Consider the following 72,089-nt stretch of genomic DNA (forward strand, 5'->3'; position numbering starts at 1 on the left):
TAAAATTTAAATCATAGGAATATTTAAAAGTCAAATCTCCAAACTAGGGAAAATCAACTTAACTCTAAATAGGAACAAGTTTCTATCTCTATTGAGATTTTTCTTTTTGTTCTTTGTCTTCTACTAACAAAAGATTGCTTAAAATAGTTAATTTTTTCTATGTTATTCCACCATACCATTATAACTCTCAAAGTTGAGATCAAGGATACCTTTCTTCCAAGCTCAACCCTAAAGGAAAATTGTATACCCAACATTCTCACTAAAGTTGGCATGAAGCATACAAATATTTTCTAACCCATCAATAAAATTAATGAAATCCAATCTTTTCCACATGCACTACTTAGCAAATAAATAAAGAAAATAAAAAACCTAAAATATGAAGAAGGAGCAATTACAAATCAAGTACTAAATTTCTCAATATCCCAACAAAGAAAAAATAACAAGAAGGAAATTCAATTCCAAAATCATGAAAACATTCACATGATTTTTTTTTCAATAATTAAATAAAGGAAATACCAAATGAAAAAAATTGAAATCACAAAAAGACGACAATGAACATGAACTTGTTTTGTTCAATAGGGTTACCTTGATAATAATCCCATTAACTAATAAGTGATTGATCTCTAGAAATATATCACAAAGATATAGTTTGCTAGTGAGTGGATTGCAAAAGGGTTGGCTCAAAGGTGAGGATAATGGTCACCAGACACAGAAATGATGTAAATGATAGTAACTAAAAATAATAATATTGTTCAATTGGTGAAAAAGAAAAAAAGAAAAAAAAAAAAAGCAAATGGTGGTAAATGAGGTGATGGTTAGTTGTGATGGAAAGAGGTTGGTGAATATTATAATGGTTAATAATGATTGTGATGAGATGTTAGATAAACATGGGGTTGTGGGTGGCTATGACAAAGGATTTTAATGGTGAATTTTTGGATAGATGAGCAAAGGTTGCTTAGAGATAAAGATATGAAAAAATGTTGATGTGATTTTGTTAGGAATGACAACATTAGTATTATTAATGTAGGCAGCAACAGTGGAAAAGCAAAAAAAAAAAAAAAACATATTTAGAGCTTATGGTAAAACCCTATTTGAATTCAATTCTAAGAAACAAAAAACTTAAAAAAAAAAAAAAAAAAAAATTGTTCCTGCTTTGACCAATTAAATAGCTTATGACTTCAAACAAAAAGCATATAAAACTATTTAATGTTTTATGAAAGTCTTATAGTACCAACGTTCTCCTTTGAAAATTATGGCTTTATTTTTTTACTTTAACTTCCATTTAAATCCAAAATTAGAGCTATTCTTAAGAGAACTAAGACAAAACTATAGTATAGAGTAAGCTAGGGTTAGATGGCTAACATCCTAGCGGCCAAATTTATGTCAAGTTTTTCAATTGATCCTAAATTTACTCCTACTTTATTAAAACTATTCAAACCCAAGCTAATAAGAGTGAGATTATCTTGTTACCATGAAATCAAGACAAAAGATATCTTTAGTTAAGATCCAATACTAGATAAGAGTTTCCAATAATAAATTATATATGACAAGTCAACAAAAAGAAATAAATATCATTTAATAAATTATGAAATACAACTCATAAACTAAAGAAAATAAAATTTACATTTATTGTTTACATGATACATAAGAACGATTAGCTAATGGTTAAAAAGGTGAACATCTTTACTTTTAAAAATAAAATAAAATAAAATGTGCATCTGAAACTTAATAAATTAGCAACATTTGATTATATTTGATTTCTAATATGATTATATTTATTATAAATAATAGATTTCTATGTATGTCATCACTAATTCAAATCCAACTAAATCTAGTTTTTTTTTTTTATTTTGTGACCAAAATGACTTGGATACACATACACACATATAGTATTCAAAGTGAAATATTGTCATATCTACACACCATTGTGCTTTAGCTTAATCCCACACAATTCTAATAGCAACTATATACAATAAAATGCAAATTAAACTAGCTCATGATATAATAAAAAATAACAAGAGAAATAAAGATAAAAAATGGGACATGTCTTACCTACATCTTCCGACAATGCTGATCAATCTACTAATCTTCATATTAGAAAATTACAAAATCAAACTAAGAGCTTACTTGGTGAAGAGCTTTCTCCACACAAATTTGGCTAAAGCCACTAAGATTGACCCAAACCACAAAGATTGACTCAAGCCACTTTATTTTTGGCTGAATGACTTGGACTTATTTATAAGCCCTTGACTGCTAACAAAACCAAATCATTATCGATGTGGGACAAGTATTCTAAAATATAACAAATTCTTAATTGAGTAAAAACCAAAAAAAAAGTTACACCATGACAAGTAAGCTAACCATCATCTCCTCCACCAAATCTATGTCAAGTTTTTCAATTTACCCTAAATTTACTTCTACCTAATTAAAATCTACTCAAACTCAAGCTAAATAGAGTCAAATTGCTTGATTACCACGAAATCAATAAAATAAATAAATAAACCTGTCATTAGTTGAGATTCAATTCTATATAAGGGTGTCCAATAATAAGTTAAATACAACAAGTCAACAAAAAGAAATAAATATGGTTCAATAAATTATGAAATAAAATTCAACAACTAAAGAAAATAATAAATATTGTTCACATGATGTATAAGCCTGATTAGCTAATGCTTAAAAAATTGAACACCTTTACTTTTTTTTTAAAAGACAATAAAAAAATATAAATAAATAAAAATAAATGGATTGATGAGACTTGAAATTAGCAAGATTTGATTATACTCGATTTCTAATGTGACTATATATACTATATATTATAGATTTTTATGTTTATTTATATGTTTCTAATAGCACCAAACATATATAGTAAACTGTAAATTAAATTAACTCATAATATAAAGAAAAATAATAAGAGAAATAGAGATAAAATAGGGGATATAATATTTATGAGGTTTGATAAGAATTTCTTACCTACATTCTTGGGCAATGATTATCAATCTATTAATAATCTTCATATTGGAAAATAAAAAAACCAAATTGAGAATATCTTACTTAGTAAAGAGCTTTCTCGATATAAAATTGGCTAAAGCCATTAAGATTGGCTCAAACCACAAAGATTGACTAAAGTCACTCTATTTTTTAGTTGAAGAACTTGGACTTATTTATAAGCTCTCAAGCCTTAGAAAAATCAAATCATTATCCATGTTAGACAAGGAATATAAAATATAACAAACTCCTAATTGAGTAAAAACCAACAAAACTCCACCTTGTGGAATTGTTGCCACTACCAACTTCTAAAATTCCAAAAAGAAAAAATCAACAAGTAACCATCATCTCCTCCAAGCTCCTTCAAACGCCATGCATCTAAAGTTGCTCAAATTCATACCATTATGTCAACAAATTAAGTAGGCATTTGAATCTTCATTTTTAGTCTTCTAACTGCAACTAAATTTTACTATTGTTGAAGTACCTTAATTCAAATATCTTCTTCATCTATCATTTGTAGGTCATTATCTGTCTTATTAATTAACATTTGTTTTGGATCAATTGTTATTATCTCAAGCTCTACCTATTCTGAAATAGTCATGGTATTCTTCTTTTAGCTTGGTAGATTCATCAAAAGTCACATTCTTGCTAAAAATTACTTCTTTCAAATTTGAACCCAAGTCAATATTTTTTTCATGCCTAATCTAAACACCAAAGGCAATATCTTTTCACGTTTATACTAAGCGCCATGAATATTGTTCTGATCTTGTCTCTCAATTATAATTTAGATTCTTCCACATGAAAGGAAGCGGTGGAACCAAAAATGTGTAAGGAATCATAATCATTTATAGGTTTTTTCTACTATACCTTAATAGAAGTTTTACCCTTAGTTGTACTGGATAGGACATGATTGATACATACGTAAACAACTATCTTAATTAAAAAAAAAAAAATTGCTCAATCCAACTTTTGAGTATGTGTGTGTGGGTGGGTGGGTGTGGGTGGTATTTCTAACTATGAAGTGTCGAATAATACCCTCATTGGGACATAGGAAAATGGATCATTTGTATTCACCATCATTATCTGATCTCAATATTTGATCTTCTTATGAGTTTTGATCATTTTTTTCCATTTCAAAAACATTCTCAAGATTTCATCCTTATTATTCATGACATACACCCAAACCCTTAGAGAAGTCATCAATGAAAATAACAAAATAGTGAATACCTCCCAAGGAAGCTATTTTAGTTAGCCCAAATATAATGTAAGATACTTTTAGTAAGATTGGTTGCAATACCAAATTTAACTCTTATTTGTATTCGAAAAAAACAATGCTCACAAAATCCTAGTTTGCAAGTTTTCACACCCTTCAATTTACTTTTTTCACTAAATTTTGTAAAGTCTTTTCAACTGCATGTCCTAAATGCATATGTCATAGCCTTGTAGTTTCCAGCTCTTTATCATCATTAGTAGTTATAATTGTTGATCCAACAATCATACTGCTTTGAAAGTAAGATGAATTATTCTTCCTTGTTCCTTTCATTACCATAATTTTATCTAACATAACTTTCAAAATCTTATTTTTCATAGTAATAGTGAACCTTATGGATTCTAATATTCTAATGAGATGGGATGCTTCTTCATACTATAAACATATAGAACATCTGTCGAATTTTAATCAATTTGTCATGAATCTTTAACTGGATGGTACTATAGGGATAACCCAGATTACTTTGTTCCCTATACCCAAGACCAGTTAAGGTGCATGCAACTTTCCTAGGGCTTTTAGATTGTAGCAATGGAAGCATAGATATCAAAACTTTTCCTAAAATCTAAAGTTCAATGTTTTACCTCATATTTGGATGTTCTCATATTCCTATCAATGAAAAATAAGTCAAATCCATAGGGAATCTTATAAACAAAGCAATATTTTGCCCAATAGCTCCTCTTTGATTCCAATTACTCAAATGGTCAAAATCTCACATAGGGTCAAGGTTGTGGTTCTCTCGCGCTAATGAACAAGAAGCAAGAGTAAAGCTCTAACCCCTTAAAAGGGGTATTTATAGGTTTCCCATGGGCTTTAGTGACTAGAGTGCACCTTGGGCTTGGATCACTTACTCTAGTCTAAAAAGAGTTATAATTGATTAATTAATCCAATTCGGCTCCAATTAACCAATTAGATCAATCCAAAAAAATCGTTTACAAGTTCTTATGTAATCTTACATATTTACCAAAATGCCCTTTGTATACAAGTGAACTAAGAACTCATATAACCCTTATCAAGGAATATGAGTTTAAGCAAAGATAATAGAGACCCATAGGAAAATACTGGCTCTCTCATTATCTAATTCTGAAGCTGACTCAACATCCCATTATGAGTTTCCAATGCTTTATGTATCTTACAACGAGACATAAGTGTTCAATCTATAACCTACTATCCACTATATGTAGCTTCCTCATGAACGGGTGTCCTCAATCTAATAAGGTGAATGCTATCAACATCTCAATATTACCTCTATCGTCATTAGTTTCAAATCCTCTTATTGTGTGATCAACTTTACTTTAGCTCATAAAGATAATATGTCAAGTTTCAATCAAAGAACTACTATGACCATACATTTCCAAAACACACTTTCTTAGGTAACTCAAACTCTAGAAGATATCATGGTGCCTCTATTGAGAATACTTATTATCATCAGCTTCCATCAATAGTGACTCATGTTAGGATTGAGCCTCTAAAAGCAAAACATGATGTAACAAAGTTAGACTTAACTATCACCTTACTATCCTTTTGGTGTATTGACATTTATTTGAGCATTCAACCCATGTTTACTATATTGTACATGACTTTGGTGCATTACGAGTTGCACAGAAGATACAAATCATGAGTTCCTTGTAAGTAGATGAGTTGTTCACAATTGGTTCATAGATTTGGGCAATCCAGTAGAAATTGTATTGTACCACCTCCTAATTGAAGGGATAGCCTGTTTAGGCGGTTGGGATGAGTTTCCCTTGGTGAGTGCACTAGTATATGTGATGCACATTGGATAGGACCTATGCTGAATCATGATACAAGACTATCAATTGTCATGATTCACCAAACTACTATACTGCATGGATTTTCAATTTTGAGAGGATATTGAGTCTATGCCAAAATCAACAAAAGATTTTAACATATGGGTGAGACCTTAAAGTGGTTATATATCCCTATGAGTTGGGTCACTATTGATGGAGGCTGGTGGCAATAAGTATTCTCAATATAGGTACCATGATATCTCATGGGATTGAGACAGTGTATCCTCTTGGGTGATCCAAAGGACATGTAATCATAAAATTTTGTGGTTACAGTAATTCTTTTAGCGGAATTTAACGTATGTTCTTTAGAGTTAAAATATGTCAATTGATCACCTGATAAGTGGGATTTGTAACTCAAGGATTTGGAAGGTAATCTTGATAGGTGATAACACTTTTTTGTTAAATCACATAATAAGTATTATCTCGTATCTTTAAAATTTATATTCATACATTTTTTAAAGAATTTAAAAATACAAGTTCTATTTAAAATTAATGACTTTCATTTGTTTACTTGTTTCACATATTAAAAAAAAAGTTAATTAATTAATTAATTAATAAAAAATTTATATTCATGTATTGTTGATAATAAATAAATTAATACTAAATTTATATTACTACAATTTTTTAATATTTTATAAAGAAAGAATTTGAAATAAAAGTTTTCTTTTAGTGCCAATAAATTAATAACAAATTCATATTTGTGTATTATTGATATTCATATTATATCATTTACAATTAAATAAACTAAGTAAATTTATGTGTTATATACTATTAATATTTATTGATATAACAAAGAATAAAATTTGTTGTAAGGATTTCTTTGATACAAAAAATTTACCAAATAGGATCTAAATATCTACACCTCTCAACTTACTGCTTGCTTTGGCTGCTAAACAATTGGTATTGTGGTTAATACTTTAATTAACAAATAACCAATTCAAGTTGAATTTGACTCAACTTCTAACTCAAAATATTCAATCCAATTTCATTTTTCTTAGTTTGAGATTAAGGTGAGGTTGGTCAGGTTTTATTTTTCTATATATTTATATCAAAATTCAAATAAAAAATAAGACAAAACTATAAAACAATAACAAAAAAATATCAAATAAATTTTATGTCTTTGTAAAAAAAAAAAAAAAAAAGGTAGATGATATAATTATAATTTGACAAAATTTCTTAGCAATTTAAAAAAAATAATTAAAATGAATATTATTATATATGATGATATAAATTATAAATATTATCAAAATATTAAATAATGTTTAGGTTAGGCTTCAATTATTCAAACCTTGGTTTGAGGTCAACTCAACCAAGTTTGACCAAACGTGGGGTTGGGTTTATTCAATCCATTATCCAAGTTGCACCTCTATTGTTACATTATTATTTTAAGATGATATTAATATAATATCAATTTAAATTATTTTGATGGATAATTAATTATAAAATTAATATATTAATGAATATAAACTATATAAATTAAAAAATTAAAATTATTTATCAAATTTTGAAAAGCTGAAAAGAACTTAAACTTTAATAAATTGAACATTGAAAATCTTAAAAAGGTTTCGTATAGATCAAACCATCTTATAAACCGCTTGATCTAATTCTATGACAAAAATTGCGTATCGGACCAGTTACAGCCCAAATGCCCTATCATTCAAAAACTGGGCCTGTCCAGCCCAATATTAGCCCACTGATTTCATGTAGCCCCACTTTACCTTTGAACAAAACGCTGCTTTTCTGTCGAGGACGAAAGTATTCGGTCTCTGCTTTTACCCAGAAGCCGTCGATCATTCCTTCTCCAAGCGCTGCGTTTACGTCGTTCCCCGAGTTCAAGGTACTCTTGCAATCTTATTTTCCTTTTCAGAATCGACTTCTAGCTTAGATACAAACGTTTGGATGCTGAGAAAAATAATGAGAAAAATGATGTTTTGAAATCGTGAATTTTTTCATCAGTAAGACTAGAGTCTGGGTTAGTTGATTTGGGTCTTTTTTTTCTTTGGAATGTTGGCAGCAACGAAAGTGAGAGGGATAATATACTAATCAAAATGTGGTTTTCTTTTATTTTTCTTCACTTCGAGTGCTTTATAATTTGGAAATGCTATTGCTGGATGTTTTGTGTTCTAGGGTTTCTCTTTACTGCCGTGGAACCATTTCCAGATTCGATTACAGCTCAGACTGAAAATTTTGTTTGATTACGGTCTTTTTTAATAGGGAATGTTTTCTTGTATAAAAATTATTTCATTTAGATACAGGGAAATGTTGTTTTAATTTTTTTTTTTTTGCTCTATTTTCTTGGAAACCAAACAGTGTTAGGGGTTGTCTTTGAATGCCTTTAACTTGTTATTGCTATTGTTTAATATTTTGAATCCTAGGATTTCATTTTGGCCTATGGCTCAAGCTAGAATTTTTATAAAATTAACAATATCTTGGATGATGGTATCAAAAAAATAATTTGGCTTGAATTTTTTATGATCTTATGGGTGAATTTATTATGATTGTTATAGTTAAATAACAAATTGGAGTTATTTCTTCCTTTTAATCAAATAACCCAATAATAAATATGGGGAATCTGAAGGGAAATACATGTTATAATAGGGGTGCCTTGGAAAGAAAAAAGTCTACAAACTCCTCGAACATTTGTATATACTATAGTACATACTATAGATATAGATATAGATATAGATATAGATAATATGTATTTATATATGGGGATAGGGTAAAATTTCAAAATAATAACACATCATTGGATGATAATCTATTTTAATATTAAAATAGGTTGGTTTGCAATTTATAATATAAGATTTCCATGGGATCCCTTTGAGAATGTTATTTAGGTTAGTTTGAGGAATGGAAGAAGGGGTTCTGAGAGTGATGGAGAAGCCAAACGAGAAGCAAATACTTTTATTCTATTGCATGGAGTCAGAGGACCTTGCTCGCAAAGTGGCTGAACAATCCCCCCTTATTCAGCTTCAATCCATTAACTGGAGGTCCTTTCTCTCCTTCTCTCTCCATATCTACTCTCAATTCTTTTTTATTATCTTTGATTTTTCAACACTATTAACTCATTAATCTTCACTTTGTTCTTTCTGTTATTTCTGCACTTTATATTCCCTTTCTTTCATTAATTTGAAGTGGATATCCCTGCTTTTTCACTGTTGTGTAGTTCAAATTTTGTTATTTTCTGCACTTCATGTTGCTTTTTTCTCATGAATTTGGAGTGGGTATTTTCCCTTGTTTTTCCATTTAGTTCTCCCTGGGCTTGGCTTGTTTTGAAATTTTATGCATTTTATTTTGCTTTTCTTTTTTCTAATGATTATGTAGCAGGTGTTTTTCCTTTTCTGCATTTAGTTTTTCCTGGGATTAGTTTGTTTTCTTATTGTTGCATTTTATATTTCTTATCTGTTGAATGTGAAGTGGGTATGTTGCTTTTCACCATTTGCTTTGCTGGACTATTTCATAAATGCTTTAAGTTATATTTATATTTCTCTCTTGATATTTGAAGTGAGCATGTTGCTTTTCAACATTTAGTTCTCTAGACTTTTTTTTTCCCTTTTTTTCTTTTTGGTTATTTGTGCATTTACTATTGTTTTTCTCTCATGAATTTGAAATGGGTATGTTGCCTTTTACTAAGTGGTTCTCTGATTATCTGTATATTAATAAAAATAAAAAGAACATACATTTTTGTGCCATCTTATATGATCTTTGTCACTATCACAGTCTGACAAAGCAGTTCATGTTACCAAGAATTGTATTACTTAACATGTTGAAAAAAAAATTTCTTGACCTCATTGAAACAGAAATTAGAGGCATATTATACAAATGACCAACTAAATTGTGGGGAAAATGAAGCATGAGAGTCCAATGAGGAATAAAGCCATAGAAAACCACCAAACTAACTTGGCATGTACTCACCTCAAAATTTACGAAAGACAGAGCACCCCTCCTTGCAAGTAGTAGCCCAAGGTGTCCAAGCCAAACACATACATACACACACACACACACACACCAGATATATATATATATATATAATTAATTGATTAATTAATTAAAAATCCAGAAAGTTGCTCTTTAAGCAAGTATCCCCATTTCCAATGATCACCTTTCTATCTTGTGATATAATTAATCTATCACCTTCATTACAATTTTTTTTTCCATTCTAAGGCCAACAAGGAGAGCACTAATTTCTTTTTTCTTTCATGGTTTGGATTACCCAAAATAATGGAGTAAGCGTAGATGATATGATACATATTTTCTCTTGGAAAAATTCATTTTATGAATTTTTGTTTTTATACGACACAAAAATATATCTAGAGTTAAGTCACAGTTGGGTTCAATCTGTTTTTTAGCAAGAATGTTGTCATTTAGTCTAAGTGATGACTTTTTTTTATCTGAAAAGCGGTAATGATAAAATTTTATGCATATGTCAGGAGTTTTGATGATGGATTCCCCAATCTATTCATAAACAATGCACAATATATCCGGGGCCAACATGTTGCCTTTTTGGCATCCTTCAGCTCTCCAGCAGTCATCTTTGAACAGCTTTCTGTCATATTTGCCCTTCCAAGACTGTTTGTTGCTTCGTTCACATTGGTTTTACCCTTCTTCCCAACTGGCTCCTTTGAGCGAATGGAAGAGGAAGGGGATGTAGCTACTGCATTCACCATGGCAAGGATATTGTCAAATATTCCGATATCAAGGGGAGGTCCAACCAGTCTAGTCATCTATGATATACATGCTTTGCAGGTTGTTTTTTCTTGCACTGAAAATGATCATTGATGCTTCTTTTTAATTGTTTGCTTCTTTAATAATGCAACTTTTTTAGATTGCTCAATTTATGTGCCATTGTTGTAATCACTTTGATTCTGCCATATTTACATACCCATTCCTTCATTCTATACCCTTCTTTTGGTTCATGAACTAGGGGATTTTAAAGGGTTAGGAAAATTCCTTGCCATGTAGTATAACTGAAAAAAATTTTGTTTTTCCTTTTTTTCCCAATTTGAATTTATTTACTTTGTATTTCAAAAGGTTTAAAAGACTATCTAAATTGGGATAAATTTCGAAATTAAGTATGAGGATGTCTTTTCATTTAGTTAAGAATTTTCAAGGATATTCATTTCCAATGGGTTGTAATAATAATTTCTGATTGTAGATATAGATGTGGGAGGACCCGAAATCGAGACCTCCATTTAAGAAGAGACAGACCTGATACCATGTTAAGTTATCAGCATTCCTAAAAACTGAAGCTGTTAGGATTTGAATCCATGGCGTATATCATATATTTTACCAAAGCCTTGGTTGTGAGCTCACTATTATAGGTAACCTAAGCCTGGAGTGGCGTGTGAAGAAGTGAGATAGGGAGAGCATGAGACTGACAATTACAGAAATACTTTATGATTCAAAGCACCTATATGTGTGTGTATGCCTGAAATTAGCAAACTTTGCTTGTATAACAATGTTTAAGCATGCCTACATGTGTGTTTCTCTGTTTATGATATATTTATGTGTGCATATATGCCATCTAACTAAAAAATTTATTAAATATACAAAGGAGTCAAAAACATGATGAAATAAATGATCTTGTTTCAACTTTCAGCCTTAGGTAAACTTTTTCTTGTTATGATCCAAGCTCTATTTTAAGAGAGCACCATCTTAAGAATTTTTTAAATATATTGAAATGAGTAAATGGAATGCATTATTTACTCCAATTCCAACTTCTTGTAAGCAATTACTAATGAAGCATTTCTCCCAATTTATTAATTCATGAATGAAGAGTAGGAGTGGTGCATCCTATGCCTACCTCATCCTTAATATTTGTTTTCCAACTGAAGTTGGGTGTATTGTTCCTTCCCTAATCCACAAATATTGTCTTGTTTGTGTTTTGGATGATAAACAATCTACCTGCATTATCATTTAGATTCTCTTTATTTAAGCTTAGAAATATTCAATTTTTTGTTTGATTGAACCACTAACCATAAACCCAGTTCATGATAGCATTTAACTCCTATGTCTAACAGTAGAAGTAGAAGTAGTTACTATTGTGGTTTGATTGAATTTTATGTTTGGGAATTGTAATTTAAAAAGTTTTATTATAAATAAGAATAATTATAATATTTCTTTAAAATTTTAATGAAATAAAAATCTGCTTATCTTATCATGTTTTAGAAAAAGCATGGGCTCCATGCTTCTTCAAAACACAGCAAATCACATTGATAGGTGGGGACCATGATTGAGACTTCTATCCAAATTGCATTCAGACCTTCAAATGCTGCTTTTAGCATTTGAGAAGCTCTCCCAAACAGGTTTAGTTTGTTTCCATTTTGTTCATAATGGATTTTTATTATGCAAAGTATTCCACTATACTTACGAAGATTCTGTTCATTTGTCCCGTATATAAGCATGACTCTGTCTTAATGACATGCAGCTGTGGAGCATCCATAGAAAGTTGGACTTTTATTCTCTATTTCTATCATGTGGGACAACTGGATCTTTATCTCTTCTTAACTTCTTGCAGGAAAGATTTTATTTTAGTGACCATGTTTTGCCTCTATTTGAAACTGGGATTCCTCTGTTGAAGCAACGTCTTCACCAGCTTCCTGATACTGACAATGTAAGTATACTCATGTAATTTCACTGTGATAAATAAGAAAAAGAAAAACACCAATAGAAAGAAAAATGGTCAAGTCTTGCATCCATAGCCCAAATACTTGCAAGGTATTAACCAAGAAAGAATTCCACCCATTATTTAATGAGTAAAAAGGAAAAGCAATAATGCTGTGGGCTTCTTCCCAAAATCCTCTTAATTATTTTTCTATGAGCTTCAGTTTGATGATTTTTATCTTCCAGGTAGTTGTTGCATTTCCAGATGATGGAGCTTGGAAGCGATTCCACAAGCTGTTGGATCATTTCCCGATGGTTAGTTGAATTTATGCTCAACTACATTCACAAATTTCTTTTTGTCATTAATCTTTTGAATCATTTTGGATGTTGACGTCAAATGATAGGTGGTGTGCGCTAAGGTCCGTGAAGGCAATAAGAGGATAGTTCGACTTAAGGAGGGCAATCCTGCTGGCTGTCATGTAGTTATTGTTGATGATTTGGTGCAATCAGGAGGCACCCTTATCGAGTGTCAGGTAATTGTTATCTAGTAATTACGTACCCCTACTCTTCATAGGTTTTTCAAGTATGTGCTTCAGAACTTGGAGAATGCATATTTGTTTGTGATCAGATTGCAATCACTTAGTTGCATAGAGCAAAATCCTCCAATTTTTGTTTGAAGTCCTGAACCATTCCTGACTCATTCACATTGCATTTACAACCCAAATATTTTTTCAATGAAAATATATGTGGCTAAAATTTTTCTTGATCTTTTTTCCTTCTCAATTCTCTTTTGGATTTTTTTTTTTTCATAGCATATGAAATATTAATTCCTGAATCCTGAATTGCTCCATCGTCACTGTTTAAGCTGTGGGATAATTGTTTTCATGATGCAAAAATAAATTATTCAAAAGTTAAACTAATCTATTGTGCATGAATGAATCTTCAGTTATTTAGTTATGTTTTTTCAAGATGAACTTTGATCTATTGCTTGTTTATAAGAAAACAGGAAAGAAATGCTTAAGGTGATGATGAAACCATAGTGCTACTAACTAGGTAGGTTCTTATTCTTTTTCTTGTCAGTTTCTCTTTTGACAACAAGTCCACTTGACAGTGTTAGCTTGCGCATCAATTAACTTGCCCCACTCATGAACAAAGCTTATCCCATTATTTAGATCATTTGGTTTTCTCACTTATTAAACCCGCATTTTTAAGTTTATCTATAAAAAAAACTAATTAAATCCGCATTTCTTTGGTTCTGCCCTTCTTATGGTTCCTTCAATTTAAACTGTACCAATATTTCAATTGCTCATCTGTTTCTAGTTATGCCCTTTCTCGTCTTGCAATTCACTATTCCAATATCCTTATATCAGTTTTTAATGAGCATACTGCTTCTTGATTACTCAACATTCTGAATCATGTGCAATTTAAAGGTACAATCTGTTGGATTTGCAATGTTAGAGCAAAGGTTTAATATGGCTACGGGCTTACAGTCACTACAAAAGCACTCCTTTATTTGGTTGGAGGTCTCTCATTGAGGTTGTTTTTTAAATAAGGCCTTTACCATTTAATTTCTACATCCAATCCTCTTGGATGAAACCTTCTCTGCAGTCATCTTGATCATCACGATCACCTAGCTCACCTGGCTCTCTAGCTTGCTTGATTGAATTCATGGAACAGACTGACTTCCTGGTATTGGATTAAGATAGTCATAGGGCTAAGCAACAAAATATGATAGGGAGATAGGATATGGAGATTGCCCATAAGATTTACTGATTTCTCAATCCACTCTGTGGCTGTTACTCCTGGACATTCAAGTCTACAGATTAGGTAATGGATAGCTTGCTAACTGAGGAGCCTCTATGCTTGACAGGTCCATTGGGATTTCCTTCCTCTGGAGTGATTTCTTTGGTTGATGGTTTTTATTTATTTATATCATGTCTTAGGCTTTCTATCATGTTCACAGCGTTCTGCTTCTATTTGTCTAGATGTGATCCAGGTTCAAGTGCTTGAAGAGCATTTCTACCGAAACAAATATGATTACCTCGATAAAATATTCCCTTCATTCTTCCTCTATATTGTTTACGGAATCTTTTTGGGTTGTTGCTAGCAAATACCACTATTTGGTTTTGGTTTTGGTTTTGGTTTTGGATCTTAAGAAACTGGATTCGAGAAAAGGGAGGGGGGTAAAGGGGTCAGGGAGAAAAAGAATTTTTTGCCTTCTTCCCATTCTGAGAGGGAACTCCGAAAGCTAGAGAGTTCAGTCAACTACGATTGCTCTCCATCCATAAGGGGAAAGGGGAGGGGTGCCAGAATTTAGGGAAGGGGTTGATCTTGGGCTCAGGAAGCTTTAGTGCCCAGTAGGAGTCTCTTTTTTGGGGTTGCAGTAGGGGTTTCTTTTTTCTCATGTCTTGGGGTTTCTTTTAGTGCCTAGTAGGAGGGAACTCCGAAAGCTAGAGAGTTAAGTCAACTACGATTGCTCTCCATCCATAAGGGGAAAGGGGATGGATGCCAGAATTTAGGAAAGGGGTTGGTCTTGGGCTCAGGAAACTTTAGTGCCCAGTAGGAGTCTCTTTTTTGGGGTTGCAGTAGGGGTTTCTTTTTTCTCGTGTCTCAGTTTCCTTTGTGGCTGTTTGTTGTTAGGGTGGTGGGTTTTTCTTCTCTTTTCTCCTGCTTGCCGATCGGGTCTAATTGTATACTCCATGTGTACTTTGTTGTACCTTTTGGCAAGTGCTTTTAATATATCCTACTTATTTGAAAAAAAGATTATTTCCACAGGAGATCCAGACCCATTTTTTTTTTCTGATCCTTCTATAAAATGTTTGGGCCTTTATATATACATTTTTTTTGGTTTGATTCAAAGAGAGCTCATCCTAATTACCTTAATTAATGAATGTTTATTTCCTACTAGAAAAATGGGAAAACAACACCATGAATTTCAAAATAATATTTTCTTGGTGAGTGGGAAGGTCTAGTAGATGGGTAGTCATGGAGGAACAAAAAAAAAAATGTAATTCAATTAAAAATTAGAAAAAAATATATATATAAACCTTTAGAAGATGCATATAGAAGGCCAAAGAGGGATTGTATTGGAAGTTATGAACATTTGGTTTGGTGAGAGACTATATAATATGGTGACTAGTTACAAATTATTTTGTTTCCTCTCATTTGAATTTTTTTTTTTTTTTTTTTTTTTTTTGCAAAATAAACAGCTTAGTATTGTCCGTCTCCTAGTATTGACTTGGCTATGTCAACAGGGAAAATCCTTTTTCCCTTGGAAATGAAGTCATTTTGCAGTACTTTGCATGTTGAGGAGCAAACCCATTTTCTTTTCCATGTCATCTTATATGAGGTATCAGATGGATATTTTGAGAATTTTGAGCAATGACATCATTTCCATGTTCTGGTTGTGATTTCCAGTGATAGTTTATCCTAATTTATCTGTGATGACTCCATCATAGAGGATGGATTTGTATCTTCAAATGGCATGGTTTCACCCATTAATAACCATTAGATAATGTGCTCATCAGTAACTCAAAAACATTGTAAAATGGAGATTGCCCTATGAATTTTTGGCCCTTATAATGCACATTTGATTAGAGAAGATTAAGACTTTTTTTCCCCTTTATTTACCTCATGTGGAACTGCCATATAGTTTGATAGGATGGACGTACATGATTGGGCATGTAGCCAGCTAGCATAAGAACAGCAAGTAGCTTGTATCATGCATCAGTATTGAACTCTAAATATTTATACTGCTTATGGAACTTAAAATTGTCTTTTCCCCTCTCTTTCCTTGTTTGGGTCTACCAGAAAGTTTTGGCAGCTCATGGTGCTTCCAAGGTGAGTGCTTATGTCACTCATTCTGTGTTTCCTAAGCGATCCTGGGAGCGATTCATTCACAAAAACGATGGTAATTATCCGCATTGCCTTATCTATCTTCCTTTTACGGATACATTACTAACTTGTTCTTAATTTCTATTTGGCTTTGATGCTCAACTTTCAAAAGGTTCGGAGAAGGCATTTACCTACTTTTGGACCACGGATTCTTGCCCTCTCACTGTGAAAGCAATAGGAAATAGAGCTCCTTTTGAGATTTTGAGTCTTGCAGGATCCATTGCAGAAGCTCTTCAAATCTGAAATGCAATTTGATGGGGTTTCTATTCTGGAAGTCCCATAGTAAATTGCATGGGGTTCAGATGCTAACAGGAAACCTGTAACTTAAAGAAGCCCTTTTCATGGATCTTATCCTTCAATAAACTTGGACTGCTTAACCCTGCTCCCGAGAGAGACTTAAATACTTGACTTACTAATAAGTTAACCAAAATTTTCAGCAACTTAATTTAAAATGTTTGCCTGCTGTGTCAATTTCTTCTTTGTTCTTGAGACTCGAAAGAACCTGGACAATAGTTGGTGATAATCGTGTGGTAGTGATTGGCGGCACTCTATTTTCTGAGTTAAGAGCCCAAAAGTCACGCACCCAGGCGATCCAAAAATAATGCATGATCAGCCATAGGGGTTTGATGTTGGTATTCTGGTAATAATGATCGGCAGGTTATGGGCGGCATGCCCGCATTTTGATCGACAGTCCGAATTCTTCCATTTTGAAATCTGCTTGGAAGCTTTCTCTTAATTTTTGACCCAAAAATTATCTGCATAAAAACACCAAAAAGGTCCTGTAGCATTATCTTAATAAGAACTTGGGAGTCCCACAGGGGCAACTGTGAAAGGAATGGTTGGGGGTTTACTTCAAATTCCCTACTGAACTGAACGGTATTGCAAACATCTAGAGAAGAAGTCGGGCTATAAGCTAAACAAGGACAAATTTCCCTCGCACGCCTGCTGTCTGAGTAAATAGACTGGTGCTTGACGCCACATTATTTCTATTGGCATCCTCAAATAGAGAATCAAACACTGAGCAACGTTTTTATATTGATGACAGAGAGGCCCAAGTGAAAATTAGAACTTAGAAGTCTTTACCAATCCAATCAACCAGGAGAGGCATTGGTCTTGCTCCTCTATCTTGCTCAGTTTATAGGAAATCATCTATAATGATCTTCACATTAAATAAAATGGGCAGTGACAACTAGAGGCTAAAAAAGTATTTAGCTATAAGAGTACTTAATTTTTTATTAAGTGCTAAATCCTGGTCAGCAGATGAACTTCAACTAGAATCCCATTTTCCCTAATCTCCGTTTGTTTAGATAGAAAATTGCTCACTGAACAATATTTTGATTTTCTTTTTCCATTTAAAAAACCCCTATCTATCTTGATGGGTATCATCTGATTTTACATGGTAGGTAGGTAGGAATTGAATATGATAAAGGATGGTACCATTTATTAAATAAGAAGTGTTTTTGCATCAATTCATAAAAATATTTCCTTAAATTTAAAATTTACGTTTTTCAAGGAGAAGATTTTCCTTGGATATAATTCCCACATTAGACAAGTGGGGATAACAGGCCAGTAGGATGATTGGGTGATCTTAATTAGGAAAATTTCTTCAACAAGCACTAATATCCGCTGAAGAGATTTATTCATGGTGGTTGGTAGGTGAAGTTATTAGCTATAAATCAGCTACAAATTAAGTGGGTGATCCAACTTGTCTAGAGCTAAGTTATGCTTGATTATTTCCAACACCTCTATCACTATTCTACAAGAATTATACACTAATCCAACTCAAATTAGAATGTGCAAAGGAAGAGATCAGATAAGAAATATTTTAAGTTTACACCCACATGGCCTTGAGAATAACATACTAGCATAAAACAATCTTTTAAGTTATTTTAAGTTAACTCTATCTCTTAAGCTATTGTCCCAACTGGCTACAAAGACGACTTATGATTGCCTCTTATCAGCTTGTTGCTTTATTCTCTATTTTGCGACCGACATAAGTTCTCCTTTAACAACCTTGGCATCGCATCTCTATACAGTAATTGTTGATCTACAATAGCCACTCATGAGCCTCTTGAAGTATAAGCATTAAACATAGAATGCTACATGCCATAAACTATCTCAAACAAGAGTCATTCGAGTGGAAAAATAGGAAGTATTATACCACCATTTAGCTACAGGTACCTCTATACACACAAATTTTGGAAGTCCTACAAAAATAAGCAAAACTAATATCTATATATATATATATATATATATATATATATATATATATATATACACACATACGAAATACAATTTTCTGTGATAATATTTTTTACAATCGCTTTTGATTACAATTTGAAAGATGACAATGAGAGTATTTTCTTGGTTGAAGTTCAATTAAGAGCTTAGAGTGACTTGTTTCCCAATAACTTTGTTGAACTTTGAGGATGATGATGTTAGGATTAAGCCCCTGAAAATAAGACATGATATAACAAAGTTAGACTTTACTATCCTCTAACTATCCCTTTTATTCATTGATATTGTTTTAAATATTCAACTCATATCACTTGCACCATACATAACTTGAATGCATTAGGAATTATATAGAAGATACAAGTTATGAGTTTCTTGCAAGATGATAAATAGTTTATAATCGGTTCATAGATTTTGACAAGTAGAGACTGTAGTGCACTATCTCATAATTTGAGAGATGACTTGTCTTGGTCGTCAAGATGGAGTTCCCATGGTAAGTGTACTAGTGTGTATAGTCTCATATTAGATGGTGATTAAATTCAAAAATAAAACAAAGAAGTGCTTTGAGAGAGAAACAGAGAGTAGTAGAGCAAAGAAGAACAAAGTGAAAATAATGCCAAAAATACTCCTCTTATTTCTTTTACATATATTTATATATGAGAGCATACAACCAAATTCCTTCTATTATAACTACATCTGATGTGGAACTAGTGAGTTGGTGCTCTACATGTGAGGCTAAGGGATGCTTCTAGAATTATTCTTAATAGATAGGACTTACAGTGAATCATAGCGTAAGGCTATCAGATAATTATGATTCACTAAACTCCTATATTGTATGAGCTCTCAACCTTGAGAGGACATCGAGTCTGTGCTAAAATCAATAAGAGGTTTTAACTTATAGGTAAGACTCTAATGTAATCATGTATCCCTATGGATTGGATTACTATTAATGAAAGTTAGTGACAATAGGTATTCTCAATAGAGACACCATGATATCTTATGAGATTGAGATGATGTGTCTCATTGGGTGATCCAAAAGACATGTGATCATGAAATTTATGATCGTAATAATTCTTTTAGTGGAATTTGATATATGTCAATTTGTTATATCTTCCTAACATGTGGTTGATAACACTATTTTGTTATATTATGGACATCAATCCATAAAGAGTTTACATACAATGAATTATAAGTCACGGACTTGAACCTTATCTCATTGTAATTTCTTAAGATACTGGAGTATAATCAACTCTCTTTAGTAGTGTTGAGTCCACTTTAGAATTAGATTATGAGAGAGTCAATATTCTCCTATGGGTCACAATGGTCCACATTCGAGCTCCTAGTTCATGGTGGTATGTTTTGAGAGTATTTTGGGTATGTAATTTTGTAAGTGTGCATAAGGGCATTTTGGTAAAAATGTAATGTTACACTAGATCTTATAAATTGATTTTCTAGAATTGACTAAATAATTAATTGGAGCTTATTAAGACTAACTCATTAATTATGACTCAAGTGGACTATATAAGGTAACCCAAACCTCAAATCACTTAAGCCCACAAGAAACCCTATATAAACCTCTTTTAGGGGTTAAGGTTTCATTCTTCCTGTTGAATTTTTTAAGATTTCAGAAAAAAGAACCCTAGTCACCCTCATTGAAGAGAGAAATCCACCATTCTCTTGTATCGAAAATAATGAAGGGAGAGATTGGGTGAAGAATACTAAATAGACGAGTTCTATAATGCTTTTGACATCTCCATCGGGTCAAATTTCAAAACTACAATAGAAATTTTACCATATGCAACAATTATTTTTACTCATAATTCATTCAATTCTCAATTAAATCAAATTTTATTAGTATTTGTAGATTTTTATTTCAAAAATGAAAATAATAATACTAAAATCATAAAATTTGAATTACAAATGTATTTACTATAAATTCTTAAAATTCAACCTCTTACAATACAATAAAACCAAAAATGTCATAAATCCCAATGAAATTCTAAAATCATAAAATTTGGATTATAAATGCAATTACTACAAAATTTTAAAATCCAACCTCTTACTATGCAAAAATAACTTATCATTAATTCTAATAAATTTTTTTAATTTGATCCCCAAAAGATGCATACTCATCTAGATATTCACTATAATAAATAATTTTAATTATTTTTTGAAAAATAAAAATTTAGAGTTTCATACTCTTTTCCTAATTAAAAAGATAAAAACAAATTAATTAATTGTAATAATAAAACACATATTTTAATCTCAAATTCAAAAATACATGATATAAAACAAGTGTTAACATGAAAAAAAAAAATTCCGACATTTCCTTATCAACCAAGCATAATTAAAAACCTCAATAATTATCATCTTATCTTTTAACTAATTATGTAATTAAACATCATAAAATCTTTATTATGTTGACAACTTTTGTTATTTTAGGGTATTTGTAAATATGTTAAATTACCACTTTTTCTAATTATTAATCTTCAAATTAAAATTAGAAAAAATATAATAAAATATATATATACATTAAAATAAACAACTTTAACAATTAATAGTAGGATTCAGACACTAACAGAAAACAGAGAACCTCAACACTCAAAAGACATCCAAAGTCTATTTAGATAAGTCAAATTCAGGTCTATTCTACCAAAATGTTGTATAATCTAAACGGTGGCATACATAAATACATATACTGTCATTCTCTAAATGGATAATTGCAACTGCCATCTGCTTATGAATTCACCTTCAGAATCATTTAGACACACTGAAATATCTATACAATATCATAAAATACATATTGTTCATAGCTATTTTGTCAACAAGAAAGAACACATGACAAACAGGATGCAGGGTCTGCTGTCTTCTCTCTATACAATTTGCTAACAGCCCTTAACCTGTTCCAAGTCCCATACACATGTACACATGACACAACCATGGAATCATATTTGCAAATAGACAAAAGACCCACCACATAAAACTTAAAAGACAACAGAAAAGGAAAACCCCCAAAGGAGGATCATGAACAAGCTGGTGATCAATGCATTTGGCAGCAGAGACTTCCCTTTTCAGTTGTGTATGCCTCTTCACCTTATTCTTCTCCCTTGGTCAAATAACAATTTCCTGCTCTACATATAAACAAAACCCTCTGCATCTTTTCCTTGCTCTCTTGCGAAATATGACGATATCCATCACTCAAAAGCCGATACTGCCTATCATACAAGCAATAATGCGGCAATTCTTTGATTTCTCATTTTAAGTTTATATACCTATTATACCTATGTACCAGTTAGCACTTGGAGCCACCATATCTGAAAGTTGAGAGTAAGCTATTTCAATGAATGGTTAATACTTCTCTGGCTAATCTTCCAAATTACCCTTTGGGCTCTCCAATGAATCCCCAGAGTAAGACCCATCTGGCTGTCGGATACAGATGTTCAAATTGCCGGAAGCAAAAGGTTCCTGTGTCATCCACAAAATAGCATCCTATTTGGTCAGAAAAATTTATTTGATGATTTACAATATGCCTGCAAGTCAACTTCACAACAACATGGCATCCAATTAGCTTCTAGAATAAACTCAAACAACAAGCTTCTTAGTAAGCTCTAAATCAGGTTTCAGTGTGAAGCAATTCCAATAATAAACCTGTGTGAAAACTCAATTAGATGGACAAGTGGGCCACCAAAAGTTGGTCCTGGTGCTTGCTACCTGAAAGAATGGAACATTTTACATGTAAAACCATTTCTTTTTTCATCTAGGTCTTTTATTTATGTTTTTTTTTTTTTTTTGATAAAATTCCTGAATTGCAGATTTTTTTTGGAAGTTTTCAGCTTTTCTCAAACTGTGGTGTTTCTAATTTTTCCTCATCTAGCATCAGAAACTTGTTCTTTCTTTTCTTGTAACAGGAAAACAGAAAAAAAGAAAAAAGAGAAAAAACCCAAGGAAAAAAGGGTTTCCAAAACATCTGTATTTTGAGGCTCAATCTTGTAAAGCTTCTCAATGACCAGGGGAACAAAGAGTCAAAAGGGACCTCTGGTTTGGTTTTATAAACACTTTTTAAAAGAATTGCAACATAATGGGGTGTCATCAGCTTTCAATAGGAAAATTAGGGGGTCATTTTCAAGGTTGGGAAAGAAGTATTAAGTTGCAATAATACACCAAATCTTCTTCTCTAGCTTTTCAGTATGAGGTTGATTCTTCTCAAAACATTCAAGGAGCTCTTACTTGGATGGCACATAGTTTTGTGGAAAAGAATGCAAAAATTTATGGAAGATGGCTTCTTTATGCTTATTTTGGTGTGTACGGTTCTGAGAAAACTAGGAATTCTGAAGTTATTGAACCATCAGAATGGGTAGTCAGAGACTACTAATCAAAACATTTTTCTTTCGGTTGAGAGGAGAAGGTAGAGAGGGATTTCATTCCTCTTCTGTGGATTTCATTGATTGTATAGGTTCAAGGTAGACTGCATTTCAGTCTATTCAGGTTTTTCTCTTTTATTCTGTGTTGTGGTGTGCTTCTTACTCTCAGTGCGAGCACAGCCCTTTCGATTAGGCATTTATCTATAATGTTCTATTTGCCTATTTTTTTGTTAGGCATTTATCCATAACATTTGATTTGCCTACCCAAAAGGAAAAAAAGGAATATTTTCTTCCCTACTTTAATTTTGGAAGAGATTTCTAAAATTTGCCATTAAAAATCATCTGATGGAGCCATTAGAAAGCTAATCTAACCACAACAAAATAAATAAATAAAAGAGGCAAACCAAAACAAACACAAAATATTGGCTTCCAGACATGCCACTTTTAGACGTATTTATTAATAGACCATAAAAACTCCCACCCGCCCTCAGGTTATCTCAACATACTGGTTTTCTCTCCCTGGAATCATATTTTCAAGTCCTTTTTGGTGCACTTGAGCACCTAATCTAGTCTATCAGAGATGAGTGAGAAAAGGTTTGCGGAATGAAAACTTGGTAACTATGCCATGACTTGGTTATGGAACAATATGGTGCTAACTTTGAGTGCTAACATGATGTTCCTAAACACAACAAAGAAGATTTAGTATGCAATTTGCAAGATGTATGTCCTTTGGTAGAATGACGGGAGTCTGGGAGAACTACTAAGAACCTTTAGAGGGATGATAGATAAATGGAATAATATCACCCTTTGACTAATGAATTAACATATTTGAGAGACAAGACAAGGAGTTTCATGTTCCATTGCTTCTTTTGGTAGGATGCCCTGTGATTTTGGTTCTCTTTTTGCTGTATTTCATCTAGCTTTCTTGAAGGACACATTGTCCCTCTTGTTTTCTTTTTCTTTCTTGATCTCTAAAAAATTCTCATTTGTTCTGCTATATGTCAATTTTTAGCTAATGATGGATCCAATCAGGAATGTTTACTTGCAGTATAGCCACAACTAATTAAGTTATTTTCTTGATCTCTGATTTTTTCCAGTTATTTTACCTTTCTGATGCTGTGTGTAGATCACATGTGAGAGGCATGGATCAATGGCTCATACTATTGGGACTTGAGGGAAGATAATTATTGGCAATACTACCAGGTATACTGCAGGTAATCCAGTATTTTCATAAGAAAACAAATTCAACAATAGCCACTTCATATCTAAATATTGGAAGCAATTTGGCTATGTGTTTACTAAAGCTTTGGGTGGAAGTCATTTTCTAGAATTATGTAACATGTCGGGCATGATAAAATATCGTTGTTCCAGCTTAAGGGGGAGAGTAGAAGTGTACTACTATTGTATTAGAGAAAATATTGTCTTCTTACTATTTCAATGCTATCAATAGAGCAGGTCCCAACTAATGCAAAGCTCTCATTCTCCTCTGTTATCCCCCATTGTCTCACTTTTGACAAAAACACATGTATAATCCAGTTCAAAACTATTCAATTAAAGAATCAGAAGTTGCAAAGTTACAAAAGCCTAAGAATGAGTACTTGGATGTTTTGTGCCATTGAACATGAAACTTGCACTACTCCTGTCAGGTGATATAGAAAAGAAGAGGAGACTATAATAACTCAGCTATGTTACCTGATCAACAGTCTCTTGGCCCTCTGAATGGAAGAGAATAGGTCGGCATCGCTTATCTTCATTCATAAGGCTTGAATTCTGGAAGTGTGTAACAAGGGCTGCCTTGCCTTGTATTCGCGCATATGCCAATGAAGCAACTTTTTCACTGTTGAACTTTTCCCACTTCTTTCCATTAAATGCCTGCACAAATTCCGCATTATAAGTCTTTCCAAAATATGATAGAACTCCCATTATTCTTCCTTAACAAGTATTAAGGTAATATCCAACACATTGACAAGTCAAATTTCCTTTGAGGGTACAGTACATTCACATGGATAAAGAAAGCACCATACACAACCAGTTGTGTTTACAAATCCACAAGCACCTTAAAGTTCATACTTTAGCATATTGATGATGTGAAAAGAAAATCCAACGAATTGATTGTAGTTTGACTAATGAGACTTCATAACAGGGGAAAGAAAATAGAACCTCATAAAAGGGGATAATGTGCGAAGGAGACACCATGTTGATAAAGGCATAACCCACATTACATTTATTCTGCAACCAAACGAAACAACCATTAGTTTCAGTTCAAAGAGGAAACTATATAACACTATCAAAGATTTGCAAAACATAATTACCTTAAAATCAATTGGCAAGTAGAGAAAATCATAGGTACCCCTATGATTTTCATCAATAGCAGCCAGTAACATCTTTGAGGTGTACCTGAAAGGAAAATAGAAGGCATAAATCATCAAAGAATTTGGCATCTGGGCTGAAAACTTACAGGTGTCACAATTATTTCATAAGGACATTTACAGATTTTTCTTACTTATTTGGAATGTTTTTAATCATTAAAGTAGTCCTAGTATCCTCCCCACTAATGATTTTATCCAAATCAAGCTGATACTGCTTCTTGCTGTCTATCTGATTCCCACTGTTCTCAACTCGACGAGTTCGACCACGTTCAGCCAATACCTCATTGCTGGTCACTCCTGATACTGGATAAGTACCATTCCCAAGGAATGGAGGACCATGCCTCGGTAATGATAACATTCTGAAACTAGGCAAACCATTTTCGGTCATGTTTCCTGGAAGAGCAACACCAGTGTTAATAGCTGCCCGAGCACCCACATTCATTGTAAAATTTCCATTGCTGCGACTTAAGCCCATGCCCCCAAATGTAACAGGGCTCATGAAGGATGTTTCTGGTGACTCAGGGAAGTAGCCAAAATGCCTATCAAGAGGAACACCAGATGGAGCAGATCCCACATGATGGTGTTGATGGGAACCAAGGAAAGAACCATGCTGATTAGAATAGGGAAAACCTTGTCCTTGTCCACTGGACACAAATGGGTGCCCCACAGATGATGTTGGCCAGGCAGAAGAATTGGGGCGCTCAGAGTAAGGAGTGGGGCTTCCCCAGAGAAACTGAGGGCCAGACAATGTCCCAATACCAGATGAATTAGAATTTGATTCACCAAGAGAAGAAATGGGTCCAGGGCTAGCACTTAATTTTTGCTCAGGAACAGAATGAGAAATCTGATAGGCTGCTCCTTGTGTTGGTTTCGCATTAGTAAACACCTGATTCACATGGTTAACCCTTCCTTGGTCTTTACCAATAGGTGCAATCTTCACAGAGTTTGATATATGAGGGGGAAGAATTGAAGCTAACCCAGGCAAATGGTTGCTGTTTATAGGGCTGATATTTCCCAAACCAGGGGAATGACTATAAGCTTGCAAAGGATTATGTTCAACTGGGCTGAATGCCGCCCAGTTACCTGTCATATTATACCATTAATGTCAGCCCATAACCAACACTTTTCTCACCAGAGCAGGACCAAAACTCATAATATAAGCACAAAAATACATGAGATCTCAAATTATCCAAGTATCTAAAGATACTCACCTGGAGGAGAGTTGGTAACTGGTGAACCTACATGATGTCGAAAACTTCGAGCTTCATCTTGTTCCAGCTCTTGGCTCAGTTGCTGCATCAAGCTAAACACAAAAAGCACAACCAATTTATTTTACTAACCACCTTAACTACTTATAACCAAAGAAATCTAGAAAACTAGAATTTTTTTGGTAAGAAGAAAGTAATTCACAAATAAAAATGAAAGAAAACCCCAATGTTTTGCTGCAACAGCTAGGCCCAGGCCTGACATAAGGGAGTTCAGACTGAGTTTTGGACCATTAGACCTAATTTACACCCAAATATGCACATACTAAGTGCCATGAAAATAAAACATGGCAAAACTCATCTATCCCAAGCAATCGTCAAGCATAAGAAACAAACTGAAGTGTGTATTGCATCTATGAGGAATTGAAATTGTAACTACCTAGTAAAGAACAAAGGTAAAGTAAATTAACAGGATAAGCAAATAAAGGGACATTTCAACATGGCTTTCATTTGATGCCAGATCAATGAGAAAGGTGTTGAGCCATAAAGATTTTGGTTGAAGGTAAATTTTTACAGATGGAGTAGTTACTCAAAATCACTATCTGAGCAAAAAAGACAGATTTTGACACCTTTAACAGTGATCAAGAAGTTTCTAAAGTTGGTCAAGAAGACAGTTTCAATGCATTTCTAAAGCCACGAGAGAAAGTTTAACATCAAATACTATCGAAGATCCCTTTTGCAGAAATAAAACATCAAAAGATAAAAAATAACAACAAAAGAGCAAGGCAATAAGCATTCAAATTCACCAAAAAAAAAATGATATCCAGGCAACAACAATGAAGTCAGGTAGAGGAATTCAAAAAAAAGCAAGAACCATGTGAATGAGAATATGGCCAAAGCAGTTCTCTGTAAATAGCCAAAATGTTAAGTGTATTGATACTTACTTCCGACGTGCCCCACCAGGGCGACTAGGTTCTAGCTTTATGCGTTTTCCAGCTATGTCACTCCTATTTAATGCTCTGAGAGCAGCCTCTGCAGCTCTAACATCAAAAAATTCTATGAACTTATGGTGTCGCTTGTGTGGTGTTTCCCTGATCTGCATTTTGCATACAAGAAAATTCACAAGTCAAACAGGTTAGAAAAAAGGATGATAAGTAGAGGAATGACTAGAAAAAATAAATAAATAAAACAGCTATTAAAAGGGAAAAAGAATTGCACCTCTTTGACCTCTCCATAAGCACCGAATATTTGACGAAGGTCATCATTTGATACCGATGCATCCAAATTAAACACAACAAGAGTCCCTTGGTTAATGTCCTTCTCTGATGGGTTATCCTGGAATATCATAAGGAACAAAAATGCATGACTAGATGTTAGTGGATCAACAGCACCAAACTAAATTAAAAAAGCACTGCGTTCTGCAATGCGTGGACTTTACTCAATGCAGTTCAGCCCTTAGTTCAAACCTTGGGAATTGAAAAATGAATGTCAAGTTTCCTTCGTCTTAAGGGCTTATTCTGCAGTGCACGCATAGCAGTTCGAGCTGCCCGAATGTCATAGTAAGATATCATCACAAAGCCCCTATGCTTGCATGCTGTATACAGAGTTCTGATGTCCCCATATTGCTACAAGAAAAGGAACCAGTTTTATGATTATTAAGCATTAGCACTAGCGATTATAAATAAATAACTGATATCTGTTTATGTTTATGTAAGAAAATAAAGCTGTAAAACCTCATTAGGATCATTCTCAGCCCAAGTCAGAAAATAGAGCCATCAAAAGGGATTATCATGTCTGCAGGATGAAGATGTCACTAATTTTTCACCCATAGGTCACCTCATTCTTTCCTGGCAGATGACCTAATTAATGAACCAGCCACACCAGACATGTTATATGTAATACATGCCAACCCTAACCCAGCATAACCTGAAACTTTGGCTGTTTTGAGCAGGCTTTTGATAGCTTGAATAGAAATTTGGTAACGCTGTCTCAAGTTTGGTTGGCTGGGGTTGCAGTGTTAGACAACCCAACCAAACCTAAACACACATAATTAGCCCATTGGAATATTATAATATAGTTGTAGAGAATAGAATAACAAGACTATGTTATCAAGTTGAGAAGGTGGCAAAACCCTTCTGCTGCTTACAAGAATGCCTGTTGTACTTCAAATGCCTCAAACTTCCTACCACTCTTAAAAGTAACAAAAAAAATTTCTTAGTATCCTTTTCATCAAATCTGTTATTCCTCTTAATGCTTCTTAAGTTCAAATTTTAAGCAAATCTGATGGGGAATTATCTGCATTTTCTTTGAGAAACCAAAGCTCATCTCCCCTAATGGACAGAAGAAGGCCATGTTTTCCAGAATGCCAACATGGATAACAAGTAGAGTGGCAGATGAACAAGATTATAAGAATAGACCAGCCCAGGAACCAAGTAGCCCCAGCAGGTCAAAAAGAACTGCAGTAGATGTAGCTTATTTTACATATTTACCAAAAAAAACGGAAAATAATTGTAACTGACGATACATATCTAAGTTCAACTATGTGAACTCCAGGGTAGAAATTATTAGCTCTAAGTCATCCTCACATTGTGTGATATGAGTCATATTTATAATCATTTGCATAAATGAGTTATTATTCCTCTTCTAATTAAAAAAAAAAAAAAAAAGGTGTTTGTTCCTCAAAATGATACAAAACTAATCCTTTCATTAAATTGCATAATCATATCCAAAAATAGCTTACAGAAATGGGATTTTTATAAACAGAGGAAGTCTCTTAGTTACAAATCTTGCAGAAAAGGTAGATTTGAAAAAAGCCTTGAAGTGCAAGAGCAAAAATAGAAAAACAATATATTTTTGTGAATGCAGAATATCCCCTTCAGCTAGAAGGTAGTTAACCTAAGCACCATAATCCTATACCTGCTTCCTAGCACTTTCTAATCAAACAAGCAAACCTCTAACAGGAAGAAAACCCAATCCCCCATTTGTCTGACAAGGCTAGCCAAAAAACTAATCCCTAAGCATTTAGATATGAACAAACAAGAACAGAAAAATGTAAAATAAAAAAAAAAAGGCCAATGACAACAAATGACACTCTCAATTGAAGACTTGAAAACTATCTTTAAGAAGAACGTATATAATGGAGAAGTCAGGTAGACTCAAGGTTCCCAGATTGTGGGTTTAAAGACTATTTTCAGGTTTAGGAGTTGGTTTTCTAATAGAAACCTAGAGAGAGAGAGAGAGATGGCCTCACTGATAATGAAAGTTTTCTGAAGAAGTGCCAGCAGAAAGGTATGAGCAATACTGTGTTTTCAAGGGAGTTTTGCTTGGATACCATGTGTCTGTGGCATTTTTTATTGTTTGAGGGATTACTGATTAGGGTCTGTTTCGAAGCAGGTATTAGATAACAATACTTTGACCATCCAACTGGAGGGAATTCTCAGCCTTCATAAAATTTCTTCTTTCATTCCATGTTTTTGCTAATCCCTCTTTTCCCCACCTTTTGTAATAAATGGACTTCTTTCTTCCAGAAAATACTCATCCACAACATTAGATATCAAATGAACTTATTTTCTCAATGAGAATAATGTTGGTACAGCTGAGGATTTATCTAAACTGAGTAATTTAGGATGAAGAGTACAGAAAAATTTTAGTTTAATAAGAAAGTATCTTAACAAGGTAGAAACTATTTTTATGAAACAGTACCCAACATGACACATGCTCAACCTGAATAAAAGCCTGACATCATCTTATGGACTTAATACTGTTACGGACTAAATTTATGTGGAGGAAAGTATTGGTTTCCACTATCACCAAGAAAATATGTTAAACATGTTTCATTGGAGCTCCCAAATGATTCAGTGGAACATTGCTACATTATTTTGAAAAGTTCAAAAATTCATCCCCCCTCAACTTAAAAATTATTTTGGAGTTCCAAGCAAAGCAAACACAACATCCAAACCAAAGTGAAGCAAAAAGGTTTTACCAAGAAAGAACTACCACATACCATTTCAAGATAGAAAAACTTCCAAAAAGTTTTACTTAGTTCCACCGATGTTAAGTGAAATCAATCAACTTGTAGTTGCATATTTCACAAAGAGATTTTAGGAAGAAAAATTGGAGACCAAACTAAAACTGGAAAGGGATTTGAGATCCACGTTCAGTATCACCGTTTTGCATTTTGGCAAAAGTGAGATTTGAGAAATAACACATTTCACAAGTCAATATACTTATCAAGTACATAACATAACCAAAAGAGAATTATTAGCCAAAAGATAGAAATACTTAGGAATAAAAATAAATGAAAATAAGGCACATAGTTGGGTAATTTGCAATGGATACTAATAGATTTAATGGCATAGAATCTGAAATGTGTGAAATACCTCAAAGAGAGTTTTCAGCTCTGAGTCCTCAACATTGCTATTGATATTCCTAACAAATAATGTCCTTGAAGGATGCTCCCCATATGGATGCTCCCCAGCAACTGTCGCCACACCATTTGGAAGGCCATAATGTCCAATCCCATTTCCAGCAACACCATCAGATAGGCTTAACTTTGAAATACCAATATCAAAATCCAACTCCATTCCTCCTCCACTGCCAAAGAGATCATCTTCCAAATCTTCTAGTTGGGTAGGCAACCCACTAAGATCAAAATCGTCCATGATGCCAGCTAAAAGCACATCCTCATCATCAGGAAGCAAGCTTCCAATTGCATTCAGATCAACATCTTCAAGTGGATCCTTACTTTCTTCATCTTGCTGAAGTTTATTCAAGCTAGGTGAGCTATCATCAACAGAGTGACCACAATGCTCTGAATCATTAAAGTGCACTGGATTTTGACAAAGAAAGAAAAAATTAGGTTTCAAAAACAATTCTCAGCAAGAAGGATCTATAATGCAAGCGCTCATGCGTACACTTTTCATGTGGCAGAACAGGTAACGAGCTTGAAAACAAGCTAACATCACTTGATGTATGATAAGCATCAGTTCCATGTGGGATCCCCCATGCACCACTTCCTATTTTCTTAGGAACATTTAGAGATGGAATCTTGAACGGACCTACAAAACAAATATAGCTATTCAGGAGATTCATGACATATATGTATATTACCATATACTTGTTTGATAAATGCACACGTCTATGCATTTTAGGTTTCATCAGTTGAAGAAAAAAAAGGGAACCCTCAGAACAACCTGAAATTGAACCCTTTGCATGCTGCTCCATTCAACCACTTCCTGCAAAGACAAGTGAAGTGAAAAAAAACTGAAAGTTAACCTACCATAAAATTATCAACTCTGGTAGAAGATTGTTAAGGCAATTAAAAGGGCACATGGACTTTATAGAATCTAGCATGTGCTTCAGTAAACAAATAGGACTGCAGCAATCAGAATGAAAGGAAAAAAATTTCCCACAGTTCTAACTACTTGATTTATTGAATTCCAGCAACATTTAAGGAAGTTTTCTTGAAAATGGACACAAGATTTCAACTGTACCTAAGGCACCAGAAGAAACAAACAAAAGTTGTCGAGCATTTCATTTCTATAAATTAACGATTGGATAGTTAATCTACTTCTCATCTACTTTACATAACAGTTATATTGACAATTTTAACTGTTAATATTGTGATGCAGAGCCAAATTACTAAGAAGAAATTCCACAAAAGGAGAATAGAATTTTAAATGCCAAGGAAAAGGGTGGGAACAAATACAAGAAAGAAAGAAAAAAGAGAGAGGGATCAGGGTTTTGGTGGAAAGTTCACAATGGAGTTTTTCAGGAAAAAAAAAAGGGGCACAAGGGAAGAGAATGGGAACGGTTGAAAGCAGTAAAGTCTGAATATTGACCATGTCTAGAATCAAACCATCCAATGGGCATTACAAATGGAGCTTCAACACCATGGAAAAAGAGAATCACTTCTTTTGAAAAAGCTAAGTAGACGCAGACCTGGGCTGTGGATTCGACATAACATCATGGAGAAGGTGACTTGGTAAATATGGAAAAAGTAGAATAGGGACACAATAACGACACAGAATCATCCATTGACAAATTGTGTTTGAATAGTTCATCTGAATTTCTCGACTAACAATTCCTGCAACAAAACAAACCCACTATAATAGTTCAGAATTGATTATTATAGCTCTAGCGTCTATTCAAGATGAGGCGTGGGCTGTCTTCCACATTTTGATTCCATCGATGGATTAATACAAGTTGTAATTAATTCTAGTAACCCTGTTTGGTTGCATAGAAATGTAAGAAAAGAAAATAAATCAGATTTCGGAATCTTTACTTTTACATAATTTGGAAACCGAAAAAAAAAAAAAAAAAAAAAACAGAACCCGCCACCCAACTAGGCCTAATACAACCATTTGGCTTAGCTGAGGTCAGCCTTTCACTTTCTCGGACACCAGAACATAAAACAACATAAAGCACATGTCACACGCCTTCTCTATTGTTTTCCTGTGTTTTCTCGGCAAACAAATGGAAAAGGGAAGAAATTCAGAGGAATTGACATGAAACTGAAGCACACAAAATCCAAATAAAATTTCAATCAAAGTCAAAACGAAACCCAGAAAGACATATCAAACAGCTCACAGAATCACTCAGCCTCCACTCAATCCAGTTGCCAAAATAAACAAAAAAATCAAAATCAAAATCAAAGAAATTCAAGCAAAAGAAGTCAAAGTCCTCCAAACCCCCAAAGACCCACCAAGTCCAAGCCCCAATTCCCCCAGAAACACTCCTCTCCACCCAAAAAACAATAAAACCATGTGCGAAACCAGGAGCGCGCACCCCACACCAAACGATCAAAAGAAAACCCCAAGAAACCAAAAACAAAATAGAGAGAAAAGAAGTACCTTGGAAAGAGGAGGTGCTAAGATCGCATAGAGCGAAGAAAGAAGAAGAGAAAATGGAAGAGAAAGGGGAGAGAGAGTTTCGTAGAAGCAGAGATTTTTGTTTCTTCTACTCTTCTACTTCCTTTTGTGTCGCCGGGAAAACAGAGCGAAGGCAGAGAGAGAAAATGATTGGAGGGAAGGAGTAAAAATAATTGAGAGATACAGACACTCTCTCTCCTCTCTCCTCTCCTCTGTTTCTCTCCACACTCACATTTCGCTCTATTTCATTTCTATTTGGCGTCCGTTGACACAACTCCCCCTCCCACAAAATATCCCCATTCCCACTTTCCACAACATGCTTTCACCTTTAAGCACATATCACGTAAATACTCTACTTCTTATGATTCATTTCTTATCTCCTCTTTTTTTCACTTCAAATATTACACACACACGTGTGCAGTGCATGCCTTCAAATGTTAAAGAACCTATTATGGAATTGTTTTTTTTTTAAATAATATATATATTTTCTAAATTCGAAAATATATTTAATAATCTTTTTATAGAATTTCTTTTAAAAATAAGTTACTTTTTTAAAATACATTTCTAAAAAATTTACAAATATAGAAAATAATTAAAAAAATATACAAAAATCACACTCCATGAGTTAAGAGTGATTTTGGCATTGTGTTAAATTGAAGTGTTTTTTTTGTTTTTTAAGTATTTTTAGGAAGCATTTTATTAATTTGAAGTGTTTTTTTAAAAGTATTTTTAGGAAAATCACTTTAACAACTACTTAAAGTACTTTTACTAAAACAAAAAAAATAAAAAATAAAAAATTAGGATGAAAAAGCAATCTTTCGCATTTGACTAAAAAAAATTTTAAAAACCATAAATCCTATGGGTCGATGTCACGAATTCCATCCAAACATCATATTTTAAATGTTTCATCAACTATGTCAATTGTGTTTAAACTATTAGATAATCATACTTGATGATAACATTTCTGCTCTCATTGTTATCATAGAATTGCTCATGAGATTTTCACTTTATAGGTATTAATATAGAAACTAGTTCGTATTATTTTATACATATTAATATAAAAACTAATTCGTATTATTTATTTATCTTGATATATTTATGGGATAGATAAAGTCAAAATCTATCCAAATGTCCTCAAATTAGGTCAATGGAATTTCCTATCAAATCATTATTTTAAAAAAATATATTATAATTGATTTTCCAAAACTTTAAGTGGATTGGATTTTTGAAATTTTAAAAGTATTTTTTAAATTTTATCAAAATATTTAATTTTTTTCAAAAAAACATTTTTTAAACTAAAAAAAATCTAGAATCACCGTAAACAAAACCATTTCTTCGAAGAACACTAACATTATTTTTTAATATTATAAGTAATTTTTCAGATTTTATCTGATAACCATTTTAACCATGAAAGAAAAATTAGTAATAAAAAAATAAAAAATGATAAATAAAAAATAAAATTATCCTCATTTAAAGAAAAGGTCTGAATACTGAATAGTGAATAGCACTAATTTAAGCTGCGGCGCGTGGATAAGAAAAGGACAAATAAGTATCTTAAAATAAAACTTGGGATATAATTAAATAATGAGTAAAGTTGTTTAATAATGAGAGAAATCTTTTTAAATTTTTGTCTTTCACTGGCCCAGAAGTCATTGGCAGAAGAATTATGATTGGATAACAAAAAATTATTTTAATAATTTTCCCAGAAAAAGAAAGAAAATAAATAAATTGTCGAGTCTCGAGGGAGGCGTTCAGGGGTCACGTGAGCTCGCAGCACTTGATTAGCGCTCCACTTTACGCGGGTCGGGTTAAGTTCATTGAATATCCACGGCCAATCAAATACTGCCACGATAGGATAACAATTATGGAATCAATTATTGCGGCCCCATCCAGTGGCATCACGGGTAAGGCACGTGAGCTACTGATCTGTGCATCGAGACAATCCTGGGGAATATTTACGCGTCATGTGACATGGAATATATATATATAATAACTTTTAAGATTATCATTTTTAAAAAAAATTAAATAAATTTTAAAAATATAATGTAATTTGTAATTCTTATTTTATTGTTTTTTATTTTTAAAAATAGAAAATAAGAAATATATTTGAATGAGAACTACAATATTAAGAATATAAAATTTACAAAATATGTATTTCATTTATAAAAATATGAAAATTAAATTTTATTTATCATGATAAAGATATAATCAACTGGAATTTTTTTTACTTATTTGATCATATAAATTATTATGTTAAAAAATAGATTTAAAAAATATTTTCACCTACATATATCATTAAAAAATTTGTTCTACATGAATGATAGAAGACAACATATAACTTTTATATAATTTTTAATGTATTTTTTTCTTTTTAATATTTTCTAATTATAGAATAGATAAGAAAAAAGGTATATATATACTTGGAATATATTTTTTTATGAAAATTTGTTAAATAAAAAAGAATAATGGATAATGTTATATGAACAAAAATAAACACAAGCTTTCTCTATCCATAATAATAAATTCATTTCTTAAAAAAAAATAAATTAATTACTTTTTGATTATTAAAATTAATTTTCAAACATTGTAGCTCTCTATAGTTACCTTAATAAATTTTCATTTAAAAAAATTATTTGAAATAGTAATTACCCAAAAAATAAAAGTTTGGATCACTATAAAAAATGTATATATATATATATATATATATATATATAATCTACAAGATGATACAATTCAACATATATAAGAATAAAAATTGATTTGATTAAAAAATATAAGATAATTTAAAGAATAGTGAAGAATAATCTTAAATTATTATAATATATTTGATTAGGATGATATATTTGATATAATGAAATGCTATTAATTTTTAGTAAGGTATAATGATTTGTATCAAATTTTCTTGTCATATAGATGACTAAGATGAGTTTTTGTGATTTTTTTTATCATATTTAATGAGATAATTTAAATTCAATATGAAAATTTTCTATATATTATTGCATTTAAATATTTCAAAACTAACTAAAATAACAAAAATATATAAAATGATATAAATAACTCTTATCACAATTATCTCCAACTTCTTCTCCATTAGAACCAAGACTAAAGAGAGTTTTTTAAAAATAAAAAATAAAAAATCAAGAGTAAAATAATTAAATAAAAATAAATATTTTAAAATAAATTTGGATATAATATAATGAGAATCGTGAACAAATCCAATATAATTCTCAATAAAGTATAATACAATCCTCAATTCCTTTGCAAAATTAATCCATAAAAATAATATTGATATTGAAGAAAAAAACCAAAGAGGTAGCAATCATAGAAGTAATAATAATTCCAAAAGAGTTACATGGATGAGGTAGTCTTGTAGTTCTAAAGATGTATGGATGAGAACCAATCCATAATTAATTAACGTTCGTAACTACAAAGACGAGTACCAAGGACAATCAATAATCCATTCATGATGGTAAGACAATCACTAATGAACGAATGATGATCACCAATCCATGCATAATGTTAACAACAATCCATTCATGATGATAAGACAATCATTAATGAACCAATGATGATCACCAATCCATTCGTAACGAGGAAAAAAAAATAGATAATAAAAAAAATTAAAAAAAAAATCAATTGAACATATATGAATTGAAAAATATTCTTAATTGTAAATGGGAAAGATTTAGATGTCAATTGAAAAGATTAGATGAATTAGAAAGACATTACATTTTATTGAAAGGTTTTTTTATTGAATAAATAAATTAAAATGAATTAATATATTAGTTATTTTTAAAAAATTAAAAAGCCTTTCTTAATACCAATATTACTAGTTTCTAGATGTAATACAAATTAAATTTTAACCGTATTTGTTTTTATTTTTTGTCAATACATTTCTCTTTTTTTTTATGAACAAATTTTATTTTACAATACATTTCTCTCTTCTTTTTTTTATGGGGAAATTTTATGAATATGATTTAACTTTTATTTTTATTGAAACGTGATCTAAATTAATTTTTATTGAAAAATTAATATGAAAACTCACATTATTATCATGGTTATTATTATTATTTTTATTTTTATTAGAAAATGGAGAAACATTATCTAAATCCATTTTCAATTGAATAAATTAATCAAAATGACAACGAGTCATTGTAAGAAAGAAAAGTCAATTGAGGATGTAAGTCGGTAAGTGGGTATCAATGAGAAGCCAAGTTCAATTAAAAAAAAAAATCTACAATAACAAATATATAAATACATGAAGAATTTATTAAATAGATTAGTTGTGAAATATCATTATTTTTAATTAAATTTTAAAAAGAAATTAATCTAAATAAATTTTCTAGGTTGTTTTATATGTTTATTAGAAATAGCAAAAAAAACAAACACATAATCTTTAATAGCAATATTCTTTTTAAAAAAATTAAAAAAATGGTATACTTTCTCGTAAAAACCTAATCTTTTTACTATATTTCTAAATAACAAAAATATTAATTTCCCAGCATAAGAAGACCTGAAGACACCGAAGCAGCTTTAGAGCTTTGCAGCCCATTTTAATCCCAGCAAATGAGCCCACTCTGCCCGTGCATTTTTTGGGCTTCAGCGCTGAGGTCCTAGATTTGGGTTGTGTTTCTTAATGGGCCGATCGGTCCATCTCAGCCGGACCCATATTACTGTACTTTTTAGCAAGTCTAATCACCCCAGTATGTTTTTAAAATTTAAAAAAAAACCATATTTATTCTAAAGAACTAAAAACGGTCATTAATAAAATAATAGAATACAATGAAAAGGAAATAATGAGGAAAGAAAAGAAAGAGTGGTAAAGAAAATAAAAATATAATCTCGAGTCAGATGCAAACAAAAACAATAATAAATAATTAGTTAAATGGAAAACAAATATACGAGGAGATCTTCCTATTACATCAAGATTTGATATCATATTAAATTATCAATTTTGTTAAAAAATTAAACTTAATATTTTAGTTAAAAACATTTATGACATCATAAATTAATTTTTTAATTAATAAGATGTAATAAAAAAATCTAAAATATTGAATTGATACGGTCATTACATTAAGACGTAGAATATATTGAAAACCACGCGTTTTGAGAGAGCTCTCCTTTTTAACTAGAAATGTCCGCCCACAAATTAACAACTATAAGAAATAATTTTAAAAAAGAAATTATATTTTAATAAAAGAAAGAGAAGACAGGAAGGACATTGAAGGAGTTGCGCTGGCATATTCTGAAAGTTGGTAGAGCCGACGATGGTGGGAGTGGAAGTTGGACGGTGGGGTTTTAACTCCCAAACAAATCTTCACGTGCCACGTGGCGGCCACCAGAATTGAATACACTTGTGTGGACGTTTGGGATTTATTTCTACTTCGTACCCGCTCGTATTCCTACTGTTCTCTATACGTATAAGAAATTTTCAAATGGTAGGGGTATAACTGTAAATTACTTTAAACGCCAGTTTTGAATTTTGACTGATAGTTTGGTATTAGGCTAATAGCTTCCCCAATTTTTTACCTAATTGTTATGTCCAATTTTAAAATATTAAAAGCAAAAACTTTTGATATTTTTATTATTAAATTTAAAATATAGAAAGTAAAAATATATTACAAACATGAATATTAATATTGTTTCTATTTTTTTTTAATTAAATAAAAATTGACTATAAAATTTTTATCCAAATATATCTAACTTGAAGAAATTTATTAAATATTTAATGTAATGTTCATATATATATATATATATATATTTTAAATTAGAAACCTGTTTCCAAAAATAGTTCTTCCAAAAATATTTAAAAATCACTTTAAATATTAATTTTTTTAAACTATTGTTATATTCTAATTTTCAAAATAGAAAATAGGAATGTATTTAAATGGATATTTCATGTTTAACTTGAAAGATGATTTTTGCTTTTTTTTTTCTTTTTAAAAAAGAATATTATATGTTGATTTCTAATTATTTAAAATAAATTTAAAATCAGAACTCATCCATAATTTATTTATTTATTTATTTTTATCAGATCAGCAACATTGATGTTTCTTACGTAAAAAATTATTGAAAAAATTGTACTTAATTATAAGATTATTAAACATGTTTTAATTTTAAAAATAAGAAGTAAAACTACAATCATTAAATATGTTTAATATTTTAAAAGTTAAAAATATAGTAAAGAAGAAGAAGAATGCAATATTAATTTTAAGTGGACATGATGAATGATGGGAGTCACATCCCAACTCAACTTGGTCATTTCATGTCTACTTAGATCATGTTGGATTCGAGGATTCGTGATGAATGGTGGGAATCACATCCCAACTCAACATAGACATTGCATGTCTACTTAGATCATGCTTGGTTCATAGGATAAGCAACAAGATTAGGCAAGAAGGAGAAGAATGTAATATTAATTTTAAGTGGATTCGTGATGAATGATGGGAGTCACATCCCAACTCAACTTGGTCATTGCATGTCTTACAAAAAAATGTAATATTAATTTTAAGTGGATTGGTGATGAATGATAGTAGTCACATCCTAACCGAACATAGCCATTGCATGCATGTCTACTTAGATCATGCTTGGTTTACAAGATAAGCAACAAGATTAGGCATGCAACTATATTTGTTTGGAAACAAGGTGGTTGCTCGTTATGGTGGTGGTGGTGATGATATGGTGCCTTGACGACCTCCAATGGTCCAACCCCAAGTGCAAGAACTTTAAATTATAATGCCACTATAGAAATAATTAAAGTACTAAATGGCTAATAGAAAATAAAAGTAAAGCAAAAACAAAAGGATGAAGAAGATAAGAAATAGATAGATGCATAATCTAGAATGTGATCTCCTTTTCTTCGAGACGACTCCATTTTATTTTTGACGTTGTTTCCATCACAAGCAAGGCTCAATGGATCACATGGCAATTTGAATCAACATGTTACATTTATCCTTGCATCAATCTCAATGAGTCACCGCAAGATTCCCTCATGTGTGTGGAAGGTACTCTAAAGTTGTCATCTCTTTATGTCTTGTTTGATCTTTTAGTAAGGCTTTATAATTATTAAAGGTTGATAGACATAATGATTAATCGTTGCTTTCATATATTAGAATGATCAAAGGCTTAATTGTACAAGGTGATTGACTATTGCCTCCATATCATAAATGATCGTAAGGCTCCTAAGATGATCAATTGTGATCATGATTGTTCTCATCTTTTGCTCTCAATTTGTCTCTTGCTTAAGTGATTAATTTACTATTCCAAGTTAGAACAATGACACATGAAGGTTGATTGAGATTAATTATTTCTTATAGAATGATTGATCGCCATGCTTTAGTTGATTTTTTAGCTCTATACTTTCACATTTAAATTTTTTGGATCTTTTCCCTTTTTCTTCACACTCATGCTTAAGGTTCCATATGCTTTGCTTGCTCTTTTTTGCTCACTTTAATGTTGAGACACTAAACAACAAGAAATTGCATTAAACGCCAAAATTAAGGTATTAGCATCAAACATGAGATAAGGGGTTAGTTATTAGGATTCAAACCATTCAAAAGGCTTCTAAAGAATTGTTAAGAAAAATATATTTGAGTTCTTAGCACAATCTGCCCTATCTTATTGCTAGTCCCTTAGCAATCAAAATGATTTAAGAGAGAGAGAGAGTTCAAACTCTAGGATGAAAATGAAACAAAAGTCCCTTGAGCATGTTAGTGAACTCTTAAGTTAGCTTCAACATTCAACATAGGATTCCCTACTCGGCCAACTTACCTCAATTCAAGTTTCCCTTGTAGCTCCCCTTATTAAACCATGAAAATCAAGTTATGAGGCTTGCTAATTTTCTTATCCAACTCTCTCCTCTCATAAAGACTTTTTCATTGTTCTTTGTATCAATTTGGAATACCTTCTAACTTATTATTCCTAAGTTTACCACCCTATTTCATGGTACTTGGAACTTTTTTTGTTGCATTTAGTTTCAACTTGCTTTCCTTTTCCTTCTTTTTTTTTTAAAAAAAAGGTAGTCAATGCATAGTATACAATCTTAGCTTATGTAACGACTTTCGATATATGACTCCTAGAATAGTTTGCCTTTAAGTACTAGGTGATGAAACACCCATGGTGGCCTAGCCTTTGAAGAATACACAATTGATAAATATACCAATTCAACATAATCAAAACTCTCCCCTTTGAATGGAAATCTTGAGTCTTGCCTTAAGAGAATAGATCATAATACTTCGAGGGTATTTGGTAAATCAACTTAATGATTTAATATGACTTATTGATTTAATTTAAGTTATTAAGTAGATTAATTAGATTAAATATGTTTGATAAAATAACTTAATATCACAACTTAAAATTAAAAATAACTTTTAGTATTAAGTTAAAATAGTTAATTTAATCTTAATCTCAAATCTTTTTTACATCATTTACTAACAAACAATATTAATACTTAAAATAAAAGTTAAGTGATAAGTTTTTTTTTTTTTCCAATTCATTAGTTTCAAATAAGCAATGTAGAACTAAAGTGTAGCGTGCAGAGTGTATGAAAGAACAAAAGGGTATCTAATAGAATCCAAGGGTGAAAAGTTGATTCTCCCTCAATCATTCTCTTCGCATACTCCAGGATTCAAAAAGCCAACATCTTGATGTCAACATTAAAATTCCTACCATTGAGGCGTCTTCAACCAGTACTTTGATGTCAAAACACTTGTTTTTTGGTATAGTACCATTTGCAATTTGCTCAAATCAACGGGTTCTATAGGGTAACTTTGCCTTGGTGAGCCTTGTTCAGATTCTGAACTGGTGGAGGCATACTCTGCCACTACTTCCTCAAGTTCAACTGGTTTAGGAAATTTTCCTTGGTATATTACTAGATGCAGTGTAGTTGGATCAATAGGCTCCAGCGGATAAGAGTGCCTTGGTGACTTATTTTCTGACTCAGAGGATGTGGAGGCATCTGCCACTCTGACTTGATCTTCAATAGGTTCAGGCTCCTTGAGTTGCTGGAAAAGACCCCTGCTAGTTTTGATCACCAATGGAAGTTTAGATACATCTTTGCTCTTCATAGGGTGCTGAATACCGGTTCTCTCATCTGAATGCTCAGGGCTAGAGACAACTTCTTCAACTAGCACCTCGTCTTTAATTCAGACTTTCCAGCTTCATTAGCCTCTGATTCAACTCTACTCTCTGCCACTGGATTCTAAGCCTCCATTTTTTGAGGTGCTCCTTCCCCAATCCTTAGTAGAGAAAACGTCCAAGCCCTCCACTTCTAAGCTCATCATAAGGCTGTGATATATCTGGGCATCTTCAATTCCATCTACTTTCCTTTTTTTGCCAACCTCTGGAGCATATCCTTTTCATAAAATCTGCTAAATTTTTCTTCAATTAAAGCTGGAATATTCACAAACTCCCCCTTATACATCTCTTGGAGTTTCAAGAGCCTTCTCTCTTTAGTTACTGGCCCACAGGGCACACAGCATGGTCTGCTAATTTCAAACGTTCAGGGGACCGGTTCCTCATTGTGTATACTTTCTCGTTCTTCATGATAGAGCACCCCTCTAGGATCTCCCCTGGTATATTCTTTAGGCTCAGCCAGCCCACATGAAGATGTATACTTGCTCTTTGTCTTGCGTCCCCAATATCTGCAATGGTCAAACTGAACTCAATGCTATCTGTCTTAAACTTTTGATAAGCCTGTCATGTTGCAATAAATTGTGGACTTTCAGTGTCTGATAGGTAAGCTTTACCAGTCTTGGGTTGTAAAATTTGTGGAGGTTGATCAACAAGTGCCTCAGATTGTCTTTCATCAGGATCTTCCGAAGCAGAAAAACCTACCAGGTCATAAGTTTTCTCCTTTTGCTCTGAAACTCTTTCATTAGGCACACTTCTTTCCACTTTATTTTCAGTAGGGAAGGGTGTTCAGCATTAGCATGGGAAGAAGAGCCTACTGCTCTCCTTTTGGTTGGATTAGCAGCTGTAAGCTGCTACTGAGATTTTCTTTTTTTCATTTGATCTGTTCAATAGATGACGGTATGCAATGAGAATTATATGGCAATGATAATGTTCAAGTATGCAGCACATTGATGCAAGAGTAATCAGAAGTCTTTTGAATTTGTACGTGTACATGGATGATCAGGGAAGAATGGTTGATCTTCCCGTAGATTCATGCTCAAAGTTTATTGTCATCCCCCAAAAGCCACTCCAAGGGTGTCACGGTTATTTCACATCTCAAATCCGAAGACTTATAGTGAAAATGACACAAATAATTATCTTATAACTTGATGGTTTCTAATTATTAAATTTTTGTTCAAGTAATAAAATAAATAAATTTTATAATCCTTAATTGTCAACTTTAAAAGTAACACATCAATCAAATGGTGCCTGTGGGACTTTACAAATGAGTAGTTAGCCTTAAATTTGTTTTTTTTTAAGGTGAAGGAAATCAAAGGTCAACAAATGTAACTTGTTGACTAAGACAAAAAATGTCAATAATTATAACACATTGACTATAATGGAAAATGTTAACAATTATAATCCATTAACTAAGATTATATAATCCAAAGTCAAAACATTTTATTTCATTAATTTAAACTTACAAAACAAAACATTATCATATCCCCACAAATTTCATTTCTTTTATAAACAAATAAAATACTAACATATTTTTCATCCAAAACATATATTTGATTCATGTATAAAAATAAAAATATTATTTTTACACATTTCAAAATACAATATAAAAAGAAAATTATTTTCTTTTACAAAATCTGCATTAATTCCCCTTTCCTTATAGAAGTACTCAAAATCTTGAAAAATTTACATATTATAACATCATAGGCAGTATCCTATTTATATCCTTGTAAACCAAGTGTTGTGTCTCCTCCAAAGGTTGTGTCTCCTTCATTAGACATGTTCTTTGATTTTCATTCACCAATTTTCCAACACTAATTTCTCATAAAACTCATACAAACCCGTTAAGGCGCCTTAAATTGATAAAACATGGTGAGTAGATAAATTGATCATGTATGGAATGGTGTACATTTGTATGGTTTAACTAAGATTAAAATGAATAATTATTGTGCCTAGCAGCAAATCTTGAAGTAGACCTAGGAACAAGTCTTTGACTAGGCCTTTGAGTAGGTAGCATGATGTAGGGCCTGTACTAGCCTTCTTTGCCTGCGATCGATCTAAGTTGTTCTTGCTCATGGATTCCTAAGATGCAAGTTGTTAGGTAGTGGGCCTATTGAGAGCATCTCTTATCACTACTCCCCTTTACTTTGAATTGAGGACTAGGCTCGTCTCCACTTAACAATGGGGGCATTAAAATCATGAGAAGTGGTTGAGATACTCAATGATCCTTATGATTTCCTCCGTAATTCTTTCCTAATTTAGACAAAATATAGGTACACAATAGGTGTGAATAGATCAATTAGGATTGGTTTTACGTTTCCTAATTGTAATTCCTCTCTTTATAATATTGTATAAATTTATCACAAAATATTGTGAAAATTCATCTCAAATAAGAATGGCAAATACTCTTCCCTATATATTTTTTTTGAAACCTTTAAAAAAATTTCTCAATCAAATCAAAGATGAGTGAAAAAAATATTGATTTGTTTGGAATGAAATAAGTTCTTATTGTTATTCAATCTTAAGGTGTTTTTAATGTAGGAATCATTCTTAGTGTGTCAAACTATGATGTTCGATCGATGGAAATGCATATTGTTAGGAAGGAGAAACTTTCTTATATTTGTAACAAGACAAAGTCACTAGCAGAAGCAAAAGATGGATATGAAAAGTGGTATGCTAAAAATCATAAAGTCAAGAAGTTGTTGTTTATGTCCATGACTCTAGAAATTATAAGAAATTATAGTGTTATTTACGCTTACCCACTACCCACGAAATTTAAAGTGTTTTGTCAAAGGCCATTTATGATGGAAGTGATGAATTACAAGTTTTATTGAACCAAAAAACTTTCATCACCAAACAAAGTGGAAAATATCTCTCTCTAAATATTATAGAGAGTATACTAAATTTTTTTAAGAATTGGACCATCATGATAAAGTGGTCATGAAGGATGTTGATTATATTATAACATATCGGAAATTCATTTAACGGCTAACGACAAACATATTTCTAGTCAGATTGGATGGTGTTTTTAAACAAATTTGTGGAGAAATTTCACGTAAAGAACCAATTCCAAATTTGGAGGAATGTTATTTCTGGTTCATCATGAGGTCATACATTGCACCTCTCTAAAATGTGAGTTTGAAAACTCTGAAGCTTCCTCTATGGTGACTAGAAATCATCCTAACCAAAAATAGTCTTCTCAAAACCAATAAGATTAAATGAGGCCTAATCATCTTAAAACCCCTAATGCTATTGACAAATCTATTTACAAAAGCATTCATTGCAATCAAACTGGTCATACCAAAAGTCAATGTTTTGAGCTTATGGGATATCCAGAATGGTGAGATCATAGTCATGATCCACAAAAGCAAAATTCCAAAGGGATCTCTAGTACTGTAGTTGTTGAAACAATGACAAAGTATGAAGTTGTTGAAAAACCTCGACATTAGTAACAACTATAGACAATGGAGGTAAGGTTTTAAATATGTCCATGCTTGTTTCTGATAGTACATGGATAATTGATTCTGGTGCTACAGATCACATGACATTTAATTCTAGATAGGTTTCATCTCTTAAATTGTCCTCGCTAAAATTTGTTTCTATTGCCAATGGTATTTCAACTCCAATTATTGGGGAAGGATCCTTGACCCTTATTGATACTTTGAATTTAGGTTTTGTTTTATTTTTTACATTTTTGGATTGTAACCTTTTGTCAATTTCCCAAATAACCACAACCTTATCTTGTGTTGTAATTTTTTAGCCTGAATTTTATGTGTTCAATGACATCCAAACAAGGCATCTTGATTGGTTATGGTATTAGCAACCAACTCAGCAATAATCGATCTTCTTTGTTCCATTGTTCAATATCAGGATTGATAATCCTGATATTATTTCCATCTTCATCTTAAGATTCCAGAAATTATGGTGGTTGTGACTTTGTACCAAACAAGTAGCCTTCAATGCCATGAACTCTAGCTACATGTAATACTTGAGATTTCCATAAGAGAAAATTATCTCAATCAAGTTTGATTGAGAGTGTTGTGCTAAGGGTGGTTGTGAATGGAGAAGACACATTTGTCTTTTGCAACACATTCAAGCTTGGTGTAGCAGAAACAATGCCAGACTATGACTGAGATATTCTCTTGCTTGAAGAGAGAAAAATGAAGGCTCTGATACCATGAGAAAGAAATGTGTTTGGTGATTAAGAAAAGAAAATGGAGCTAAGAAACCAATATTGGATGAACTGAAGTTTATTTTTCTCATCATTTTGAACAGAGGTTATACCCTTTTATACACACAAAGAACAGAGTGCTCTGTTTTATTTGCCAACCAATCTATTAATGCTAAGTGATTAAGAACAGAGTCTAACAAATCTTTAATTAATCTAAGCTTCAACAGTTGACATGACAAAAGCCTTTGGAGGGGATGACATGGTTGAAGCTATTGCAATGCACTGTTTGTCTTTACATGACATATCCATACTGAGTGGTGGTTGGTCAGCACCATCATGCTTAATTTAATTGCATTGTTAAGAATCTTTTCTCTTTAAAATATTTTCTAATTGAGATGAATTGAAGTCCCACTGAAATGTCATTTTCATTGAAATTACCTTTAATTTCATTATCATTTCACTTATCCAAAAGAAAAAAGGAATAAGATGTGAGAGGATAAATATAGAAAACAAAAAAACAAAAAACAAAAAACAAAAATTATTTCTACGGTTATGTATGGTTTGAAGTCAAGAAAAGGATAAGAAGGGCAGAAGCAGGATGTGAGAGGAGGAGAGATGCCAAATATCATTTTATTTTATATCCAGACTGGGAGAAAAGACATCTCCCCGCACAATAACATTGACAAGACCTCCTTTGTCCGCCCAGAAAAAAGTGAACACACATGAGAGACTTCCTCTCCCACATGAGCTGCTGCGTTGGGGCCCCAATTCCAACCCATCACTCTCACTCCCACACACTCAAACACATGGGGATTTCAGTCTTATCTCATCCACTTCTCCTCCCACATCCTGGCGCATCAACCCCCAGGCATGAGAATATTGTTGCTCCCCAGTCCCACTATATAGATTTTGACCAAAAACCAATATATATATAATATAAAAATTCGAAATTATTTTAAAAAATTTTAAAACTGATCCCAGAGTGATTATTTGTTTCCTCTCTCTTCTTCTCAGTATTTTTAAAATTCGGGAGTCAAACCTTTTCATAATCAAGAAGATACAAATATCTAAACTCAAAGGCCCACAGCTACGAAAATGCATGGCTCAGAAAGTGTCGGCATGGCAGCCTGACACTCAACAGCTTTATTTATAAAAAAGAAAAAGAAAGACAGACTGTACAACACAAATATCATAATTACAATCTTATTAATAAATAAATGAATTTTTAGTTTAAATTGGGGTTTGACTCACGGTTTTTTTTTTTCTGTGGTTGTTTGCAATTTCATGGGATTTAATTTAGGCTAATCTAGATTTAATCGTCTGTCTAAAAACTTAATGATTGGATTAAGAAATTAACTTTTATAATTATTAGAAATATAGGTCACATTTTTTATTTTACGTTTGGATTGTCGGTGCAAAAGATTAATGAAGTAAAAAGCACTTTACAAAAGTTACATACAATGAACTATTCTTTTCATTTTGATCCATCTTCTTAAAGAAAATTAGAATGAAACTAAAATGGCCAAAAACTTAAAAAAAAAAAAAAAGGCCCATTTGTAATTTACATTATTTATTATGAATAAAAAAACTTTTAAATATTAGTGGATATGTGATAAACAAACTTAATAACTTAAAATGACTTAATAATTTAATTTAAATCATTAAATAAATCAAATGTATTTGATAAAATAATTTAATGGTATCATTTAAAGTTAAAAATAATTTTAAGTAATAATTAAAAATAACTAATCTATCTTTAAGTTTACATCTTTATTTTACTGTTTTACCCTCGCTTGTGCTATTTACTTTCACAATCCCCTTTACTGTCTTCTTTTATTTTAATTAAAATTTATAAAACTAAATATATAAATTTAATAATTTAGAATAAATTTTAAAATAATTTTATTAAACAATCTTAACACTTAATATAAGAATTAAATAATAAATTTTAAATCAATAATTTAAATATAATTTAATTTAAAAATCAAATTAATTATTAAATATTAAGTTTTATTAAACACTGTTTTTCAATTATTTAAATATTTTCTATAATTAAGAAAATTTTATGTTTATTTTCATTAGTCAAATACGTATATGAATTGTGCAAATACCCTCAAATAATTAGTGGAATTTTTTTTTTTTTTTTCTTCATGATTTGAGGTGTGGAATTAAAACCATGCAAGATAGAGCCGGAATGGAAAGAGAGAAAGATTCGAATTGGGGCCTGGAAAATAAATACAACATGTGAAAATTAAAGAAGGGGGAGCCTTTTCACACACATTTTTCAAACAAAGGAAGGTGAATGATTGAATGGAAAGCGACGAGGGATCTGCTTTTATACGTGTCATTGCCTATTGGAGATTCAATTTTATTGCTTCATCCTCTTCGACTCCCAACTAATTCCTTCAATTCTTGTCCTTTTTTAAGGGATTGTATAAATAATATTATTTTACCCATGACCATAAGGTTTGTCCTTTGCCATCAAAGCCAACTAAGACAAAAATAAAAAATAAAAAAATTAAATTAAATAATTCACTAATGGAAATTACTAGACCCACATTATTTTTCACGTGCCTAAATAAAAAGTCTTGCTATTGACAACGACAATATTCTTGTTAGAAAAAGGCGACTCCTATTAGTCCACGTTTTTGTAATAAACTTACATTGTATTTTGAAATAAAATAATTGAACTAAAGCTATAATGAAAAGTCTTCATGTCGTACATTAAAATATCTATTTTATTATTCTCTTCCAAATCTATTTTGATTTTCATAAAGCAAAATCATTTTTTCAATTTTTTTTTTGTTAACAAAAAGGTATTTTAACCTTTTTAAACCTTATTTTTTTAATCTACTTACCTATATCATGTTTACACCCTATGAATATATTTTAAGTTTTATGATTTATGTAAATTTTGGTAAAATAATTGTTGGAAAGGTAATTTTAAAAAAATATTTAGGAATAATTAAGAAGTATTTAAGAATTGAGAAATTTTGAAGAAAAAAAAATTGAAAGAGCAATGAGATAAAAATAAAATAAAATAAAATAATATTCAAATTTGTAAGATCGGACAACAAATATATGTTTAGAAGTACAATTCTAAACACCCTAAAAGGTGTCCAAAAGGATAATTATGAAAACTTTTAAGGCTATGTTTTATTGGTAGTATATGACATGGAATATGATGATAGGAATGATATTATATTTAGTTGATTGGGAGATATAATAAGTTATTTAATTACTTTTATCTCATAAGATATAATAAGTAGCTAAATACATTATTCTCCTCTTTTTTATTTCCCTATATGTTAATATGCTAAGATATGTAATATATTATAAATTTATCAATTTTTTATTCTTTAATATACTCCATTTGTAAAATATTTTTTTATATTATAAATTAAATTTATGATTAAAATAATATTAATATATGTATTATTTAATATATATATATATATATATTGAATAACATAATATAAGAAATTTGCATTTATAAATTTTAAATATTTTAATCATAAATATTATTAAACATAAGAGAAATTTCATTTTTTTAAATAGAAAATATTAAAATGTAATATAATTTTTATTTTAAACATTGATAAATAATATATATTCTATGTTTTTTTTTATTCATTTTACAAATTAAATATAAACATACATAATATAACATATTTCATTGGATATGTCACCTTAACATATTATGTTCATAGAATATAATATCCAATTAAAAATCATATATTAAGACATATATTGTTTATCCAATGTGATAAGATATCTTAAGATATACATATTTTATCATATTTCTTCTCGCTAGCTAAATATAACTTACAGATTGGTTAAATAAAGCATGACATAAAATAAAATAAGACAGAGAATAACATATCATATCTCATATTTAATTGGTGATGAGATAAGAAAAATTATCTCATCATTTATCCTATTTTATGTTCAAATATAAGATAAGATAAATAATAAAATATATTTTCTATTTTCTTTTTTATATCATGTAGGAAATATTAATCCTAAAATAAGATGTAGGGATATATATGCAATGTATCACAAATTTATTTTTTAATCATTTTTTCATATTAGTTATTTTACAAAATAAAATTTTTTATTATAAAATTAATTTTGTGGTTAAAAAATAACAACTAACTTTTATTTTTATAGAATATATTGTTAAATAATACTAATACAAACACAATATATTTTTTTATTTATAAAGTTTAAATATTTTAATCATTAATATTTTTAAGTGTAAGAAAATTTTCATATTTTTTTTAAATATAAAATATTAGAATATAATATAATTTTTATTTCAAATATTGAAAAATAATACATATTTCATGTTATTTTTTATTCATTTCATGAATTAATATAAATATAATATAATTTAACATATCTCATTGGATATGTTACTTTACGATATTATATCAATTAAATATATTATTTAAGAATATCATATTTCATTGAAATTTATATCAATATTTGTTTCCTATCCAATAGAATATGGAGCTTAAAGTATGAGACAAAATCCAAGAAACACATTGGACAAGAGATCTTTAATACATTTAACAATCCCAAGTCAATTACCCACCAAAATTTTAATTTTTTTTTTTTGCTTTTTCCCTTTCAAATTCATAATGAGACAAATAGGAAAACTACCCTTGGAATTATCATTGTGGGGAATGGTTAGAAAATGTGGGTTTGAAGCAATATATTAAAATCAAAATAATAAATTTAACATTTTTGGATTAATTTCTAAATATACATTTTATATAATTTTAATATATATAGAAATTTACTTGTAAAATTGCTAATTAATTGTGTTGGTAGGTCTTGCTTAAAAAATATGACATTGATATTTTTTAAAAATAAAACAAATAATAATTATTTGAAATTGGAAAAGAAAAAGGGAGAATTGAAGGTACAAATCATTTATGACATTCTTGTTAAAGTGGTTTTTCATTAAAGCATCACTGCGTGGGCCTTGAGGAGCCACTAAACAATAAAGAACTTCTTTTTGGTTGCAAAGACTTGGAATTTTATATGCTTGGTTTGTTAGTTTCATAGTTTGTCATGACTCATAACATGCAAATTTTTAAAAAAATGTAATTAAAAAAACACGAACTTTTATCAAATCAAACTCTAATACCATGTTAAATTAACGATTTTCAAATTTTAATTCACGGGATTTTAATTTAATATGCATATCATACTTTTCAATAAAAAAAAATATTTTTTATTTTACTTAAAAGAAGTCAGCGTTCTAAACTTGAAAATAAAATTTTAGTAAACAATATATTTCTTAAAAAAAAAATATTATTGAATATTTGTTGAAGAAGGGAAGTTGGATAAAGTGTCGATGTTGTGTGGGCACGACCTTTTAACCAAAACCCAGGGTTGGTGCCCAGCTGGTTTTCACACAACCCACCATTACTTAAATCATAAATTATAGTATTCACAATCCCTAGAAACCTTGTCGGCCCATCACACATACACCATGTGCTCCACGTGCTCTTTTCATTTTTAAAATCAACTTTCAACGTATATATGAATTTTTATGGCTTGGCATCCACTCTTTCTCCATTAATCACTGACACTCCCACCTCAGAGGAGGATACTTTTCTCATTCACTAAGTTTACTCACTATAAGATATTAAGAATGCTTCTAGAATTAGTAAATGACCAAAGTGTTGTTTGTGACTTTCTTTTTCTTTTTCAAGCAATGTTCTAAGTTGAGATTATTATTCAACTACAAGTAAAGGGTTATTTATAAGATGGAAAAATTTAAGATCGAGTCAAATTCAATTCTCCTATGCCTCTATCATATATGAAGGGGATTTTTTTTTTTTTTTTTTATCTTCATTGTATAAAAATTATAAAATTAATTATAAAATTTTCAACTATTTTATAAAAAATTATCATTATTAAGCAAAATATATATGAGTATATAGAAATCAGATAACATTTAGAAAAAAATTATCTAAATTCTTTTTTTGTTATTGAAAGTTAAGATGATGTTTGTTTTTTATCTTAATAGAAAAAAATTAAAATATTTGATTTTTTTAACTAATATAATTAAACTGAACCATGTTGATTGATATTAAAAGGTTACTTTTAATTGAATATAAAATGTTAAATATCTTAGTTTTTTCTATTTAATTAAGAAATAAATATCACCTTACACTAAATTTTTAAATAAGAAATGTGTAATCAACTATTTTTCTTCAAAACGAAGGGTATTGTATTTCGTGAGTGAATAAATAGAAAATTGATTGAATAGATTTCTCCAACTAAAAAGAGGTTCAAACTAAATTTTGACGGATGAAAACTAGGGAATAATAGTGTTTTAAGATACGTGAACCTTTGAATGAAATTATAAAAATTATTGCAAATAGGTATTTAGGTAATACATATAGCTAGGTAAGAAAGATATTTGTAATGTAAAGTTATGCTTTGAAATTCAAAATTTTTTGGAGATATTATAAAATTTAAATTTGAAGATTATTATTATCAAATTTTCAGTAAAATTTATAAATATGTTATTTTTTGAAGGGTGTTTAGTAAATCAATTTAATAACTTAAAGTGATTTAATAGCTTAATTTAAGTTATTAAATTGATTAAAAGTGTTTGTTAAAATAACCTAATATTACAACTTAAAGTTAAAAATGATTTTAAATATTAAGTCAAAATAATTAATTTATTTTTGCTTAAATTTAAAATTACATTAAGTGAAAATTTTGAAATTGATATAAATTAAGTCATTAAGTTGATTTACCAAATACCCTCATAATCTCTTTGTAGTTAAGAAATTTAAATTCGCAACATCTTTCCGAGAACTTTAAAGAAATTTAAAAACTAAATTAAGATATTAGTAAAGTATATAAAGGTATTTTATAATTTACCTTCTTTTTTTTTTTAATTAGTTAAGGATAAAGGAAAACTAAAAGGGATTTTAAAGGGATCATAAATTTACAAAATAATTTTTCTTACATAATTGAGAAAGTAAGTATACTTTCTTCTTGTGTGGGGGTAAACAATTAGAGCATTCTTGAAGGATCCAATAAAAGAAATAGAGCATAAATAAATGTTTGAGAATCTGTGTAGGACTCTAATTTTTATTTGATTGTTTTTTTTAAATAATTTTTAAAGAATAAAAAAAAAAAATAATGCATAAAAGGAAGATTTAACAAAACCCGCTTTTTTGAAAACATTTTTGAATTTAGAAAAGTGGATTTTAAAAATAATAAATGCTATTCAACATTGAAAAAGACCGAAAAATAAAAGGTAGTTTGGACATATTATGAGTATTTGAAATTATGAAAGTTAGATTAGTGAATGAATTTAACCCTTTCTAGAAACCTAAAAGCCTTAAGAAGTCAAAATATTTTGGCTTCTTGAGGTTGAGCAGTCTATTTCTTTTCTTTTTGTTTTTTTTTGTTTTTTATGTCTATATAAAGAGAGATTTTGACTCTTTTTAAGAGTTGTTAAGTTTTTTAAGTTTGACATTGAAGTTTTTGAATAACCTTCATTCTTTTTTTCCGTACTGAAATAGTGGTTGCAAGGTGCTGTTACTATCACTGGAATACCATTTTATACTGGAAGACAAAAGTCTTGCAATTCTCAAGGTACTAGCGGAGAAGATAAATATGTTTTAAGGAAATTTTTGCTTCACAAGACTCGATTTTGTCTCTTATTCCCTTTTATGTTTATTTATTTATTTATTATTATTTTATTTTCCTTCTTTATTTTCTTTTTTGACGGATTCACCATGCTGATGAGTTGTAGTATATTTTAAAAATCATAACATAAAAAAGAATTTTAAAATTACGATACTTTTCAATTTTGAGTAGAATTCGTCTTTTAGAAGATGAGTTTATTTTTACAAATAACAAGTTCAAGAAAAAGGTGAACTCATGTTTTAAAAAAGATGAATTTAATATAATAAATTTTAAGATAAAAAGGAAACTCGTATTTTAAAAAGATAAATTCAGTACAAAAATGACTCGCCCGTGAAAAAATGAGTTCAGTATAGAAAACAAATTCGTCTTTTAAAAAGACTAATTTAGTGTAAAAATAATAATAATAATAATAATAATAATAAAAAGTGTCCTATTTTTATATTTACTTTTTAAATAATCGTATTTTAAAAAAGGGTGGGTGTGGTGTGAAAGCGACGAAAGCAATAACATCAAGTAAAAGGGTGCCCACATCCCTCAATATTTATCTTCCTTTATTTTTAATTTTTAATTTAAATTTAAATTTATGTGAATCAGAATAAGACACGATTTATAATGTTATTAATATCGTCCTGGACAAGGACACGCACAATAAATTGAGATGTTTAGGTTATTAAGATAACGTGGAGGAGCAAATATTTTTGCTTATGTGTACTTTATAGGTATGTGAGTACAAAGCTTCAACATTAAAATATTATATATTGCATTTGGGCTATCAAATATAAGATTTTATAAATTTAAATTAATAACAAGTCCATATCTAATACTACATTTAACACTTAGCTCTAGGGGCCTTTTTCATGAATACAATGATTTTAAAAAATAAAAAATAAAAAAAATTATCAAGAATAGTTCTAAAATGATTGTTTGTGTGAAATTAATTTGTGTTAAAAAGTGAATTCGTTATTTTTAAAGTTTGAGTTTAATATCTTGATTAAATGAAAAATATGTAACGTGGTCAAAACTATCGTTTTTTTTTTTTTTAAATATTTTAAAAAACAATAATAATTCTTTAAAGAAAATGCTTTTTTTTTTTAATTTAAAATTTCATATACTTTTTTATCAATGGTATTATCTTTAACCATTCAAATATTATCTTAAATGGATGAGTATATTAAACTTAAATTATTTATAAAGGGTTCTTATTTTATAATTATTTTTATATTAGTATATGAAAACTCATTTTTTCCAAAATTGTAAGCAAAAAATAATAGATATGGCAATGAAAAAGCCAATAGTGAGTTATAAAAGCCTTGATACAAAAAATTTATAAAAGTTAAAGCTTTTATTTAAAAACAATTTTTGAGAATAATTTTATGTTATTTAAAATAAAAAACACAAAAAATATGTTTAAAAAATAAAAATTGTTTTCTATTTTCTCTTCTTGAAAATAGAAAACAAAGTGTTTTCAAAAAATAATTTTTATTTGTTTTATGTTTTTTTTTACTTATTTTCTAAAAACTATTTAAAGAAATAATTATATAAATATATAAAATGATTAAAAATAAAACATGAGATTTAAAAATTATTTTTAAAATACTAAAAATGAGTTAAAAATATTTTAAATTTTTAAACAGACTTTTGCTCTATAAAATTTAGAAAATAATTTTAAAAAACCATTCTTAAAAACTATTTTTTAGAATTATTTTCAAAAATAATTATGAAATAGACCCTAAAAGTTTGTCCTTTATAGTCTCAAATACTAAATTAAATAATCTAATAAACATAAAATAACAAAAAATAATTTATTTTAAAACTTTATTTTTATTACAATAATATATTAAATGTTTTACTATATAAAAAATGTATGTAATTAATCAAAACCACATATAAAAACATTATATTTGAAAACTATTTTAAAAATTTGTATTTCAATAAAAATTGTTAATTTTATAATTTACGTTATATATATTGTCTTACTATAAATCCTGCAATACTTTTGAATATTTATTAAAAATATTTATATCATATTGAATAGGACCAATATAGAACTCTAAGCAATTTGGGAATTTTTTTTGGGGAAATCTCTAATAAGGATGGCGAAAACAAAAATTAGAAATTAAAAAGTCCTTGATGATATGATTATTATTTATTTATTGAGTATAAGGTGTTGATTTTTTTATTTTTTTTATTTTTGGAGAATCCACGCAACGAGTGGGCGAAGGCCTTGTCTTTGAACATTTCTCGTATCTTCTCGATATACTTGTACCTCCCTTGGGAAACACCCACTAATTCCATTTTTCTTTTGATATGACTCCACTTATTATTATTATTTTCAATTTTTATTTAGTTTTACAACTTTAAATCATAAAAAATTTTAGTTTTAGATGTTGGGTTTTATTTACTTAATTTCCAATTTTTATTGTTAAAAAAACCACAATTTTTGTTCTCATTTTTCAAGAATAAAAAATAAAATTTCATTTCTTAAGAACATAATAATTATTATGCAATTTTTTTCTTCTAATTTTTGTTAAGGGCCACTTTTTAATTTTTTTTAACCTTATGTTTTAAAACAATTATTAGAAAATAAGTAAAAATAAATTAAATAACTAAAAAAATTATATGAAAACACTTTATTTTTTGTTTTTAAAATAAAAATAAAAAATAATTTTTGATTATCAAATACGATTTTTTTGCTTTTTTGTTTTGGAGAATAGAATATTGTTTTTGAATATAGTTTTCAAATATGCCATAAAAAATGTTATTTGAAAATACATTATTTTCTATTTTTAAGTTCAAAGTTTTTTTTTTGTTTTTTTTAAACAAAAAATTATTTAAAAAAATAGTTATAAAGAGATCTTGATGTTTTTGAAATAAATCATTGAGTAATTTTATTTTTTATTTTTTTTGAAAAATACAATTCCTTTTTTGAACTCTATTAATAAGAGACATGTATTAAGTAATTATGACATAAAATAGAAAAAGAATAAATTTAAAAATAAAGTAGGAGTGGACTGGAAAGGAATATAAGGCGGCAAGGTATATTCTGAGTCCATCAGCCGAACGCACCTATCTTAAAGCCCTCGAAAGCTCCCGTAAATTACGAAACAGCCGCTACCGTATCTAACCATATCCGTGTGAAAATACGGTTTGGATAAGAAACAACAGCAATAAAAAACCAAAAAAAGAAAGGAAAAAAGAAATAAGAAAAGAAAAAAAGAAAATCCCCCCACACCCACCTATATTGCCCTATATTCATGCCAAAATCTCCACTTTCTCTCTCTAGTGTCGGTGTTGGGTTAGGGTGTAGATCTTGGGAGGATTGGTGGTGAATGGTGTGTGTTTTCTACTTTTTATTTTTTAGCATGAGGGCTTGAGATCTCTATGATAAGGAGTGTTTGTTCAAAGGGTTTGGTGTGTATGAGGGATCTGGGAAGTGGTTTATTTCAATGCTTTTTCGTGAAGGATTACAAGAGAAGAACGAGGTGGGATTGTGGGCTTGTGATCAGAAGCAGGGGTAGGTGGGGCAAATGTGGCTGATTTTTCTTTGCTCTCATCACTCTTTTCGCTTCCCACAATTCTCTTTCAGCTCCCCCACTTCTTGCTGCTACATTTCTTAATTATGCTCTCAGATCAGCCAAAAAAGGTGCCTCTTTTTTTCTTTTCCATTTTGGGGTCTGAGGCTTCAATGCTTCTGGTGGTTCCATGTGATTTCTGGATTGTGTTGGTTTTGTTTTTCTCCTTTTGGGTTTTGATTGTGGGTTCTTTCGTTAAAGAAAGTGGGTTTGGTTCCGATTCTTAAAACGCTGTGCCATGAAATGAATGCTTGCTGGCTCTTCTTAGATGTCATTTTTTGTTCTATTTTTCCCACAAGAACCTGATTCTGTTCCCTAACATGATATTTTTTCTTCTGGGTTTCCTTGTTTGTTCTTCTTTGTCATTTTCCTTGGTTTTGGGTGGAATTTTCTGGCATCCGTTTCTCCATCCATTTGTCGAAAATCCTTTCATTTTTGGCTTTTATTTAGATGTGGGCATGAATTGATCTCAATTCTAGGGTTTGAAATATTGGTTATAACTAGGGAATTTTAAGTGCTTGCTGCTATTTCATGAATTGCAGCTCTTTTCGAGAACAATTAGAATCTGGGTCATTTTCCATTACTGGTGCAGAAGTAGAATATTGTCTCAACCCATTCTCTACTCGATGATCTAACCTGGGGAAAAGAGGAAAAGTGCAAAGGAATCCAACTTTTTATTTTCATTTTTATCCTAATCCCACATATGCCGTGTTCTTTAAGCTGAGAAAAGGTTGTTGGGTTTTGCTATGGTAGAAGTATTGTAGGTGAAATGATTTGGTTTCAAGGTGGCAGATCCAAATTCAGACTTGGTGCAATGTGTATTGGATATATTTAGTTGCTTTAGGTACACGGTATCTTTCTATTTTGGTTGAGGCCATAATAAAGTAGTATTTGAATTCTTTTGTTTCATTTTTTTCTTTAACTTGTGCATGTGGCCTTCCCCATTTGATGTTTATATTTTTGTTAGTTGTATATGTGGTCTGAATATTATTTTCATGCATTTTCTTAACATGAAGCAGTCAGTCTTTGGGAGCACTTGTATATTAATGAAAATCTCTTCCTGGTGGAAGAGCTTCCCATATGAATGAACAATTGATATTTGAATTCAAGTTAATGATTATTCTTTTAAATTTTTATTTTTAAATATTTGTAAGTATATCTTTGTTTCTCTTTTACCATATAGTGCTCTTTCTTTGGAGCATATCCTATTAAGAAAAAGGTGCTATTCCTTTGGTGCATATGAAAAGTTAGAGACTCTATTTGAGGACTGAGGAGAAACAGCTAGCAATATGGATGAGAATGTTTAAAATAAATTTGTAATAATGATAAATGAATTAATAGTTTTATTATTATTTTGCATTTATGAATTTTTTTTTTCTTCTGGGTATGAGCTACTTGCCATAGCCCATAACTGTTGTTGGTGTATCATCTTGTAATATAATTTGATGATTTTTCTTTCCCACAGAATTCTGCAGAGATGGACTTCTTCTCTGAGTATGGTGATGCCAATAGATACAAGATTCAGGAAGTTGTTGGAAAAGGAAGTTATGGTGTTGTTTGTTCAGCAGTTGATACTCTTACTGGTGAAAAAGTGGCAATAAAGAAAATACATGATATCTTTGAACATATCTCTGATGCTGCTCGAATTCTCCGTGAGATAAAGCTGCTCAGGCTTCTACGGCATCCCGATATTGTTGAAATTAAACACATTATGCTACCACCTTCAAGAAGAGACTTTAAAGATATTTATGTCGTTTTTGAACTTATGGAGTCGGATCTACACCAAGTCATCAAAGCTAATGATGATTTGACGAGAGAGCACTATCAATTTTTTCTTTACCAATTGCTACGGGCATTGAAGTACATTCACACTGGTATGAGCCACTCTGTTCGTTTGGTTGTGTTGCCTGGGTTGATATAATATAAAGTGATATGCATTTGACTGATATTTGCTTATAAAAAAGATCTTCATGATATCTCTGTACTTTCCAACTATATTTCAGTTGGCAACAATCTGTTTACAGCCATCTGATTCCTTTTTATCCTAAAATTTATAAACACATTTCTCTTTTGATATATTTGTGCCCTGAATTTCTGGCTGCTATTCTGTTGTTGACTTCTTGTTATTTTTTTTCTTCCCTTTTTTCTGGGGTGGATATGATTTAGGGGGTTGGTTTTCTTTGGAAGGGTGTTTTTGGGCTACAGGTTGTGATAAGGTTAATTGACAAACATTTCTGATATTAAACTACTTGGCTGCAGCAAATGTCTATCACCGGGATTTAAAACCAAAGAATATATTGGCAAATGCAAATTGTAAACTCAAAATATGTGATTTTGGGTTAGCAAGAGTTGCATTCAGTGATACACCTACAACAATATTTTGGACGGTATGTATTTCTAAAATTCTGGATATGTGATGTTTTTTACTATCATTTAAAGGGCTCAATTTTCTTTTCCTGTAATGATACTAATGTAGGATATGTGAAGCTGATGCCTTTTGCTATTCTTATGAGCCATTTACAGGATTATGTTGCTACAAGATGGTATAGAGCTCCAGAGTTATGTGGATCATTTTTCTCCAAGGTATAATATGGCGTGTTTTACTTTAAAGATCTTTTAAATTCAATTATAATATCAATATGCGGCCATGGTCCATTATTTCTTAGATCTGAATTTCATTTATTGCATCTGTGTGCTTATATTGGACAAGTGTAGCTTCTAGATGCATATTGCATCCATTCATGGGTTTGGAACCTTTACCATGGTTTACCAGACCATTTACTCAAATTATTATAATTCCTTGTTCTTGGAAGAGAATGATCTTAGTCAAAGCTTATGACTTATGAATGAAATGTAAATACTCTCACTTGCATCCTTAGATTTAGGTAACCAAGCGTAGAGCCATGTGGAATTTTTTGTAATTTTGCTTTGCTCTGCTTGCAGAAACTTTTGTCATCAAATGGAAGGTTTGGAGTGGGAATGTATATGGAAAACTGTATTTTTTCTTGATGTCATAATTTGGTCTATTGGTTTTTGTAGACTTAGAGGCTTTGATGTTATTGTTAAATGCAGAACACATCATAGGAAGCATGTTTGTCTGATTTTTAAGGATCAAAACATCATGCTAATAGATTTAGACAATACTCAGGCTCCAGTAAGGAACATAGATCTCTTTGTCCCCATATGATATGTTGGGCCTGAAAGATTGCTGGTAGTTGGGATTCCTATGACCTAGTAGGATGGGGAGGAATAGGTCTAATTCAAACTTGCTTTTTTTTTTTTTTATACCGACCACTGCTTAGCCAATTCTTCCAATATTAATAATCTAATTTGGATTTCAAACAAACAACAAAACAGCCACCAATAAATAGATTAACCAATTTAGGATTAATATGATAGTACAAAATATTTTTAGGGCCGGTTTGTTCAGTCTAATCCTTAACATTAATCAAAATAAGTGACAAATATTTTTCATGTAGAATACCCTTTTTGGAATGATCAAATGACCTTGTCCAAATCAAATAGTTGAACGTGGTCATCCTGATTACCCAATTTGAATCCATGGACCTCAACTGTTGTCTTCTGAAAACATAATTTCACAACCATGAATCCTTGAATTGAGACAATCTGAATCAATGAGTAGTTCTAGTTTGGAACCAATTTCATATACTTTAATCCATTTAGAAGCTTCTCTTGATCCATAAATGAATTTGGAGATTCTAGAGTCCACAATTTGGATGTTCTTATTGTACTGTATTCTATTAGAGATATTTGCTAGTTTGAGAAAAAATGTATGTGAAGAAATCTAGTCCACCTAAAATTTTAACGTCTCTAAGTCATCATACCTAAGATTGCTTGAAAAGCTTATGCATGGAAGTTTTCAACATGGAATTCCTGGACGATTTTTGAATCTTTTCTTAATGAGATTTGGTTGTGTATTGACTCAGCTTTCATTAACATGAACCCTGTTTTTTATTGGTATTTGGTGAATATATTTTTGGACCAAAAATCCTAACACTGACCATTTTGTGGGTCAATGGTATAAAAGGCATCTTGATTTGATGATGATTAATCATTAAATTTTGATACATTCTTTGTACAACATAAAATACTTAATTTTTTTTAAGAAAGAATATGCAACATCATACAATTTTAACTCATTAAAAACTGATTTCCTTATTTTCTCCCCCACTATTTCTATTCTAGTATTCATTTAACACTCTTTTTGTTTGACAAGATTATCAAGCTTATAAGACCAATAAAATTTTGATTAGTACAACAAACATTGTAGGAAAATTAAGATAAATTGTAACAAGATGAAAATATTTGGAAAAATGTGATTTAACTTTTCACTTTTTTATTTTAAAAAGACTAAAACAGATTTTATTTCATACGAGGAGCCTAGTTGCTAAAAGTTGCATGGGATATTAAGAAAATTTGTTATTTTGTAAGAATTGCCATGTCAAGCAATAACTAATTAACCTTGTGATATTATCTACCAAGTTTCTAATATGAAATCCTGAAGTCATGACTTATCCCTTCATTGACCCTTAAAGAACTCCATCTTGTTCAAATATCTTCATCCTAATTCCAATGATTCATGTGACTTTGCTGATTATTGTCCATTTCTACTTAATTTTTTTATTTTTATTTTTATTTATTTATTTATTTATTTTTATGTCAAATGACATAATTTTGCTATTTATATGTTCTATTTTTTTTTTTGGGTTTAACTGATATATTCTTGAATTTGTTCCCTTTTATATTCTTGTTTTGATTTGGTTTTGTGGTGACTTTTAATTTCTTAATTTGTTTGATGATGATGCTGAGTGTCATTTTGTTTGATAATGTAGATGATTTATGTTGACAATTTTGATTTTCAGTTATTTGTTGGCAAAAAATATGACAAGATTAAAATAGAGTTTAATGGAAGCTTGTTTAGGAAGTTCAGCAGCTGTGTCCAGAGTGATTGGAGGGATTACATTGGTTGTGTTATTTTCTCGTTGTTTAAGCTGCATGGATCAGCTCTATGATTGAGGCTCATTGCAGTTGGGAAAGTACATGGGAACTAGGAATGCAAACCTTGGAGGTTCTGTTTGGTGTCTGATTGAGGATGGCCTTTTTTGTTGTCATTTCATAAATGAAAAAGGGCTTGTGCTTGGGAAGGTATCGGAATTTGATGAGGTGGATTAGAAACATCTAGTATGCTAGACGATCGGGCAAAGTGGATTACTAGATACAACCAGAAGGAAGCTAATTGCATACCTAATATAGGAGGTGCAACCCTGCAGGAGTTTAGATGAGACCTCATTCTTAGTTGACCATGTATATTGAGTAGATGTTTTAAATAGTATTTACTTTTTTTTGTCCCCCAAATTAATATGGATTGCCATAAGATAGTGGTAAAATAATATTTTGAGGTTAATATTGGGATACTATGTGACATGCAAGACATCATGTATATTATATAAATTAGAATTCTTATAGATAATTTATCAACAGTTTTCTAGGTATGGTAACCTATTGTGGATGCATTGCTGTGTCTTCAAATATTTGTAACCATTTTGTAATATTTGTGGTTCTGGTAGATGTATTGGGTCTAATATTCATTAGTGCAATCTAATCCTCTAATTCTAATTTATTTTGATTTATGATTCCTTCTGGATGCAGTATACACCTGCGATTGATATATGGAGTATAGGCTGCATTTTTGCCGAGGTATTAACAGGGAAGCCATTATTTCCTGGAAAAAATGTTGTGCACCAGCTGGATTTGATGACTGATCTGCTTGGGACACCATCTTTAGATACCATTTCTCGGGTAAACAAAATGTACTCCTTTAGTGTTGGATTCTATTTACACAGTTTTGAATTTTTCTCACCAATATCACTTTCTTCTTTCTTGGATCCAGGTTCGAAATGAGAAGGCAAGGCGATACCTTACTAGCATGAGGAAGAAGCAGCCTGTAATATTTGCACAGAAGTTTCCAAATGCTGATCCTTTGGCACTACGGCTATTGGAAAGGCTTCTTGCCTTTGATCCAAAGGATCGGCCAACTGCTGAAGAGGTTTGTCTTAGTGTTAGTCAACTAGATCCTCTACTTCAGTTCTACCAAGTTGTGGGCCATATGCATGTGAACCTTGATATGACCTTTGGCTCTACCTTCCTTCAAAATTCATAACTTGATTTCTTTGCTTCAAATATGATAATGTGCTGATTTTTTTTAAAATGGTATTTTCTCAGGCATTGGCTGATCCCTACTTTAAGGGTCTGGCAAAGGTTGAGAGGGAACCTTCTTGCCAACCAATTACAAAGATGGAATTTGAGTTTGAGAGGAGAAGGGTTACAAAGGAGGACATACGGGAGCTAATTTTCCGGGAGATACTAGAATACCATCCTCAACTACTCAAAGACTACGTGAATGGAACTGAAAGGACTAATTTTCTCTATCCAAGGTGCTGACCTCCTCTCATTCATTTTGTTTACTCATTTATTTAGTTTTTGAGTTCCAACATTTCTGGCTTTTAGAGATGAGTTATTAGATCTTTATTATTCTCCACTTTCCCTGATTCTTTTTCTTTTTTTGTGCATGGTTTGTACTCAGTGCTGTTGATCAATTCAGAAAGCAATTTGCACATCTAGAGGAAAACAGTGGTAAAACTGGGCCGGTAATTCCACTTGAGAGAAAGCATGTGTCACTTCCCAGGTAAAATATATTAATCAATCTATTTTCAGTCTCACCATTGGATTAGTTGGGAAGAACGGTGAAAAAGTCCCATTAGCACTAACTTTGTAAATGTGCGGTTGGCTGAGATATACATTTGTATGTTGGTATTTTTTGGTATCTTGTAGTATCAGATGATCAATTGTCTGAGAACTTTAGTCTAGATTTAAATAAAAGTAGGACAAACACTAAACGATAAAAAAAAGTGTTCTCTACATTTTTTGGTGATTCCAAATCTATGATATCCTAGAGATATTCTTGCAAATTTTCAAAAACAGTTATCTACATTTTTGAGATACAGTTGACATGAACACATCATTGTTGGTATGGTTAACATTGACATATCTTTATACCACCATTTTTGTTTCAACACAATTGAATGTTTATTGCTATTCATAGTGATCGTGATGGCAAACCAAACTGTTAATATATTCAGGTCTACTGTTGTACATTCAAATACAACCCCTGCAAAAGAACCACATATCATAGCCTTCAAGGATCGTCAAATTGGAGAAGAGTCATGCAGTAGGAGTTCTAGAGACACAGATGGAATTCCTGGAAATCTGTCAAGGAGCTTGCAGGCATCCCAACGGATCCCAATGGGTACCCTCTCAATGCTGATTGTTCCTTCAGAACTTTCTTTTCCTAAAAAAAGAATCACTTTATTCATTCTAATGGGTGTTTTATTTGTTTCATATATTCATAAAGTTAAAGCTAAATTTGTTTTGCTGTTCAGCCAAACCAGGAAAGGTTGTGGGGCCATTGGCACCACCCGAGAATGGAAGTGCCATTAAAGATGCATATGATCACAGGACATTAATCAGAAATGCAGTCCTTCCTTCCCAGGCTCTTCCTCCTGCGTATTGTTATCGCAGAACTAGTGCAGGAAAGCAAGAAAGATGTGTGGGAGAAGCAGAGAGGGACTTATCATCACAAGCAAAACAAGTCCCTCAATGTGGCATGACAGCCAAGTTGGCCCCAGACATAGCCATCAATATTGACACCAATCCATTCTATATGACAAGGGCGGGAGTGACCAAGGTGGACCATGTTGATGACCGAATTACTATTGATGCAAACTTGCTGCAAGCCAAAGCTCAGTTCGGTGGGATTGGTGCTGCTGCTGCAGCGGCTGCAACAGCAGCTGCTCACAGAAAAGTTGGGACAGTTCAGTTTGGTATGTCAAGAATGTATTAGATGGGGGGTGGGGAGAAAAGGTTAGTGGAGTTGCCGATAATATTGGGTAAATGGAGAAACCCCAAGTGTGGTAGAGCTCTTTACAGTTGGGGATGGGATGGGAACCACTTAGAGGAGAGTTGTCTAGGAATTGTGTAAAAAGAACAAGATGAGGGAGGGAGGGAGGAAGGGGGCGAGGGGGTCTTTCTCAAGTTGTGTTAGACACTAATTAATTGTGTTCATGAGAAACTACATAGTAGTGAAATTATACATTCCATTTCATAAAAGAAAATTTCATTGTGTGTGTGGGTGTGGGGTGCTCACTTTTAGCCTGAAGAAATTAGAGAAATAAGCAAGCAAGAAACCATAGTTTCTTTTTCTTTGGTACTGTAGTGTTGCCTACAATGTAAACGTTTAACCATCTTCTTTACAAGAAGCATTCCATTTGATTGATTTTCTTTCATTGCTCTCTTCAGGGTGATTATGGACTGTAAGTTTTCATTTTGATGAAACCTTGGCTAACGCTATGTATGTTCTTGATTCCCATTGCTTGATAGGCCATGGGTATTGGCTTGATTTCATCTAGGTGAGATGATAGCCACTTCTCTTATTTTGTGGATGTGGATGTTGAATGGCATTCAAACGGTTTATTGGGGACCATATGAAGTTTTATCTTTGGTAAAACCACATCTTTGGTTTCTTCATGCATGTAATTGATACTATATTTATTGATTCATGGATTAATAAATGCATTTTTTTTGGTTCACAATCATATATTCTAATGGCGTTAATCATATTCATCTTTTACGAGTTAAGGTATGCAATCCTTTATTCAGATTTCAAATTCTTGGATGGTATTGAACATCTTGAAGTTTCTAACATTTGGTAACCAAGCCATGGTTGAGAATTGAGGATGTTTCGCTTGTGATGGAAACCGAATACATTCATCTATGCTTTCTTTTTTTCTTTTTCTTTTTTTGTTCACTGAAATTTAGAATATGAAAATGTAAGAAAATAATTGAAACAAAGTTAAGGAGAGCTTACCTAGTTTAGTGAGACATGTGATCACATCTTGTCTTAAAACTACTATTGCCACCTAATGTGCGATGTTAATGAATGATAGGGATTCCAAGATAAAACCCTAATTGTTAGATTGCAATAATGTTTTCTTTGTGGACACATTCATTGGAAGACTATGGAGAAATTCCCCATGATCTAGTTGTCCAGAAAATATGAAGATTCAAGGTTGAAAAGAGGTCTAGAAGAAGATAATGATCTTTGTAAATATATATATATTGAGATTGAGCCTTTAAAAATAAAACATGATGTAACAAAGATAGACTTTTCATTATCCTTATTATCCCTTTTATGCATTGATATTGATTTGAGCATTCAATATATATCACTTGCATTGTTTATGACTTGAGTGTAATAAGAATTGCACAAATGATACGAGTCATGAGTTTCGTATAAGATGATAAGTTGTTCATGCTTGGTTCATAAATTTGGGCATTCCAGTAGAGACTATAGTGCACTATCTTTTACTTGGAGGAATGACTTGTCTTGGTTGTTGGGATGAGATTCCCATAGTGAGTGTACTAGTGTGTATGGTTACATATTAGACAAAACTTATGATGAATCATAATGTAAGGCTATCAAATAGTCATGATTCACCATGTTACTATGTTGCATGAACTCTTAATCTTGAGAAAATATTGAACCTATGTTGAAATTAACAAGAGACTTTTAACCTAAGGGTGAGACCTTAAAGTGGTCATATATTCCCTACGAATTGGATCACTATTGATGAAAGTTGGTCGTAACAAGTATTTTCAATAGAGGCACTATGATATTTCATGGGATTAAGATAGTGTGTTTCCTTGAGTGATTTAAAAGACATGCGATCATGAAATTTGTGGTCGTAGTAATTCCTTTAATGGAATTTGACATATACTCCTTGAAGTTAAAGTATGTTGGTTGATCACATAATAGGATGGTATGTAATTCAAGGATTGGAGATATAATCTTGATGGGTTGATAGCATTATCTTGTTAAATTAGGGATACCAGTTCATGAAGAGTCTGCACTTAATGAATAGTAGGTCATAGACCTGAACTTTGTTTTGTTATAATTTTATAGGATACTGGAGTGTAGTTAACTTTTTTTAGTAGAGTATTGAGTCAACTTTAGAATTGGATTTTGAGGGAGCTAGTATTTTCCTATAGGTCCTAGTGGTCCTTACTCAAGTTCTTAGTTCATGGTGGGACATACTTTGAGGGTATTTTGGGTATGTAATTCATAAGTGTGCATAAGGGTGTTTTGATAAAAACACAAAATTATATTAAATCTTATGAATTGACTTTCTGGAATGAGCTAATTAATTAATTGGAGTCTATTAAAATTAATTAATTAATTATGACCCAAGTGGGTTGGATTAGGTGACTAAGCCCAATTTGGGTTCAAGTTACCTAAAGATTTTCAAAGAGAAAATGCATGATTGGGTCCAACAGGACGATGGGCAGTGGCGTGCCTGCAGTTCAGAAAGATTAATTTTAAGGTCAGATAATTGTAACTACAATAGGTGGTCGTGGTGTTCACTTTGCTTTTGCTCCGCTCGCTTCATTGGTTCTCTTTCATCTCCACTAACATGGAAGGAGAAGTTAAAATTGATAAACATTTTGAGAAGGAACTGCAGCAGTCGCGTGGAGGCACAGAGCTTGAGCATTACTAAACAAGATATGACCACCTTGATGCTTCTCCATTACTTTATTGAACAAAGTAGACAGATAGGATGAGGTTACGAAGATAGAAATAAGTGTGGGTTCAGAAGTCAAGTTCAACAGCAGCAGATGATAATGACAAGAGAATAGACCTAGCAAAGAGCCACCTACCAGGCCAAGATGGAACCTGTCCTTCAACCTGTTCCTGTTCAGTGCTGAAAGAGATGACTGATTCTGATAAACCACTGAACTTACTTGGCAAAAACCCCGTGCAAATCATTGAAACTCAAAGACGCTATTTCTAATGGCAGGATTGCACTAGAAACTCCATCTCAATAACCTTCAAACAACCATTTCAGAAAGAGCAATGAAGCATACACTGAAATCCATAGAAACTTTAATGAACCCACACTTTCCGTTGAATGATTTTTTTGGTAGACCAGATTGCTAAGGCTCTCAATTCTTTTGGGACTTGTTGCAATGATATACATGGAGACCGATCTCACCGAAGCTAGTGATAGTTCCCTAGATTATGCAGGTGATGATAATCCTGATGGGCAGTAAGCTTTGGAACCTAGGGAAATGGAAGAGTCGAATCAACTCAAAGCAGAGCTTATTCCTCTGAAGTTCGAAATGGGACATTTAAAATCTACTCTTGATGCCGAGATCAGACACCACAAAGAATGTATTCAGAGCACGGTACAGCCTGGAAGTACTTATGAGCATACAGAGCACGTGAAATCTGGGCACAGTTCAAGACAAGCTGGACTACAGTTGGAACTAGAGAAGATGAAGGCCGATATTGAAGAGTTGAAGGCAAACTCGATAGAAGAAGAAACTAAATTACAGGGTATTTCAGAGGAAAATGAGGGGTTGACGATGAAATGTCGGAATGACCTGTCGGTGCCAGAGAGAATATGAACTAGGAAATGAGCTGTTCCTTGCATTGGAAGGTGGAAGGCTATGCCAAAAAGTTCAGAGTGACGAGGAGCAGAAACTTGAAGATCACTCCAATATTTTGCAACAACCAGGGAATGATCTGGAATCCATAACATCCACATTGTTACCAGGGGCAAGTTAAATCCCAAAAGCATTGGGCCATTCTCAACTGATGGTCAGAGATGGCCAATCTCTGATTGTACAACAGTGGTTAAAGGTTATCATGGTAGACGTGCAAATAGTGCGGACACATCAGGCAACAACTTTGGAATGAATAAAAGACTCAGATGCTTCAATTATAAAAAGGGCCCTCGAACCTATTCATGTTCTAATGAATGACAGCAATGTGAAACCTTTGGCAAAAGAGTTAACTGATTATCTTGAAGTAAGCGATCTAGAATTCAAGGATTTCACTAAAAAGTAGAACTGTGAGCAGAAATCTAGCTACAGCTAAAGGTGATGGGCGTTAGAAGCCCAACTAGAAACATCAGCTGAATATCCAGTGAAAGATATTATTGATACGGTTGCTGGATTGCCTCAAACCCTATGAAGACAGGGCATATATGCATTTGTTACTCTAGCGGGACATGTCCCTTACAGTGAAGAACTTCGGAAAAGCCTTTTCATGACTGTGCGAACTAGTAAGGATGATGCTGAAACGGATTCTTCCTCGGGATTTGAAAATGATTCTTATGAAGACTTGCTCGTACCACTGTCCTGAACCGAAACTGCTTCGCCTGAAACTGAAACTGCCTTAATGGAGTATTGAAGTCTATCTGGACAGTCTGTTTGTTGTATTCTTAAGAAGGTGATTGGGTCACTTAAGTGATGCTTGGAATCAAATATTATCTTTCCATTCCTCACTGCCTAACCTGGATATTGAAGGTCAGAATTCACAACACCCATGGTGCAGTCTCAGTTGCACCCCAGACTCTACTCCAGCATGGCCGCCTTGGTGCACACCTCTTCCTCTTTTTGTTTCTTTGATTGAGAACTTACAGTTTTGAATTGATTTTCAACTGAATAATTCCAGTTTGAAAATCCCTCTTTAGACTTCTTCTAGGCTGTAAAAATCCTCATTTTCAATAAACTTTTTGGCTGCCACATATCCTTCCAGTATGCATATTTTTTTTCTTTGATTTTTAATAATTTTCTTGTTTTTCTTGATTTTTAACAAGCATGAATAAACTCCATGGTTCCAAATAATGGAACTCATTGAACCAATTCATGCAAGAGTAATTTGGACCTTGGTGTGGGAAGGGGGGTGGGGGGTGGTTTCCGACATTTTTGATATCTCCTTCGACATTGATTCTAATAAGGTGATTGTTTGATATTTGATTAGATTTGATTCCTCTTCGTGATATATTTGAGTTTGTTTTTATATCTATTGTCAAGCTAACCTTGTTTCTCCATGAAGCGCTTAGCTTGCTGTCTAGGTACGCTCTCTATCACCCACTTTCCAAATTTTGTGACAATGCATGTCATTATAAAATCTATGACCATAGTAATTTCTTTAATAGAATTTGACATATGCTCTTTAGAGGTAGAGTATGTTAGTTGATCATATAATAGGAGGATTCGTAATTTCAAGAATTAGAGATGAAATCTTGATGAGTTTATAATACTACCTTTTTAGTTGAATGATAAGTCAACTTCAAAATTGGATTATGAGGGAGCTAATATTTTTCTATGGGTCCCAATAGTCCCTATTTGAGCTCAAAGTTCATGGTAGCACATACTTTGAGGTTATTTTGGGTATGTAATTCATTAGCTTGCATAATGATGTCTTGGTAAAAACATAAGGTCACACTAGATTTTATTAATTGACTTTTTAGAATGAGCTAATTAATTAATTGAAGCCCATTAGGGTTAATTACTTAATTAGGACCCAAGTGGGTTGGATTAGGTGACCCAAGCCTAATTTGAGCTTAAGTCACTCAAGTAGGCGTACATAAACCCCTTTAAGGGTTAGGGATTCAGTCTTATAATTTAGTTTTATGAAATTCCTAAGAGAGGAACCCGAGCCACCCTCTAGAGAGAGAGAGAAACCCATTTATTTCTCCTGCCAAGACCCACAGAGGGAGAGATTGGGTGAAATATTGTTAGGTAGACAATTTCTACGATAACCATCACAGTTTCGGAGTTCTCATCGAATGGAAAGCAATTTGAGAACATCCATATTGTAGGTATGGAATTTTAATCTCTAGATCTAATATGTGTTATGGTTTTTGAAATCATTATTTTCTATTGCATTAGATTTAGAGAAGACTAAAATAAATGTAGGCACCCTACGAGATCCAGAGCTAGGGAGCAAAATAATTCAAAGTTCCAAGCAATAGATATACTCATACATACATACATACATTCCCCTCAAGG

At 31.5% G+C, this 72,089-nt stretch overlaps 3 protein-coding genes and 1 long non-coding RNA gene across 6 annotated transcripts in view; 2 read left to right on the plus strand and 2 right to left on the minus strand.

The window, feature by feature from the left end:
* The window catches only part of LOC117927129, a 4,802-nt gene extending 2,611 nt beyond the window's left edge, over positions 1–2,191 (minus strand). Inside the window, exon 1 of the long non-coding RNA XR_004653292.1 lies at positions 2,053–2,191. This is a non-coding gene — a long non-coding RNA (uncharacterized LOC117927129). The remainder of the gene's footprint in view (positions 1–2,052) is intronic.
* Positions 2,192–7,792: 5,601 nt separating this feature from the next.
* LOC117926937 (ribose-phosphate pyrophosphokinase 4) lies at positions 7,793–17,028 on the plus strand. Its single transcript, XM_034846269.1, has 8 exons — positions 7,793–7,897; positions 8,898–9,050; positions 10,491–10,806; positions 12,578–12,673; positions 12,910–12,978; positions 13,068–13,196; positions 16,474–16,573; positions 16,670–17,028. The coding sequence occupies exons 2-8, from the start codon at positions 8,911–8,913 to the stop codon at positions 16,798–16,800; spliced, it is 981 nt and encodes a 326-aa protein (XP_034702160.1). The 5' UTR covers positions 7,793–7,897; positions 8,898–8,910; the 3' UTR covers positions 16,801–17,028.
* Positions 17,029–21,474: 4,446 nt separating this feature from the next.
* Positions 21,475–33,804, minus strand: LOC117926339 (protein MEI2-like 2). Its single transcript, XM_034845431.1, has 13 exons — positions 33,579–33,804; positions 31,920–31,961; positions 31,641–31,784; positions 31,107–31,555; positions 28,194–28,352; positions 27,946–28,062; positions 27,672–27,823; positions 26,734–26,825; positions 25,657–26,605; positions 25,466–25,550; positions 25,314–25,382; positions 24,846–25,025; positions 21,475–22,257 (listed from the first exon to the last, which is right to left on the minus strand). Exons 2-13 carry the CDS (start codon positions 31,948–31,950, stop codon positions 22,156–22,158), a joined length of 2,529 nt encoding a protein of 842 aa, XP_034701322.1. The 5' UTR covers positions 31,951–31,961; positions 33,579–33,804; the 3' UTR covers positions 21,475–22,155.
* A 24,023-nt stretch (positions 33,805–57,827) lies between these two features.
* On the plus strand, positions 57,828–66,517 carry LOC117926696 (mitogen-activated protein kinase 20). Of its 3 annotated transcripts, none has more exons than XM_034845918.1 (10): positions 57,828–58,225; positions 59,620–60,028; positions 60,414–60,541; positions 60,678–60,737; positions 63,825–63,974; positions 64,066–64,221; positions 64,398–64,609; positions 64,759–64,860; positions 65,315–65,481; positions 65,615–66,517. In XM_034845918.1, the coding sequence occupies exons 1-10, from the start codon at positions 58,202–58,204 to the stop codon at positions 66,073–66,075; spliced, it is 1,869 nt and encodes a 622-aa protein (XP_034701809.1). In that variant the 5' UTR covers positions 57,828–58,201; the 3' UTR covers positions 66,076–66,517. The 3 variants fall into 3 exon arrangements, with proteins under 3 accessions (XP_034701809.1, XP_034701811.1, XP_034701812.1); XM_034845920.1 differs by having other exon boundaries at positions 57,828–58,096; XM_034845921.1 differs by lacking the exon at positions 57,828–58,225 and adding an exon at positions 58,826–58,998.
* The last annotated feature ends 5,572 nt before the right edge of the window (positions 66,518–72,089 follow it).

This window comes from Vitis riparia, chromosome 12, assembly GCF_004353265.1.
Source record: "Vitis riparia cultivar Riparia Gloire de Montpellier isolate 1030 chromosome 12, EGFV_Vit.rip_1.0, whole genome shotgun sequence".
NCBI lineage: Eukaryota > Viridiplantae > Streptophyta > Magnoliopsida > Vitales > Vitaceae > Vitis > Vitis riparia.

Coding starts and splice junctions, on each gene's coding strand:
- LOC117926937 (XM_034846269.1), top strand. CDS start 8,911: ATGGAAGAAGGGGTTCTGAGAGTGATGGAGAAGCCAAACGAGAAGCAA. Junction 9,051..10,490: donor CTTCAATCCATTAACTGGAG/GTCCTTTCTCTC, acceptor TGCATATGTCAG/GAGTTTTGATGATGGATTCC. Junction 10,807..12,577: donor ATGATATACATGCTTTGCAG/GTTGTTTTTTCT, acceptor AACTTCTTGCAG/GAAAGATTTTATTTTAGTGA.
- LOC117926339 (XM_034845431.1), bottom strand. CDS start 31,950: ATGGAGCAGCATGCAAAGGGTTCAATTTCAG. Junction 27,824..27,945: donor CTTATGGAGAGGTCAAAGAG/GTGCAATTCTTT, acceptor TGCAAAATGCAG/ATCAGGGAAACACCACACAA. Junction 25,026..25,313: donor ACATTATCCCCTTTTATGAG/GTTCTATTTTCT, acceptor GAATTTGTGCAG/GCATTTAATGGAAAGAAGTG.
- LOC117926696 (XM_034845918.1), top strand. CDS start 58,202: ATGCTCTCAGATCAGCCAAAAAAG. Junction 60,542..60,677: donor CTACAACAATATTTTGGACG/GTATGTATTTCT, acceptor AGCCATTTACAG/GATTATGTTGCTACAAGATG. Junction 64,222..64,397: donor ATCGGCCAACTGCTGAAGAG/GTTTGTCTTAGT, acceptor GTATTTTCTCAG/GCATTGGCTGATCCCTACTT.